The sequence below is a fragment of the Urocitellus parryii genome, chromosome 13 (assembly GCF_045843805.1).
Source record: "Urocitellus parryii isolate mUroPar1 chromosome 13, mUroPar1.hap1, whole genome shotgun sequence".
NCBI classification, from domain to species: domain Eukaryota; kingdom Metazoa; phylum Chordata; class Mammalia; order Rodentia; family Sciuridae; genus Urocitellus; species Urocitellus parryii.
In genome coordinates, this window is record NC_135543.1 from 60,589,628 (window position 1) to 60,660,421 (window position 70,794).

Genomic DNA, 70,794 nt, shown 5'->3' on the forward strand with positions numbered 1-70,794 from the left:
ATACCCCTCCGGTTTCATGGTTCCTCGTGGAGAGAAGACCATGTTCCAGTTGTACAGGGCTGAGACCTGGCTGGGGTCCTGCCCCTGCCCGCTGCCCTGCCTGGCCTGGATGATGGTTCAGGGCAGTGCCAGGGAGGTGCAGGGACTGGGGGTGGGGACACAGCACCAGTGGTGGCCACAGACAGGGGCAGCCTGGAGGGCAGGCAGGGTTCTCCAGAGCACTTGTACACCTCTGTCTGCCATGGGGTCCTACCTGGGGCTCTCAGCAGCAGCCAGAATCAGAGGACTGGACAACTACCTTCCCTGTTGATCCTCTGGAGCTGTTGGAGGAAGGAGATAAAAGGAAAAGCTAAAAACAAAACGTAGGGAGAGGGGAGACATCAGCTAGGACTCACAAGTGCCCAGCAGGGCTGGTCCAGGCTCCTGACCGCTGTGCCAGTGCTTCCTATTGGCTCTGTCCCTGAGGACACCTGGCCCTGGGGCTTCCTAGAGGGCCATGGTGACACACCCCAGACTCCCACTCAGGAACCAGGCTTCCCTGGCGCCCTCTGCTCCTCCGCATTCTCTTGTCTCCCTGCCGGTCTCTCTGTGCCAGCGGCCCCCCAGGTCCTCAACTTCTCCTTTGGACACCAGACACAGTGTTCCCACAGCCACAGCCCTGCCCAGTGTGTGCAGGCCGCAGCTCACTTCCCTTCTCCCCATGGGCCTCCTCTCCAGAGGGTCTTGTTGCCCTTGGTCGGTTCCTGCCACCCGCTCTGCTTAGTTCTCAGGACAGAATGGCAAGGCAGCACCTGGCGGGTGCCAGGTGTGTCACGGGGCCACATAGGCCCAGTATGAGGACGTGGTGCTTGAGGAAGGTTCTAGAAGAGGCTGTGCCTTGACAATGGCTCACCCTCACTTCCCACCTGTGGGGATTAGCATGAATCCTGGAGACGAGCAGCCCCGGGGCTGTGTGAAGGATGTGGGAGTGGCCCACCTGTCTCCTCCAGCCTGAGCAGGTGCCAAGCTGTGGCACTTGTGACTTCAATTTTACGATTTTGGCTTTGGAGTCCAAAGCTGGAGCTGTAATTTAGACGAGCATCAACCAATCCGACTTCCAGTGTGGACGAGAGTATGTCTCTGATATTCCCTGTAGGCTTTTAAGACAACCGTCTTCTGCGGCTTGGCCAAGTCGCTTTGCTGTTTGATGCTAATGGCGCAGGGACCCACAGCTTCCTGGCTCGAGGCACGTGCTGCTGGGACCCTCATATAGAGTTTCCCAGTGGGCTTCCCTCCTCTCCGGAGGCAAGGATTCCCTTTCCAATTCTTAGGAAATATTGGATTGATTTTTGTTTCCTTCTTTTGGCACAGAGGAGAATTTACAAAGAACTTTGCTTCTGACAATAGTAGTTTTAGATCAAAAATTAAACCAACATTCATATTCGGATAGCAGTTTATACATTTTCACAAAACGGAATGTTCTGAGCTGACGCACAGTGTGGTGTTTGAAGCTGAAGTCCGGCTGATTTTACTGATGCACTCTGTTTGTGCACTGGTCAGATTTTGTCATATTCTGGAATCCTGGATTCTGTCCACAGAATCTTGATGAAACTGGGTTCTCAGGCTGGGGGCGCAGAGCGCCAGCTGTGTTCCCTGCTCGTCCAGATCTCTCAGCCAAAAGCCTTCATGTGCCAGGGGCGGGATCCACAGGGGTCTCTGGAGGGAGTTGCTTTTTAACAGGAGAGACGCACAGTGAATAACACTTTCTAAAATGACCAGCATGAGAGCTGCTACCCACGGGGCCGACCCACCTGAGGCTGTGTTGTGGGTGCCCGAGGGAGGGAGGGAGGGGAAGGAGCAGGGTCCCCAGTGCTGGGGCCAGGCGGGCCAGGCAGGGTCTGAGGGAGGCTTCTCGGTTGATAATGAGCCCTGGAGAGGACCTGGCTCAGACACCACCTGCCCTGGAGCAGACGTGAGTCTCTGAGCAACCAGCACAGAGCCTTCCAAGCTGGACGCTCAGGCTGTCCACTGGACAAGGGCGTCTTTGCCAAGGTCACTGTGGCATCTCCAATGTTGAAAAAGTGGCAACGGCTAAAGATTAATAACACAGAAACAAACAGAAAAGATGGATTTAGCCAAGGGGTACTTTCACATTGGATTCCGTTCTTTCCAGGGATCCATTTTCGAAAGTATTTGTGTGGCTATTGTGATTATCTGGGGACAACAGAGAAGACATTCTTATTTGAGGAGGGAGATTGGTAAGGATTAAAGAGTGTATTTGGGTTGATGCTTGTATTGTAAGCAACTCCAGGGAAGGGGGAGAGGAGGGTGCGGAGGGGACCAGGGCCGGCCTTGGTGGGGTGTGACCGCTCCTGCAGATGGCCCCAGACAAGCCCATGCACTCACATGCACACAGACACAAACAGGCCATGCACACACACACACACACCCCTCTTGGGGATAGCAGGGGATCATTCCAGAGGTGACACTGGCCTGGGTGAAGGACTCAGAACAGTCCCTCAGTGAGAAGTCCATGGGGGGCCCGAGGGAGGGAGGTGCAGCATAGGGGTCCCAGCTGGAAAGCTGTCACCCTGGGCAGCACAGGGGAAGGTCTGTCCCCAGTGTTCCAAGGTCACCCACAGGCGGAGGTCTTCCTGGCCTAAGCCCCCCTGTCTGGTTGGGCAGAGTGGCCAGGCAGGAAGAACCTGGAAGAGGGGGCTCTCCACTCTGCGAGAGGGCAACTTAGCCCCAGGGCAGGGGGAGACCCCAGAGGCGCTGCAGCAGACCCCTCGGGGAGAGGACAGCAAGGTCAAGGCCTGTGGCTCCCCTCCCACTCTCCCCATAGAAGTCCAGCTGAGAACATCCTTGCCTACGTTTTAAAAACCAGTTCCCTTTCATGTGGAGATGACACAATAATTGACATTGCTATAAAGAAATACAGCAATTTAGAGCATGAAACCTGAGTAGGCCTAACAGAGACCATCCAGACTCTGTTCAGGGGGACATGCTGCTTGCAGACGGCACCCTGGGGGCATTTACTGACACCTAATAACAGCCTCCTGGGATCACGTGAATTCTGGAGAGGGTCATTAAAAGCCTTTGATGGGCATGAGGCCTCCGGTGAATGACTGTTACCCAGGAGACTCACTGGCTTCAGTCTGCCTTTCATTAGCACATAATAATATCTCACTTTTATGGGAAGTTGCTTCAGTTGGTTTTCTTAATTAGGTTTAACTGAAGGATGAAAGTCCAAAGCCCTGAGAGGCACCCTGGGCTGAACAGTCATCCCACATAAAAAACCACATGCGTCACATGTGCAAGTCACAGAGAGTCTTATCTTCTAGAGATCCTGGGACCGGCAAAGACTCATCTCAGATGTGCCTGGGGTTGTGCATTTAACTGCAAGCCACCAAGCTTGGGCTGAATGTGGGGCAGAGCCACAGTATGTGACCCAGGTATCCTGCTCCATCTTCCAAAGAAACCTGCAGGGGTCAGTAAGTAGCTGGTGAAGGTCATCTGTACTCCCGGTCAGAAACGAGGCCTGGGGATAGACAAGTGGATTCTCCCTGGAGCAATCTCTCTGCTATCAGGAATATTTGCTCTTTTTTCCTGAGCAATTAATTTGTTCAAATCACATGAAATTTTCAGTCATGTTACCATTTAGCTTCTAGAAAGCCTAGCATTAAATACGACTCACCTTTTGCTGGGTTTCCTATTTGACAGCATATCCTGGGCCTCCCAAGGCCACATGGAGATTGTGCCTAGTTTCAGAGCCCCACATGCTGGTCGTCCAGATGTACTCAGCTATTTTTATATTCTGTTTGGTCTTGTTGAGCGGTAGGTGTTTCCATCAGCTGTCTTGAATCATTTCTGGAACAAAGTGTCGTATGAATAAGTAAATAAAGAAAAGCTGATTGCAATTTTAAAAAAAACTCAAGCAATTTAACCACACTCTCCAAACTAATGCAGTAAGATCAAAGCCAAGAAGGGAGAGCACCCGTCCAAAAGCACGTGCAATAAGCACTAAGATAAGCAAAATTAAATCTCAACAGCTGCTCCTCCCTCTACGTAGAAGCACCATCAGCCCAGGTGATGTCCCCCTTTATGGATGTCTGGCTGCCAGAGCTCTTTTGTCCTTGGCAGGAGTGAAACCCGGTGGCCCTGGCTCCAGGGACTCCCTGGACCTGCCCTGCATCTTGCCCTATGGCTGAGCTGGTTCTGTCCTGGCACTTATGTCTCTTCTGTGAGCTTTGATAAGCACTGAACCTGCCAAAGGTGAAGTATTTGAACAGGCACCTCATGCAGTTTTGTGGATCCAGGGAGAGGCATTCCATCCATGCCAGGCACCCAGGGGTGGAGCGGGCATGGCCTTTGAGTAGCTTGCAGATAGACACAAATGTAAATTATTTCTCTATGGAAAACTTTGAATCTTCTCAAGTTCTTCCACTGAGGGTTGGTTGAAGCCTTACCTTTTTAACGTTATGTAACACACAGGGGACAACTTTAGCTTCTCGGTCTTTAAGGATTCCAATACCAAAAGAGATTGTTGAGACTTAAAAGGATCACTTATTGACTCCCCCAGCACTGATCCAGGATAGGGGAAGGGGTTAGCCAGCTTTCCATTGCTGCAACAGATACCTGAGTTTATCCACTTATACAGGGAAAAGGTGGATTTGGGCTCACGGTTTTAGAAGTTTTAGCTCATTGTCAGCTGGAGCTGCGGCTTGGGGCCTGTGGCGGCAGGTCACGACAAAAGAGTGTGGCAGAACCAGAGAACCAGCCTGCTCCCCTGGTGGCTGGGAAGCAGAGAGAGGGAGGCCAGGGTCCCACTTCTCCTTGGAGAGCCCACCCCCAATGACTGGAGCACCTACCTGCAGGTCCCACCATGGAAGCTTCCCCCTCCCCCACCACAGCTCCACACTGGGGACCAAGGCTTTGCCCCATGAACCTTGGGGACACTGAAAGTCCACTAACCAGCAGGCAAGGACTAGTACCGAGATGGTTTTCGCTGGTCCATGTATGCATATTTTACTCAGCATTTCAGAGAAGCATCAGTTTATCAAGCTGGGGCTTGGCCGAGAGAGCCAGCACGGAACAGCAAGCGGTTCACCCCACCCAGGTAGGACGAGGCAGGTGCCGACAGCTTGTCCCTAAAAGAACAGCATTAGCAGCAGCACTTCTTCAGAAGCTTGCCATGCAAAGGGAGCATCTAAATGACTGGGACAGAACGAGAGCTGGGGAAACAGACTGACTCTGCCCAGCACGAGACACTCTCTGAAGAATGGCAGTGTCCCCACGTGGAGCAAGGTACTGGCAGAGTCCCTAGAAGTGTTCCAGTGACACTGGACATCCTCTGCCAGCTACGGAGGCCGTGATGGGAGAGCGGCTGGATGGAGAGCAGGGCTGGGCGGAGAGCCAGGGTCCTGTGCACATGAGGTCCTGATGCGGCTTATTTGCTTCTTGGGCAGTGGCAGGGTGCAATCTCACTGAGTGACCTACGTAATGTCAGTCCTGTAACAACTGGCGAGTACCAGACAGATATGAGAACTTTAGAATGAAGACTTAGGTCACACTAGCTAGGCCAGACTCATGGGTACATGCCGCGTCTTAGCATGACTGTTAGCGTGAAGAAGGATGTTGGGGCTTTGCCGAGTCCATGAGAGCAGCCAAAACACCGTTCTCATTCCTTGGTGGAGGGGTGTTTTGCAGGCAGTGCAATCTTGCACGCGAGTGGACCTACTTTATCATAGGGTCTGGCTGTGAAGACACAGGTCACCCAAAGGCACCAGGAACGATCTGCTAACTATTAAGAGCCACGTTTCCTTGCCATCAGCTGTTCCTGGGCCGTCTGGGACAAACTTACGACTGTGAGGATAGTTATAATATTCAAAATGCTCCTTTAGCATAAAAGTTATGAGGTATGCAAAGAAATAAGTAGGTCTGTTGGGGGTGGAGGACATTGTAAAGGAATTGTCCCTAAGGAAGTCCAGGCATTGGACTTACCAGACAAAGACCTGAATCAACTGTCTTAAATATGCTCAAAGAGCTGAAACAAACAAACAACAACAACAACAAAGACCTAAATGAAACCAGGAGAATGACTTCTCGCAGCACAGACTAGCTACAAAGAGAAAGGAAATGACCAAAAGGAACCAACAGAAATTCTGAAGCTGAAGGTACAGTAAATACTATTTAAAATTCACTAGATTACTTCAACAGCAGATTTGAACAGGCAGAAGAATCAGTGGTCTGGGAGTTATTTCATTTAAAATGATCCCATCTGAGAAGTAGAAAGAAGAGGGAGTAAATAAATCAACCTACGGGAACCTGTGTGGGACGCAGAGCAGACCTCTGTGCCATGGCAGGAGTCCCTGAAGGGGGAGAGAAGGAACGGACAGGTGGAGCACCAAAGACCACCCGCGTTCCCACTCGTGATGAGCACCTCGGATCTGCACCGTCCGCAGTCGCCCTGGCGTCCTCCAGGAGAAAACTCAGAGACAGCCACAGAGATGCACAGGAGAGAAGTGACACACAACAAGAGAGCATTGACCTGGCACATAGCAGAAGACCCTCAGGAGGCCGTCAGCAACCTTCTCCATGGAAACCATAAGACAGAAGCAGCCGAGGGACACCCTGAAAAGCTGAAAGGAAGAACTGTCAACCAAAAATCATAGACCAGGAAAATCCTTCCCTGTGAAGGAGAAATCAAGAATAGAGCAGGCTGAGGAGTCACCACCAGGAGACCCATCTGCCCTTGAAATGCTAGTGTGGCCCTCGAGCTGTAGCAGAGACCCTTCCACAGCAGCTGGAGGCCACAGGAGGAAAAGAGGAACACCACAAAGGTCACCGTCCGGGTGCCTAGGACACCCAGCATCACTGTTTCCACTCCTGAGGTCTCGCCTTCCTGTGTGATTTAAAATGTAAATACATAAGACATTGTTATAAAGCTGTCACTAGACACCCAGTGGTGAAAGATGCGATTTTTATGATGACAGCATAGAGGGGAAGCAAATGTAGAATTGAAGCAGAGTTTCAGAAGCTGTGTGGCTATTAATTAAAACTAAACTGTTAACAGATCTAACATGCTCATTGTAGACCCCCAGGACAACGACTAAGGAAACAACTGAAAAATAGATAAAAAGGTACACTAGAAAAAAATTATAAACACAAAAAATGTAGCAATGAAGAAACTGAGGAATAAAAACATATCAGAAATGAATGTTAAATATCAGAAGAAAGGCCTTAATTGTTGGTAATCGCTTTAAATGTAAATGAATCAAACTTTCCAATTAAAAATCAGAGTTTGGCATAATGGATGAAGAAATGTGCTAATTATTTTACTGTCTACAGAAGACTTGCTTTTAAAGACACAAACAGGTTCAAAAAAGAAGGATGGAAAAAGATATTCCAAGGCATTTTTAACAAAAAGAGAGTTAGGTGTTCATACTATTGCAAATCAGGAGACAGAGGAGCATTATATACTGATGCAGCTCAATCCACACAGAAGATGTTATTGTTGTTAAAACATGCCTATGGAACATCAGAACTTCAAAATATCGCATAAATATTGAGAGAATTGAAGGGAGGAACAGACAGTTCTACAACAATAAGTGGATATTTCAATGCCCCACTTTCAGTATCAGCAGAACAACCATGCAAAAGTTCAGTAAGGAGAGAACTTGAGAAGCACTATAATCCAGCGGGACCCAAGAGGCACCTATGGAGACCCCTCAAGAGCAGCAGGATGTACATTCTTCTCAAGGGTACTGCCACAGTCTTTAGGACTGTCACATGTCAGGACACAACAAAGAGTGAAGTCAGACAACACAAAGTATCTTCTCTGACAATAATGAATCAAGTTAGAAATCACTAACAGGATGAAAACTGGGAAACTCACAAATATGTGGAAATTAGACAACACATTCTTAAACATCAGTGTAGCAAAGAAGAAATTTCAAAGGGAAAAAGGAAAATTTGTTGAGACAAATGAAAACAATAAAACATGATATGCAGCCAAAGCAGTGCTCAGAGGGAAATTCATAGCTAAAGGCTGCATTTAAAGAGAAGGACAGGCCAGGTGCTATGGTGCACGCCTGTAATCCTAGTGGCTCAGGAGGCTGAGCTAGAAGGATTGCTGGGTCAAAACCAGCCTCAGTAACTTAGAGATGCCCTAAGCAACTCAGTGAGAACCTGTCTCCAATAAAATATTTAAAAAAGGACTGAAGATGTGGCTCAGTGGTTGAGCACCCCTGGGTTCATCCCTGGTACCAAAAAAAAAAAAATATCAAAACAACAACAATAAAAAAGGATGATCCCAAATCAATAGCCTAACCGGACACATCTAGGAACTGGAAAATGAAGGGCAAGCTACATCCAAAGTTGGCAGAAGAAACAGAAATAAAGAAACACAAGAGATGAGTTTATGGATAGATGAAATAGAGGACAGGAGGATAGATACAGTGACCTTAGCACAGGTGGCTGCTTAAAAATAAATCAACAGAGAGAAGATCCAAATTGCCAACATCAGAAATGAAAGCTTAAACCTCATGGAGATAACATATGGTACGTTACTATCCCAACAGATAGATTAGGTAAAATGAACACATTCCTAAAAATAAAAAAAAAATCCCACCACAACTGACTCAAGAAGAAACAGAATCTCAACTGATTAAACAGAAAGTGAAGAGGTCCAGTCATAACCCCAAACCAGCCGAGTCAGCCAGGACCCAATCACAGCATCAGTGAACTCTACCAAACACTGAGAGAGTCCAGACCAGACCTCCCTTAAAACCCAGAAGAGGAGGGAACTCTTTACTCCTTCTACCCTGACGCCAAAGTCAGTCAGTGACGTTACAAGAAAAGAAAACTGCTACCCAGTGTTCCTTCAAATACAGGTGCAAAAATCCTCAAGAAAAAAAAGTACTAGCAGACTGAATCTTACAGCATATGAAAGAGATTATACACCATGCCCAAGTGGAATTACAAGGGTGGGCCAATGTATCCACATTCAACAAGGAAAAGAAACAACCAAATGACCAACTAATAAAAAAAGCATTGAACAAAACCAAATACCATTTCCTGACTAAAGGAAAAAAGAAAACCTCACTAAACCAGAAATGGAGGGAGTTCCTCCAATGACAAACAGCAATTCTGAAAATCCCCATTCTAACCTCACACCCAAGAGCAAAGTGCGGCAAGCTTTCTCCCTAACATCTAGATGAAGGTTTCTTGTTCCTGGATTTCAAGGAGTCTGACACCTTACTGGGTGTTCTGTCCAGGGCAATTAAGGGAGAAAAAGAAAGATGAGGCACTCAAATTATGCAGGAAGAAATGAAACCTGTGTGTGTTCACAGGTGGCAAGATCTCAAACATAGAAGATACTAACGAATCCTATAAAAACTGTTAGTTAATGTATGAACCCAGCAAGATGCAGGACCATAGACACACAGATCAGCAAGCGCAGCAGTGGATAAGCTGTAAGGGAATTAAGAAAGAAGTGGCACTTACAGTAGCCTTTAAAAGAACCAAGTGCCTTAGAAATAAACTTCATCAAGAAGGTGCAAGACTGGTACCCAAAAGTGGTGTAAACATATTGTTGAAGGAATTAAAGAAGGTGAAAATAAACGAAAGGCATCTTGTACTCACAGACTAAAAGATTTAATATTGTTAAGAGGCAATAATCCCAAAGTCAATTTACAGATTCAATGTATTATCTATCAAACATCCCAATGGCCTTTTTTCTTTTTGCAGAAATGGAAAAGCCAATCATGGATCTCATATGGAATTGCAGGGAGCCCAGATAGCCACAATAGTACTGTAAGAAGACAAAGTTGGACAACACTCTATTACAGGTTCCAAAACTTAACTAGAAGCCTAGAGTAATCACAACTATGTGGTACTAAGGATATGCCATAGAAAAAGGTGCAGGTGAGATTATATTTGTGTAGATCATAGAATATAATCAAGACTGCAGAAACAGATCATGTGTTATCATCAAGCTAAGACCATTCAGTGGGAAGAGAGCAGTGTCTTCAACAAATAGCACTGAGATAACCATTGCCTGGGTGTCAAAGAAGGATGTTGGGCTTCAACCTCACACCATATTAAATATCAACTTAAAATACATCAAAGACATAAACACAAGAGTAAAACCTAGAAAAATGTTAGACAGGATTATGGGGTGAAACTTCATGAACTTGGGTCTGCAATTGGTTCCTCATACACATTAACAAAACTACCAGCAACCAAAGAAAAACCAGAAAATCTAACTTCCTCCAAGTTAGAAACTTCTCTGCCTTCAAGGACACATTCAAGCTAGGTGTGAGGTGCACATCTGTAATCGCGGTAGGCTGAGGCAGGAGGATCACATGTTCAAGACCAGCCTGGGCAACTCAGCACGAATGTCTTAACACAAAAAGGGCTGGGGTATTGAAATATTCGCTTACTGTTGTAGAACTGCCTATTTCTCCCTTTAGCTTTAGTTCTCTCAAAATTTGCATTGTTTATATATATTATGCAAATATATATATTTCGTACCAGGGATTGAACTCAGGGGCACTCAACCACTGAGCCACATCCCCAGCCCTTTCTGTGTTTTATTTAGAGACAGGGTCTCACTGAGCTGCTTAGGGCCTCACCAAGTTGCTGAGGCTGGCTTTGAACTCGGGATCCTCCTGCCTCACCTCCCAGGCAGCTGGGATTACAAGCTGCACCACTGTGCCCTGCTGTGCATCTTGAAGCTCTGTTTTCCCATGAGCACGTGTTAAAGGTGGTAACATCTTCTGTGTAGATGGAGCTTTATGAGTATGTACTATTCCTCTTTGTCTTGTTTTCTGTTAAGTCTCTTTTTGCTAACACCCTCCCAGGTGCCACAACACTGCAGGGCCAGCGTCTGCATTGAGGGGAACCCCCTCATCAGAGCTTCCCGGAGCTTTCGCCAGTGCACTTCCTCAGGGAAATAGGGCAGCCCATTAATCTAGGGAGCCGGTGGAACCAGCCTATTGGGAAGGCTCCTGTCCCCCTTGGTTCTGATTCTCATTCTCTGAGCGAGGTCGCTGAGCTGAGGGCTTGCACAAAGCGGCCAGGCAGGCAGTGGGCAGGCAGGAGTCCTCACCACTCTGTCTGGCTCCAAGCTCATGCTCTTTCTCCAGGTGCAAGAGCAGCCAGACGGGGCATCTGGGGCAAGGTGGGGGAGATGGCAACTCTGCCCAACCTGCTGTGAGGAAGGAGCAGGAGGAGAAGGCAGCACCAGGGCAGGGTCTGTGCCTCTTGGGCTCTCAGACACCATGAGGAGGTCAGCTGATGACAGGCGTCATGCTCTGCTCTTAAATTGACGCATTGTCTAGGGCTTCCAGACTTCCGATTTAGTTTCTCATTACTTTTATCACTACCATTTTCTCTAAGATCCTGGCCTTTTTCAAGTGCACTGAAGCTGAAAAGCAAACTTATCAGCTCTCTATGGTCTGGAAAAAGGACCAGAGACAAAGTGCAAGTGAGAAACTGGGCACAGCTCAGTGCCTTGGGGTCCCAGTGTCCCAGAGGAGGGCCGCTCCGGAAAGGCAGACTCTCGCTGTGCTTTTAAGCTAGGGCTGTGCCCTGGACTTCATAGTCACTGCTGTATTATGCTGAAAAAAATGTACATGGCTTCTTTGGATCTCGGGCTCAGTCATCGCTTTGATGTTTTATTTATTGATGCAAAAAGTTCTTGCCTTTCAAGTTTGTTATCTCTCATTTCAATGGAATTTTTCAAAGTATTAAGGAACCGGCTCTGCAGTCCCGTCCACCAGCCTCAAGTTGGCAGGAGATTCTGAAGTGTTATTGGTGCCCCTGGGTGTTTCCTGCCTTTTGGTTTCGTGCTCACAAGGAAGCAGAGCGGCGAGCTGCTCTGAATTTGGCGGTGGGCTGGAGGGCCTCGAGGGAGGTTCTGTGCGGACACTTGACCCACCAGGGACCTGCTCTCTCGGCCATGGGGGGATAGTATTTGGAAATCAGAGCCATTTCTTATCTGTGACCAAATCTTTCACGAAGTCTACATTTGAAATGGTTACAAATCCCACGGGTGACGTCATGAGCCGTTGCCATGGTAAAGCTGACAGCCAGCTGTCAGGTGGAGGTGGTGGGCATCACGCAGGGAGCGCCTGTCAAGCCTTCCATTTTGTAAAACAGAGTTATTTGGTTTGTGGCTCTTGAAAGGCTTCCTTACGTAACCCTACTGCCGTCCCCTGCCCGTCCGTGCTCCTTGAACTGCGCGTCCTGTGCCCTGCGGCTGCTCAATCTGCTGCTGTCCTGTCTGTTTCCGTGGTTGTCACCTGTGCTTCTGCTGTCCCATCCATGACGTCATCCTCCTGACTGGCCAGGGAGCGTCCGGTTGCTCCTGTGAATCTTGGCTGCAGGTGGTACATTTGAGTCCTCAGCCTGTCTGCTTGCCCTTGGATGGGAGTCTGAGGCGGGTCTCGCTTTATCCCGTGGCCTGTGCATGTCCAGTTTCCCCAGCGCTCTCTGTGGATGGGACTCTCCTTGCCCAGGGTGGTTCTGGGTGCTTGCAGCAGGTCGATTCACCACTCATGCCCAGGTCTACTTCTGGGCTCTCTGTCCCATGGGTCTCTGTGTCTGTCTGGACGCCAGGACCACCTTGTTCTGACCATTGTAGCTTTGGAATATTTTTCAAGATCAAGCAGAGCGATGCCACAAGCCTTGATCTTCTTTGCAGGGATTGTTTGAGTATTCGGGGTCCTTCATTTAATTTAATATTAATTTTAGGTTTATTTTTCCTATTTCTGTCCTATTTGGACTTTGATATGGATTGTATTAGATCTGTGGACTGCCTTGGGCAGAGTTTTTAGTGTATAAGTTATTCACATGCTTAGTTAATCTTACAGCGAAAAGGAAACCCACCTAAGGGGAAAAAAATGGTTACCAACCACGTATCTGATAAAAGATTAATATTAAAAATACATAGGGAACTCAAAATCAGGAAAGCAAATCACTCAATTAACAAAATGGGTAGTGTTTGAATAGACAGTTTTCCCAAGAAGACGTGCGAATGGCCAGCAAGAATACAAAAAGAGGCTCTGCGTCTAACACCAGGGGATGCAGGGCAGAGCCACAACGAGCCGTTACCCCACACCTCTGGGGACGGCCGTTATCAAAGGACAGAGCAAAACAGAGCTCGGCCTCACCCCTGAGTGCCTCATCCTCAAGTTGTGGAGAAGCCTGTGTACCTGACGGCATCAGACTGTGGCCCGGCTCCCAGGTCACCTCACAGTGGAGTGACGGTTGAACATCCGACATGGGTCCAGCCACTGGGGGAGGTGATGGAGAGTCCTAGTGAGGGAGTGACGGAGGGGGACTGGGCAAGCCAGGTTTGATCCCACGGGACCATAAGCCCTGAGCTACAAGCAGAGGCTCGACAAACCTCTAAAGGACACTGGTGGCCAGTCAACACTCTCCGGTAGAGGACCCCTCCGTGCCTCAGGCTTCCAAGGAGGGTCCTTGACCACATGAAGGCTCCCCTGTTTGACCTTAGGTCTCCAAACATTTGCTCTTAAAATGGAAGCCTTTGTGCAGGACGCCATCCCCAAGGTGCCTGCACTCACTGCCCGGGAGACCTGGGGCTGAGAAAGACCATTCTTGGGAAGGCCGTGACACGGAGGGTCACTCAAGCCCCCTGGGAATCTGGGGGTTGAAATTGTCCACTGTTGCAAAGAGGGCTTCCATGCTTCTGCTGGGGGGCTTCTGGAGGAGAGCAGGTGCCCTTGGCTTACCTCAGTCTGGATCGAGGGAGCGAGGTCTGGTGAGTCCCATCCTGAGAGTTAAAGGCCAGTTTCTCCCTTCTCCCTCCCCCAGTCAGGGACCAGACCCAAGTTTGTACGCTTCCCTGGGTCTCCATGGTCAGCAGGGCACAGTAACGAAGCCTTTAAGATAAAATGAAGAGGTTCGACAGAGCAAGCACGGTGCAGACTGTAGCTAGGGTTTCAGTAGGAATTCACAATCTCAAAACTCCGCGCTAGGCAGCTGTGAAGACTAATGAAGCAACCTGCACCAGGAACGGCATTCAATGTCACACAAGTGATGTGCTTTCAGGAAGCGGTTGTTCCTGCTGTTGCAGAGAAAGCCGGGTTCAAATTCTGGGGCAAAGAAAGGAAGAGGCACTAATCAAAGTCTCTTTGGTCCAGGGAGCTCTCTTTGCAGTCGGCCCTTCCAGCCAGCTCCAGCCAGCTCCAAGGCTGGCTGAAATGGCCGTGGTGTCCAGAGCCTTCCTCCCTGGACTTACGTGGAGGGAGCCACCTGGCTGTGGTTTGCTGCCCTGCCTTACCCCACCCACAGCAATGCTTTTCCCACTCCATGAGCTCCCTGCTGCAGTAGGAGCCCTGGGGACAGCAGGCTCCCTTCAGGGACTCTCAGAAGTGCTCTTCTCAGGAGCTGTCAATCAAGCCCCTGGGAGTATTTAACTGTTTTCTTTCATATCTGTGATGCTGGGCCTGAGACTTCACACGGCTCTGTTTCATTTCTCAGTGGCCACCCGTGGATGCCAGGGTACCAGCGTGACCCGCCTGCTCCTCTGGGGGAACCTGAGCATGGTGCTCAGGAGACAGGAGGACAGTGCGACGGGAGATGTCTTTGGAGACACTTGGTTGAGATCATCTTGGTCCTCTGAAGGGTCCAGACTTGGTGTCCTGGCATCTGTCTGAGCTATAGAAGCAAGACTTGGGCTCAGAGGCCCAGAATCCTCAGAGAGCATGCTTTCCACCCCGAGGGACTCCCCTGCTATTAATGTCACTTGAGAGGAAGTGACTCACTGGGACATAACAAGGATCACATAATTCCTTATTCATTAGCAATGGACAGAGCACTCACTGCCCTCTAGCACGGGGAGATGAAGGCTGAGCTCCTGGGGGGTCTGCACAGCCTGGAGGCCTGGAGGCCCCTGCGGCTCTCTGTGCTCAGGGACACCCACACAGTGGCTCAGGGTACAGGGGTGTTGCAGGCGCTCCGGCCACAGAGTGGGCTGTTCACGATGTGGTGGGATTCAGCAGAGCCACCGCCCTGCCGATGACCTTAGACATAACCATGCCCCAAGTGAAGGTTAGGCCACCCTGTGGGTGGCCTGCCACTTGGTCTCAGTGAGGTCTCCTGGGCAGGGTGGGACAGCACAAGTGTGTCACTGTGTTCACATCTCAGCCAATGTGGAAGCCAGAGGCCATACTGTCCTCATAACTTTCCTGTTTTTGTCTTCTAAATCGAGATAGTGTTGCATCTGCCAATTGAGACACCAGGGGAAGGATAAAGGGGACTGTGACCAAACAGGGGCCCAAGTTTGGTGACTGTCTGCCCTGTAAACCAGGAACACCAGGTCATCCCAGGGACTTGAGGAGTTTGCTCTGTGACACACGTGATTCTCTTGCGGAAGAAAAGCAGGCTTGCACCCCCGTCTGGGAACCAGGGGAAACACCCTCCAAACGCCCTCATTTGCTCTTCTACAGGTGCCTCCGTGTGAAGAGGTTTGGGTGCAGGGCAGCTCAGCTGTTTCAAGGGGCCGGTGACACCTGTGTGGGTGGCAGGCCTCTGGGCTCCCTCTCTGCCCCCTCTGTCCCCACCGCCCCTATTCATCACCCACCCAGGCTCTGGTGCGTGTTCCTTTGGGGACGGGGTCCTGCTTACCAACTAGGGGCACTGTGGGGTTCTGTACCCCATTGTTACGCCCCTGGCCTCTTATGGGGTTGGGTGGCCGTCTCAGAACCAGACACTGCAGGGTGTGAAGCTCCGCTGGTTTTCGGGGTGTACTGCAGAGGCGTGGAGCAGAGCATGGCCCTCTGATTACCAGCTGGGCTTCTCCTCACTGGAAACCACGGTCTTCCTCTCAAGTCCCTCCATCAGGGCTGTGAGGCCCTATCCTGGACATGCTGGACTGTCCCTGGTCTAGTGGGGTCCTTAGTGTAGGGTGATGCCATGTCACCCCCATGGCCACAGGACAAGAGCGCCGAGGGGACTGCTGCGATAGCCATGTGAGGTCACAGAGGCTGGGCAGGATGTGAGTGGCTGCTCTGGGACACCAGTGTAGGGGGCCTGAGAAGAGCAACCCTCGGGCCTGTGCTGGGTCCCAGGACTTGGAGCACGTCCTGGGAGCCCAGGGTCACTGAGGATTGGAGAGGGTGAAGTCTTGACTCCCTCCAAACTTTACTGTTGCGGAAGAACAGCTGTGTGACCCCAGTCTTCATCCACTGGGTTGGGAGGGGCCTGGGCCGTGGGGAGCCCTCAGGAACACATTGATGCTGTCCTCTTGGGAGGAGGGCCTGGGCTAGACAGCATGGGAGTGGCTGTCACAGGGCCAGCTCCGCCTCCTGTCTTGCCTCTCCCACACACAGCAGGTGGCCCTTCCACTTTCCACCAGGCGTAGGGGTCCTTACCAGAGAAGCCACCTGACCTTGGACTTCCTGGTCTCCAGAACTGTGAGTCAAAGCAAATCTCTCTTCTTTATAAGATACCCGGACTCAGGTGTTCTACTGCAGCAATGAACTGAGACACCCAGTTGCAGCAGGCTGGTCAGGTCTGCTAGAGCCTCCCTTTCTTATCCTCTCTCCAAACCTCGTGGAGAACTCCTGGCCACCGAGTAGGGGAGACTCGCCCGCTCCTGAGCGCTCAGAGTAGATAGAATGTTCCAGGAGCCAGCATCCCTTTCCCCAGGTCCTGTCTTGGTTTCCAGGCAGTGTTGCTGGCCCACGTCTAGAGGACCCGTGTCTTCAAGGTTCTGGGAAGCTCACTGTGGGGTGTGCGGAGGAGCTTGGTGTGAGAGATGCCCACGGGTGCTGGCGTGACATGACCCAGGCGAGACCCAACTTATGAGGGGGTGTGGTGGCAGGTGTCAGCCTGGGGGTCAGCATTTGTGGTAAGTCATGTTGGTCCTTCTCCACTGACCTACACTGCCTCAGCATGTGATGTGACCCTGGGACTCCACGTCACCCGGGACTTTCACACACTCATGCACCTGGGGGTATGTAGGTATGGGGGCAGGCTTTTAAGGACAGACAGCTAAGGTAGGTGACGGCGGTGGGCCGAGTGGCTACGAGTCTGTCACTGGTAAGTGCTGGGTGCACAGTCTCCCATGAAGTTTTATTATTCCTGAATGACAGCATCGGTATTAATTAAAAAGGTCCACAGATAAAATGCATTTGGGGAGTAGTTTTGGCTTCATTATTTATTAAACTTGGCAGACATTAAGTTAGTATTTTCATTTTGATATATCCCCTCGGGTATGCACCACGAACTAAAATATAATCTAAATATAAAGCACTCTGGTGCTGTATGCCATCTCTGTACCTCACAACACACCAGACACCGCGGCGTCTTACGAAGTCCACTCTAAATATGAGGGCGACTCCCAAAGCCGGGACCGGGGTCTCGGCATCTGCTCCTAGTTCCACGGAGCTTCCTGTCACTCACACCTTCCCGTGCTGGTCTCTAAGTGCAAGAGCACTTGGTGTTTAGGTAGCACCATTTGCAATAACTCGAAGGGCTGGGCAGCCTTGAACACCCACTCTCCTGACGACTGTGAGGGAAGCTGACTCAGAATGAGTGGCCCTGAAACTCACAGTCAGGACGGAGCCCAGGCAAGGGCAGGAAGGAACCCGAGCCACGCTGGCTGGCCGGTGATCGGAGGATGCACTCGCCCCTGGCTGCACACCCAGGGGCACCCAGCACCTGGCACGGGCAACTCCTGCTGTACCCTCTGAAGAGCCAGCCGCTGCAGTGCCAAGCTTGGCCTCTCTGGGTTTGTCTTTAAAGATGGCAGAGATGCCAGAGTGAGGCTCCCTCTGCTCCACCCAGCAGTGGGCACGGGACTGGGGTCCCCCACGAGGAGGAAACTATACAACAAATAGGTACTGTCTCTGTGGCTCGTGTGGCAATTAACACGCCACCCGCACCCTGCACCCGCTGCTCCTGTCTGTCCTGTGACAGGTCTGCTTCTGTCACATCCCGACCGCCCCGTCCATGGTGAGGGTGACGAAGAAGCGGCTTGCCACCGGCACCAGCATGGGACAAGTCTCCTCTCTCAGAGTGAAAATGCTGATGTACAAATGGTTTAAATTACTTAGAAATTTTAATCACAGACATTTTCCCACTCAACATTCCCACACACGTGGACTCTCCTTTTTTGCACAAACGATGTATAAGCCGTCTCGCTGAACCTCGCAGCTCTCCTGTGTACACATCCACACCCTCTTCATTAACACCCGGGGTCTCCAGGGAGGTCCCAGACCAGCTCTCCAGCCCAGAAAATGCAAAGAGGAAAACTGTCAGAAGGAGGCTGGGGGCAGCCGTGGTAAAGGGCAGGAGTGGGAACTGGACAGCTGCTTCTTCTAAGCTCAACTCAGAACCACAACCACACTGAGGAGGACAAGGGCCAGAGGACCTCGCTCTCTGCCCACATTCTCCCAATGTGCCAGCCTGAAGCCAGGCCGTCTGCAGACCCCGAGGGCAATCGGGATCTGGCTGGCTGGAGTTCAAAGCAGAGACTTCAAACCAGCTGGTCACCACTCAGGGCTGGAGGGAGGGAGGGCAGAGGGGACGGCCTCAGGCTTTCAAGTGCATCAGAAGAATCAATGTCTTTCCTTTTTTGTAAAGAAAATCTGTAAATGATAAGAAATCCTGGCTTAGAAAAATATAACTTTCTAAAAACTTCTATCTGAGGACGTTCCACTGCAGAAGAGTCAAAAGGGTGGCGAGAGTGGCAAGCAGCAGCGGCCAGGCTGCAGCTCCCGGTGCCCGGCCGTAAGGGTGGCCACGACTGTCCTCGGGCGAGTCCTCTGCTCGGGGCGAGGAGGAGGCACACTGCACCAGGGGCATCTGGTAGGAGGTGGCCCTCTTCTCCGGCCTGTCAGGACTGGACCCGTCGCTGGGCCTCTGGCCGTTGAAGAGCAGGTAGCGCCCCCGGGCATCCTGCTCCATCTTGAAGATCTCGTACTCCGTGTGAGGTAGCTTGATGCCCAGGGCCACGCACCCGTTGGTGTGTGTCACGTCCTGCTGGATGCCCACCTGCCAGGACCCCTCGGCCCCACACTCGTTCCCGTTGAAGACGTTGAGGAGCGAGGCTGTGGCCGCATCCATGGGGGTGACCTTCATGTGATTCACTGTGGAGGAGAGAGGAGAGTTTGTAACTCCAAGGGACAATACATGGCGGGGGGAGTAGGCGTTCACCCAGCAAATGCTGGGGACGCTCCATCCCAACCAAGCCTCAGCTCCCTCCCCGGCCAGCTGGCCGGGCAGTCCTGAAGCACTCTCAGGGGGGAAGAGTCCCCATGTCATCTGAGTGGGAGTCACAGGGAAGACAACCACCCAGGCCACCCAGGCTTCCAACGACCCAAGACGGGGCAGGGGAGCCGGGTCTGACTGAAAGCAGACTCTTCCCTATTCCCCAAAGGACCAGCACTGACACCGTCTTAGGCAAGACCAGCCTCCTAGGGAGGCTCCTGATTAAGGATGCGGGGACTGCAGGTCACACAACTGCTACACAGCTGTACCTGGGAGGGAGGCTTAAGCAACTTCGGATCTGGGAATCTTGGGGGTCCTGGAGCCAACTCCCCGTGGATCCTGAAGGGTGACTGCACCCGGCAGGGGTGGCCAGAAAACAGACCACCCTCAGGCACAAATGCAAAGCCCAGTCTGCGGCGGAGCAGGCTTCTGGGTTTAGCATCAGCCTGTGTGGGAGACTTCTGAGCTGTCTGTTTGGGAGGCAAGAATATTCAATAAAAGCTGGAATTTTGTTTTGATGAAAAAGTGTTGTGATGTCTAAAAGCGTCAGATGTCTGTATTAGCCTCAGCATCTCATGAACTAACAGCAGGCCCCTAAGTCGGGCATCTAAAGTGAGTGAGCAGGAAAGGCAGGCAAAGAAACCCTGGCCAGCAGCGAGGCTCTGCCGGCTGCCCCAGGGGAGCAGCTCCTGTCGGGGACCCAGGGGCTGAGGGGACTGTGGGGAGGGGTGCTTTCTCTCAGCCGGCCCACCACCTCCTGTGCTGGGGGAGCGAACCTTTCTCTCTAGCAGGGCCCGGGTGGGCAGAACATGTTAGCCAACAGCTCTAGAACCCACAGGGAGGCCCTCCCAGGTGGCCGTGCCTCTTAACTACAAGACAGAGCTGACACTGGATATGCAAAGAGGTTCAAACTTAAATCCTGAGACCTCCTTGTTGGGTGACAGTACCCGGCCTGAACTCCCCAGTGCTGATCCCCCCGCCTTCCCCAGGATGACCTTTCACATGCAGGGCCAGCTTAGCTGGGAGGTGACAACTTTGAGCAGCCGAGGGTCACTAACAGTCACTCCTTGTTGCCCACTCAGCATATAAGCAAGCACAAGGCTCTCAGGGGGACAGCTCAGGATGGCCACAAGGTGTGTGGCAAAAAAAAAAATGCAGATTGAGTCTTACTGGCAGTGACAGCCTCTTGGGCCACACCCACAACTGCCAACCTGGTGGCACCTCTGCCACCCTGGAGCCCGCAGGACCAGACCCAGCACCCGGCCCTGCTGCGAGCAGGAGGGGCTCGGGGTATTTGAAGGTGGCCTTCTGATTTGTCCCCAGCATCCCCAGCATGAGAGGCCCCACTGAAGCCCGGTGACAGCACAGGCAGCCACCTACCTTTGAACACAAACTCGGTGCCGCCCAGGACCCTGGAGGAGAGCACGCCGCGGCTGTAGCGGCCCCGGGCGTAGATGGTGAAGGTGGGGTGCTTGCACACGGGGTCCGAGTAGTGGTAGTAGTGTCCCTCCCAGGTGTGGTTGTTGTCGTGGAAGATGAAGTGGCGGGTGAGGAAGAGGACCTCGGGGCGCACCTCGCAGCGCTGGCTCACCCACTCCCCGTGCAGTCCGATGGTCAGCTCGGCCTTGGGGGGCAGGATGGGAGGGTGGTGCTCGTCCGACCGGTAGATGATCCGACAGGCGATGCAGGCGTGGTCATGGTTCTGCGGGCAGGAAACCAACGGGTCTCAGAGACCACTGAGCCCCCACGCTGGGTCCACGTCACTTATCATGCAAACTCCCCAGGGGCACCTGGAGCCGGGCTGCGGTGCCCGGGGAGAGGTGCGGGTGTGCTGGACGAGGGTGTGTACCCAACGCCCGGCGGGCAGACCTGCCTAATGGCCCAGCTGTGACAGGGGCTCTCTTTAGGCTCCTAGCAGTTTCCAGACCACAAAGGATGGCCACAATCACAAACCCACAACCCACAAGTGCTGGCAGGTGCTCGGCAACCAGAACCCTTGCATCCTGCCGGTGGAAACAGCGCAGAGTCCTTCAGAACAGTGAGGCGGCCACTCAGATTGGCCAACAGCTACCAAGCGAGAGCAGCGCCCTGGACGCGGACTGGTACACCCAAGGGACCCTGGATGCAGACTCGGATGCTGAAGGGCCCTGGACGTGGACTGGTACCCTCGAGGCTCCCGGGACGCAGACTCAAACGCCCGAGGAGCCCTGGACACAGAATCGGAGGCCAAGAGGCCCTAGATGAGGATTCGGATGCCTGTGGGGCCTTGAACACAGACTCGGATGCTGAGGGGCCCTGGACAAGGACTCGGATGCTCGAGGCACCCTGGACGCAAACACAGCATCATTCACAGGAACAAAAGGTGTGCACCAATGCCCCATCCACAAATGGACATTAACCAAGTCGGGCCTCTATTCACACTGAATATCGCTGACACCTGCTAGCACATGGATGGACTTGAGGACACGAGCCAAGGGAAAGGACATGCCTGGAGCCGTGAAACTCAGAGGCAGGAGTGGATGGTGGCCATCAGGCCTGGGGAGGACGGGTAGGTGTGGGGTCTGCTGGGCGGTTTCCAGTCAGCAAGATGGAGGGAGCCCAGGCTGGGAGTGGACAGGGCTGCACATCATGGGTGTAAGGAATCCCCCTACCTGCACCCTTCAAACCGTCAAGAGGGTGTGGACATCAGGAGAGCGGGTATGGCCCAAGTCCCAAGGCACCTCCGAGCCAGGGCCTGCCTTGCCCTGGACATGGAGCGGCACCCACAGGGTAGTCCCAGGCCCATGGGGCTCACAGAACACTGACCTCTGGAGTCACGCTGCCCTCTGATCAGGGCTGCCGTGGGCAGGGGACCAGGCCGCTCCCTTTCCCGGGCACCTTGGCTCCACAGCCCCATCTTCCAGCCCAAGCAGGTGTCCGCTTGAGCCCAGCATTTGACTCCCTGAGTCAGAGACCCAGTCAGCAAGGTGGCTCAAGATTGGGGACGCTGCTGTTCTGGAGAGGGTGGGCAAGGGTAGGGGTTCCCAGCTGTCCTCTCTACGTTCCCACCCAGCAGCTCTCTGGGCTCAGGAGTGGGGACTACGCATTCCTCAGGTGAGCTGAGCTGCAGGTTGGGAGTGTTCCTGGCTAATGCACTGTGGCCCATGATGACCATATTCACAGGCAAAGTCCTTGCTGCACCCTGGGCCTGGGTGCTTTGTTGCCGTGGCCTCCTCGAGGGTTCTGAGGACACAAGGGAGAACTCACACTTCTGTGCAGCCTGAGCTCAGCAGGGAGCTGCCCTCAGCAGGCCACGGTGAGACACAGTGAGACCCCAGGTATGGCCCACCAGGGCAGTTCAGGCCTGGGGCCAGCCACGGCTTCATGGCTATGGCCTCAGGAGAGCCTCTCACTTGTTAAACCTCCTCCTTCGTGCATTATGGTCACTTGCATAACTGCCAGAAAGAAGGACTTTCAGGCCAAGGTGGTTCTCATGCAGGACACCTGCTTGGGGGTGAAGCCCAGGTAAGCGGCCTGCTCCCCATTCTGGGCCACTTTCAGATGCCCGTAAGGTGGATAAAGACACTGAGTGAAGAGAGCAGCGCCAGGGAGGAGCTCTGCCCTTACGCATTCCCCTGGTCAATTACTATTGGCTGCAAGTTCTGAAATGTTCACCTTCAAAGACAGGTTCTGACATTTAAAGTCCAGAACGGAAGGTTAAGGAAATGCCTGTCATGCCCAGCGGGGGTCCTGCACTTCCATCAGGGCTGGGACATCTTGGTGCCCTGCAAAGTCCTCACCAACTGCCTGTTGTCCTGGCTCCCAGGCCCTCACTGGCCAGAGAAACCCAGACCATAACTTGCACTCAGCTCACTAAGATCTCACAGGACAGGGGGGATCCTCTCCTGGTTCTGTTCACAGAGACCTTTAGGGTGTACAGGGACCAGCATCTGGCCAGGTATCACCCGTGGGGGCTGCCACATTCTGGAAAGAGGAGCCACGTTCAGTGGGAGCCAGAAGGGTGGGGCCCCTGAGTTTAAGTCCTCCACAAGGGCCACAGGCCCTCCCTTCCGGAGCTCATAGCCAGCAGGTATGTGTGCTGGCCTCTGTCCCTGTAGTCCTCAGGGGCTGCCTGGGCTTTGTCCTTCACCCGACCACCCCAGCCACTCCCCACAACTTGGTCTTCCGTCTGTGATTCAGAAGTTTAAAACACCAACTGTGCCTACTTCGTTTCTGGCCATTCTGGAAGATGAACATCTCAATCCACGGAAAGATTTGGTTTTCCCGTCAAATACCAGTGTCAACTGAGGGAAGGCTCAGAAGGCCGCCTGGAGAGGGAAGAAGGGATCTTAGCTCTGCAAGCAATGCTGCTAGTGGTGAGGCTAAGGCCTCTGGTTCTGTCAGGAGAAGGTCCAGGAGAGGGGTGGTGGACACAGCTGTGACCCAGGCTGTCTAGAACAGCACCACGCCTGAGTGCTGTACTTGGTGTTTTAGAAGATCTCTGCTTTAAGAGCAACAGGCAGGGGTTCTGAGCTCCAGATGAGAACCTGGCTGGCCAGCGGTCATCTCAAGAGGATGCTGGTCATGGATGGTGCTTCTGTTGGTGGCAGAGAAAAGCCACCAGCCCTGGCTTCCACCAGTTGGGTCCGGGAGTTCAGGGTAGTGAACAGGGACTAGGACCTGGCTGGTATGTGCTGGTCTGCCTAAATTCCTTTTGCTCATTTTGTTTCACTGTAGTAAAAAAATGCCTAATCAGTGGCACTGAGTGCGCTCACACTGAAGGGCAGCCCTGGCCACCTCCCTCTCTAGAGCTCTGCACCTTCCCCAGTTGAAGCTCTGGGCCACTGAACACTGCCTGTGCCCAGCCCACAGCCCTACCCACTCATCTCTCTGAATCTGACTACTCTGGGTATCTCTTATGAATGTGATCACACAGACACACAGATTTTTTTGGGGGGTGGTGGGGGGTGGGGACTGGCTTGTTTCATTAGCACAATATCCTCCAAGTTCATCCAGGTTATTGCCTATGTCACAATTTCCTTCCTTTTTAAGGCTGAATAATGTTCCACTGAGGTATAGAGTAGGGGTGAGGGAGGGAGAAGGGGAGAAGGGGGAGGGAGAGGTGGGAAGAGAGGGGGGAGAGGGAGAGAAAGGGGAGAGAGAGAGGGGAGGGGGAGGGAGAGAAGGGGGAAAGGGAGGGAGGAGAGAGGGAGGGTTAGGGAGAGAGGAGAGGGAGAGGGGAGAGAGAGAGGGAGAGGTGGGGAGAGGGAGGGAGAGAGAAGGAGAGAGGGAGAGGGGGGAGAGGGAGACAAGGAGAGAAAGGGGGAGAGGAGAGGGGGAGGAAGGCTGGGAGGGAGAGAAAGAGGAGAGGAAGGGGAGAGAGAGAAGGAGGGGAGAGAGGTGGGGAGAGGGAGAAGGGAGGGAGGGGGAGAAAGAGAAGGAAGGGGGAGAGGTGGGGAGAGGGAGAGGGGAGGGAGGGGAGAGAGAGAAGGAGGGGGGAGAGGTGGGGAGAGGGAGAGAGGGGAGGGAGGGGGGACAAGTCTTGTTGTCCCTTTGTCTGCTGACCAACAGCCACTCAGCTCCATCCATTGGTTGCAGATGTGGCCAGAAGGCCGGGCCACTGAGCACTGAGTGGGGGCCTTCTGGCCTTCGACCTTCTTGCGTTTGCCCCCAGAAGCAGCACAGTTGGGCCTCCGGTCACAGGGCTGTGTTTTTGAGGAAACTCTCGTTGTGTGCTAAGAGCCACCCTGAGGGGCGACTTGTGCCCCGGGCTGCTTCTAATTCTGCTTCCCTGGTGCCCCGAGAAGCGGAGCAGCTTCTCGTGGGCCTCTTGGCCACTTGTACATCCTCTTTGAAGAAGGTCAAGTCCACCACTTATTTTTAAGCTTCTTGGTTTTGGGGAGGGTTTGGCTGACAGCTAGTTTTTGAATGACCCTTTGGGTACCATGGGGGGCCAAAAATGTCAGAGACGATGGGCTCCTTGGGCCTGTTGGTGGGTGCTGTCAGGCAGGGCCCAGGTATGGCTGATCGCTGGCTTAAATAAAAATTAAAGAGACCTGCAGGACAATCCCCGGGAAGCAGACGTGAGGCGGACACCTGTGTCTTCGTACTGTGCCTTCCTTAAACAGCAGCCTCTCGTGATTGGCAGGTGGAAACAGAATGGCCTGTGGAGTGTCGATCGAAAGGCTCTGCCTGTGAAATGTCATCTGCTTCATGAAATGACTCTCTGGTTTTGATCCATGCTGTGACACGATTCTCAGTGACAGTGTCCTTTCCCAGGTTCACTGAGCTGGCATCTACAGGATCCCATTCCCCTGGATGCTAGACAGGGCCATTTAAAGGCAGAGTTTCTATACGCGGAGTATTTGAAGATTAAAAGCAGAGGGTCAGAACGTGCTTCCTAGTTGCTATTCTTTCGCCTGCTATAAAAAGCTTTGATGCAGGGGCTGTGGGTGAAGCTCAGTGGTAGGGCACTGGCCTAGCATGCTCAGGTCCTGGGTTTGATGCCCAGCATTGCAGAGAAGGCAGGGGAGTTTCATTTGAAGCGGGGAGGGAGAAGGAAAAAGATCCCTATGTAAGAAATCTCTAAAAGGAGAAATCAAGCTTATTCTAAAAACAAAACCCATACCTTCCACCCTCTAGGTGAGTGCTGTTATCAGGCAGGGTGGAGTCTGCCTCTTCTGCTGGCCTGATCCTGCCTACTCCCTGGTCACATGAATGCACTTTGCAGTGAGGACCCTGGATCCAGGGGGCTCCAATGCATGCTGTCTTTAAGAGTCCCAGGCTCCCACAGAGACCAGGGGACATCTTCCAGCCAAGGCAACAAGGCACAGGGAAAAGAAGGGACCAGATAAGCCAAAAGCCTTGGGATGCCCACTGGGTCTTGGAAGTGGCTGAGTCCCGCCTCCTGCCCTGTGCTGCCTCTCAGGCTGGGGTCCTTCAAAGAATAGAAGTCCCTCCCAAGGCTCCAGCCCTGGAAAGGCCTCCAGGGCGAGGACGGGTGGGGACTCTCCTGGCTCTCTCTGGTTTCCTGCCAACACCTATTCTCCATCAACAACCTCTGCTTCTGGGTCCACTCATCTCCGTCATCAACCCAGAATGGAGGAACTGGCTCGAGAGGATCCTGCTGTGAGCAGATGGACCACAGAAGCAAGCTGGACACAACCTGTCTCCAGAAGCAGCATCTCTGGACTAAAAGCTGTGTTCCAGGGGAAGTGGGGACAGGTGATGGGAACTTCCTCTCCCAGGGTTTTGTTCCATAGACAAAAATACCTTCCTGTTTCTCAGAAAGAAGCCTCGGAGGCCAAGGGCCTGTGTCTACGGCTCTGTCTTCAGCTGCAGTTTGTCACGTTGGGTGGCCTTTCTGCTGTTGATGACCCTTTGTGTGCCTCCTTCTAGGGTCTTCTCCATTGTACTGGAGTTCTCTCTCATATCTCCTGGGATGTGGGCAGAACGATGGCCACACAGACCTGGACACAGGGAGGGCTCCCTGCCTGCCTGGTGGAGAGAGAGCTGTGGGGTGGCACTCATTCCCGTAGGAGCTGACCCCCACGGAGGGCATTTTCCAGATCTGGGGCTCTAGGAGCCCTGGACCTGGGCTACTTCAAGCACCGGAAGGGATCAGGACGGTTCTGCTTTCAGAAGGAGAGGGAGGTAAGAGCTGGGCCAAGAGGGTCGTGTCCCTGAGACTGTGACTTTCAGTGCAGGCTGCTGGGCTGGCTGTCCACGTGCCATAAACATGAGTGCCTTTGAAATCAAAACCCTGGTCCCCAGGGGGAGGAAAGGCCTCCAGAGCGAGGATGGGTGGAATGGGGCCGCCTCGGGAGGTGACTAGGGCACAAGGTGAAGTCAGATTGTTGCTTTTGGGCCCGAGTCTGGATGCGTCCCCTCAAAGTCCACACACTTGAAACGTGACCCCAACTTCATGTTCATGCTGTGTCAAGGTGGGTCTTTGGGCGGTCAGTAGGGTCAGGTGAGTCATGGGGAAGGGCCTTAGGATGAAGAGAGCCTCAGCGGGCACACGTGCTCTGTTTGTCCGGGTGATGCCCCTGCCACATTAGGACTGAGCAACAGAGCCACACCAGGTGCCAGCACCTCGCTTCTGAACTTCCCGATCTCCAGAACCAGGAGCTAGCTAAACCACTGTGCTTAAAAATCACCTGTCTCAGGTATTTTGTTATAGCAGCAGAGAAGCACTTTCGACACCATGTATCGATTCGCCTGCTGAATTCGGAGAGGAACCAAAGTCACCTGAACACTCTCTGCAAACTGGAATTCAGAAGGGACACTTCAGGGGTCCCCAGGAGCAACACGATACTTCTAGAAATGGGTCTTCTGAGAAGCTTGCCATCTAGAAAGTGAGCTCACAAGGCCCTTCCTGTTTTAGGAAACGTGGACAATCCCACAAAAGCCCATCTGGCCTCCCCTTGCTGCTCAGACCCGCGGGACTCGACAGCGAGGAGACAAGGACAGGAAGAAGCTGGTCACCGGGAGCCTGACTTTCAGATGGGTCACTCAAGAAAATGTATTCATTTTCACTTGATTCTTTCCTCTACTCTTAGGTATTTTCATTCACTTAAATAATAAAAGTCAATTAATTTTAAGAGTTAAGGGGGCTGCGAATCCCAAGGACCCCTGGCTTGGCCCCTTCCTCCCCCTCGGTCCCCACTGGCTCAGCTCACACCCGAGGAGTCAGGAGTTAACACACTTTATAAACGGCCGATTTCCTGCTGCTTGGGGTTTCGCCCTGTCCTCTCAACGTTCTTGCCTTTTAAGGGATGAAATGTTTACCCCTGGCATTGTCCCTGACAACAAATCTTTCCTGGTCGTCCAGCTCCTCACATAGAGCCACCCTGCCTGCCTGTCTGCCTGCCAAAAACTCCAGAGGAGTCAAGGGATACGATGATCTGTATCTGCAGCTGGAAGTCCCCGCAGCCGCCATGGGCACTGCAACCCCGAGCAACCCTGTGGTCAGGGCTGCTGACCCGGCTGCCCTCTCCCCCCACACAGCAGGCTGCTAGCTGAGCACTGCTTCCAGGAGCATATCCTCCATGACTCACCTGCACGAGGACTGGCCCCCAAGGTTACTTCAGGTGCGACCCCATGGCCCCTCTTCTGTCTCCCGTCCCCTTGGCAACCCCTTTCCTTCCCCACAGGCAGGAAGAGAAGGCACCAGGGAGCTTCTACAAGACCCTGGACCCTCCCCTTCCCCAAGGACACCCCCCACCAGGAGCACAGAAGGCACACACCCAAAGAGAGCCCCTGCCCAAAGTCCCTCTGATGTCCCCAACATCAGGAAGTTGCAGGGTTCACTGGTATTTATCATATACAATCATCCCTCTGGATCTGTGGGTTTGACATCTGAGGATTCAATTAACTGTGGATCAAAATATTGCCAAAAATCTACCTCTTCTGAACATGGAGACCTTTTTCTTGTCATGATTTCCTAAACTGTACAGTACAAGGACTTTTACCTAGCAGTCACACCACAGGACCTGTCATCTGGAGATGATCAAGGGCATGCGGAGGACTGTGTAGGGTCCATGCAAAGGCTACTCCACTTTACCTAAGGGATTTGAGCACCCGCGGGTTTGGTGTGTGCTGGGTGGTGTCCTGGAACTGATGCCCACAGGGGTGTCTGATGGTCACAGGGCCAACTGTGCTCTGCCACAGGAGAGGGGCCTTGCAAACCCATGCTGATGGACAGCCAGGAGGACGGTTCAGGGAGCACAGTGCTGCAGCTTCTCGGGCGGGGCCCGGCCTCTGAGAGCTCTCCTCCCACTGCCCAGCCCCGCGGCTGCAAGTCTGCAGGGGGAGAATATTTAAGATACACGGATAGGGGAAGCTGTCTGGTTTTCAGACAGCCCCCTTGATTTACAACCCCGAAGTTGGGCCAGTGCAGGGGTTTGGAGAAAGACCAATTTCATTTGCTTACAAGTCTGATCCTGAGGCTCTGGCGTTTCTGCAGATCCTGGCAATCATTTGCTGTTAATTACCGTTGGATTCTATCGCTGCAGGAATGGACCTGCACCCGCCCACCCACTGCAGGTCTTGAAGGCTCTGCAGGGGCAGGGGCTGCCGGGCACTGACTCCATTCAAGCACAGCGTCTTCCGTGGCGTTATTTTAGGCCCCCGAGGTTTTTCTTAATGAAGGGTGGCCAGTTGCCTCCCGAGAGCGCCCTCTGCACCTGAATCTCTGCAAACATAATTTATTTGCCAAAAGACTCAGAGTCTCACAGCAAACGAAGCTGCATCAGGCTTAGAAAAACAAGAAGCCAGCTCGACATTTCTATTTTTACCTGGTGTTTCCACAGGGGCTGAGGCTAGTGGTTTCGAACTCAATTTAGTATTTAAACTAATTTTCAGCCAGGTCTCTGTGGACCAGCCAGTAGGGGAGGCACAGAGTTCCAAGGAGGAAGCTCCGGCCCCTCCTGGCAGGCTGTGGGTCTTTGGAGACGCTCCCTGGCTCCTCCTATCCTGGGCCAGGCGCCACGGAACCCCACAACCTGCTGCAGCAGTGCCCACAGGGCCTTCGCCAGGCCCAGCACTCAAACAGACCCCGACGGCCAGGTCCATCTGCTCTTCCTCGTGGCTTTCCTGGGAAGGATCTGAGAACTTCCTGAGGACTCCGCAGCACGCCGCGGGCCAAGAGGTACACGGCGAGGGTCCACAGGAGAAGAAAGGCCCTTTCAGGTCCCAGAGCCATGCCGACCAGCCTTGGCCATGCTGGCCGGGCAGCCGTGCTAGTCCAGGGCCAGGCCCTCTTCCCCGCCAGGCCGCCAGCGCTTGCGTGACCTCTGCGTTCGTTCCTCGGAGTCCCAGCTGTGCTCTTTGTTTTCTGTAATTTTAATTTTGTGCGGTGATGGTGTTTGCGTGACAGGAGATCACGGCACAAACCTCAAAGGTGAGAAAATAACGCAGGCCCAGCCGTCCCCATCTCCTGGCCCCTTCTCGGTGGTCACAGTTCCTGTGCCCGACTCCTGTCCTCTCCTCTCACTGGCCTGATCAAGTGGCATCCACGGGGCTAGTCTGCAGCTTTCTTTATCTACTGGGTCACTTAGTACGTCCTAGATAACATCTAGTTCCCCAAGTTCTTTCCACCCTTCATATTTCTGGAGTCAGGGAATCAGGCCTGAGGCTTCGGAGTCCATTTCTTAAGAATCCGGGTAAATGTCCCCACAACAGCCCCCGCAGAGGGGAAGGGAGAAGACAGAAGGAAGTGCTTTCCTGTCGGGCCAGGCAGACACTTTGATGTCCCTGTCAACCACCATCCACGCCCCGGCACCAGCCACAGATGGACACCTGGGGACAGAGGCCAGACAGTACCCCACAGAGTAACCCCATTGGATCTGATACTCCTACCATCTTGTAGCAAAGACAAAGCAGGGTTGCAAGAGGTCAGACAGTACCAGTGCCGGTCCACTGAGGCTGAGGACTGGGGCAGGGACGGCTCTCATTGCCAAAGTCCACTTTCTTGCCCGTTTATCCAGACGATGGCTTAAAAACCCAAAACTACCAGCTCTAGGGCTGTGGGGCGTAGCTCAAGGCCCCAGCATCACAAACAAAATAAAACAGAACACTCCTCAACATTTTTGTTGATAAAGATTCTATAAAGATCAGCATCACAACTGCCATGCCAGTTCCGAGGCCCTCCAGTGTGAGGTGGCACACTAGCTCCCCTTCGTGAGGGACACTAGACACAGAGAAGGGTCCTCCCAAGCTGGACCCGGGGAGTGGCCAGGAGGATTCCCCTGGAGCTTCTGGGATCAGGGATGTGGACTTGACCTGCAGGACCTCCCTAAGGAGTCACCAGTACTTCCAGAAAGTGAAGGGCCAAGGCCTGGCAAGAGGGGCGGGTGGGTCACTCCTGCACACTTTCAGTTCTACAAAGAGCTAAGGGATCAAAGCACCCACAGGAGCACTTGCTGGAGAGGAGAGCCACCTGAACCTGGGCGGGGGCAAGCAGCACCTGAGGTCAGGCATGGGGCACCACTCGCTTCCCCCAGGGCAAGTCAGCCTCTTACTCAGCCCCAGCCTCACCTCTCCCGAGTCCTGGCTGTCTGGCTGCTCTAGGGACTCCGCTGGAGAGGAAGCAGGCGCAAAGAGGGCTCTGCCCATTGGCAGGTCTTCAACAGGGCTTGGGGGAGCCAGTGGGAGGGGCGTGCTGCTGGCCAAGGTGGGGCTCCTGGGTGACCTGGGGGCCACTTTCATCCCTGACAGTGTCCCTATTACCGCCCGAGCTCTCAGAGGGCTGGCTGCACTGTACTCAGAGAAGCCCAGCTGAGGGCATGAGAGTCCTCTTGCCCTGCTACAGCCACTTGCTGAGATGCCAGGAGAGGCGCTGTGTGGCTGGGGGCTCCACGGTGACTCCAGATCACACCTTCAACCGCAAAGTCCCAGAATGTGCCTGAAGCCCACGAACTGCATGGTTTCCCAGGTGGCCCAGCAACACCTGGCCCAGGGCCACCGTGCCCAGGCACCACCCTGGTCCTGCTCGCCAGGCCCTTGCTGGAGATGGCAGGCCACAGGGGCAGAGCTCTGGGCTCCTCCCTGTGAGACCTCCCTGAGCACTCCCGGGAACTCCCACACCTGCCGTGAGGGAGCAGGGCACGAGGGGCCCTCTCACGGCACCTCTGCAGTGCCCCGGAATCCTAAGGTCAGAGCGAGCAGAACTGGCTCCTGTGTCAGGACAAGCCCGGTGGCACCGTGAGTCCTGCACGTGCACCACAAGGCCTGGGAGGGCAGGGACTTGCACACAGGCCACACTCTGAGAAGCACCCAGTGGAAGCACCTCCGCCATGGGGCGACGATCGTAAGCAAGGCCGCTTTCATTACACGAACTCACGATAACAGGTTAAAGAGACAAGGGCACCAGAGGGCATCGTGTGGTAGAGGAGGTCCTCTGTGATGCCCCGGCCAGCCGCACGCAAGCTCACAAGACCTCTAAGGAAGACGACTGTCACAGGTGAATAAGCCATCCCAGACGTCAGTCAGCCTGTGATGGCAGCTACTGCTCTAGAGTGCTCCACCAAAGCCCTGGGGGACCGCCGGGGGACACATCAGGAACTGCAGCAAGCCCGCTCAACCTGCTCCTGCTGCCACATACATGCACTCCTGGGGCCTTGGACACGGGCAGCTGCACGCTGACCACCGTTCTGAGCCTGTGAATCCCACAGAATTACTGCGGTGTCACTGGGGAAGAGAGAGCAGAGCCACCAGTGGTCCTTGTATCCTGCCCTCCCGGCTCGGTCCTCCCTTCGGATCACAGTGACTTCCCACTTCACATGGTGAGGTGGAAAGAAGTGGGTGTCTGCAGGAAAGAGGTCCAGGCTCAAGTCTTAGCACCGAAACTCACAAGCGGGAGATCATGGGGACCTGATCCCCGTCTTCGGCTGCCTGCTGTGCCCAGGAGGGTCCTAACAGCATCCACCCCCGAGGGCACTGTGCACACCCAAAGCAGTAACAGGAAGGTCTCTGTGACGCCTAAAATGCCATTTTCACTGTCTCCTCCTGTGGCCCCTCCCCCTCCACCAGAGCTGGGCTGGCGGCTGTCATCTGGTCTCTGTGCCAAGCGTGGCTGTGACGTCCTTTCCTTTGTGCTTTGCTCTGGGAGTCACAGAAGAGCGCTGTTGGACATTAGTGCCAGAAAATTTCTAGGACCGTCACCCACGCCGCCAACCACTTCAAACAGGCATACCTAGGCCCCAGGTCACAGAAAGCCAGTGGGTGGCAGCCCCAGGTCTCCTGTCTGGCTGTCCTCTCCCACCCACCAGCCCTCCTCTCTTCTCCTGCAGTCCCATCTTGGTCTGTCCCTCCCCTGAGATGAACGCTCCCTGTCACGGGTCCCTTTGCACCTGTGACATGCCCTTACCAAGGGCCACCTGCTTGGCTTAGTAGGAGGAGGTGCAGGGCTGCGGCCAGCCGGGTTACCTTGGCATTCTGCAGGGGCGGCTGATAACTGGAGGGCCGGTAGAACACCCGCTGGGTGGCGTCTGTGTGGATGTCCCCGAGGAAGAGCTCCTGCACCAGGTGGTCCAGGTTCTGGTGCAGGTACTGCTTCTCCACGCGGATGAGCTGCAGCTCGTGCATGGCAAAGTTCACGGCCCTGGTGCACTCGCAGCCGTTCTCCTCCCGCCACAGGTCGTAGGCCACGTCCTGCACCCAGGGGCCCCCGGTGGCCAGGAAGCCTGGACATGTGCGGTTCACCAGCTGGCTGAGCTGCTCGGCCACCGCGTCCGTGTGGCAGATGACCTGGACGTTGTGCAGCTGGTAGTCGGCCTCCGTGCCTCCACGGATGATCCAGGAGGCCTGGCGCAGGCGGATCTTGCCACGGATGATGAGGGTATAGGTGGGATTTGTGCACCGGTTGCTGCCATAGTAAAATTGGTAGGCCTGAAAGGTGTTGTTGTGGTAGAACCTGTAGGACCTCGTGAGGAACTCTGGCCCCGACCGCACCTCGCAGCTGGAGGAGAGAAGAGGAGAGGTGGTGAGCCCAGGGCAGGGGGAGAGACAGGGGAGGAGAGGTGGGGAGCCCAGGGCAGCAGGAAGGACAAGGGAGGAGAGGTGGGGAGCCCAGGGCAGGGGGAGAGACAGGGGAGGAGAGGTGGGGAGCCCAGGAAAGGGGGAGAGATGCATGCCAGCAGCAGCACACACAACATGTTATCTACATTGCTGGCCTGCAGGTCCAATTCTTTGAATCCTTACACCAGCCAGGGGTTACATATGATTATCACCTCATTTTACAGCTGGGGAAATGGAGGTACAGGCCAGGACACGTGGCCAGCTACTGCATGAATCCAGGCAGCAGGGCCCCAGGGACTGCTCTGAGCACTGCACCAGTCTGTGTTCACTGGGGAACAAGCCGGGGGAGCCCAGGCTCCTCAGTCCTGGCTGTGGGCCTAATTCACAGGGACATTTCCTTCTGGATAAGGAAGAAGAGTGCGGAGCAGGCCTAGCAAAGGAATTCCCTTCTCTGGATCAAAAGCGGGTGACTTCACGAAATGTCATTTAAGGGACTGTGTCTAGTGCAGGCAGAGGCAAGATGTACACTGTCTTGAAAGGGAACCTAGTCCCTGGTTGTAGAAAAATTCACCCTCCCTCCCACCCATTCAAAAGGGATTTTCCCTCTGGGGGCGGTGGGGGTGGGAGAAGAGGCCACTAAGTGAAAGGGAAGCTAATACAGCACCAGGAACAAGGGTCCCTTTGGCTTGTGTGGGCTGACAGGGAGGAAGTGCCCTTTGCTGGGGCGTTAGATAAAGGCTGGGGTCCTGACCAGGACACTCAGACTGGCAACCACAGCAAAGGTGTCTGGGGTTTCAGCTCTGGGCCTCTGCACTGTTCCAGCTGCCACCAAGTGTCATGGCTGCACAGCCCAGGGCAGCAGAGGTGTAGAGCCAGGGTATGCGATGCCTCCCCCAGAGACTGGTGTGTTGAAGCTGCTTGGGCCCTAATGCAGCGGTGCACAGCGGCTTCTGGTGATTGGATCACGAGGGCTCTGACCCACAGGATGGGTTAATAACTTGAGTGGATTCTCTCAAGAGGTGGTGGAAACAGGAGGAGGTAGGGCCTGCTTGAAGGGAGTAGATACTGGGTAGGCCCTGAGAGGGGATTTCTTGCCCCTGAGCCCTTTCTGTCTTCTCTTCCCAGCTGCCATGAGCAGAGCAGTGCCCTTTGGCCGTGCCCTTCCGCCCCGATGCTCTGCCTACCTCAGGCCCAGAGCAAGGGAGCCAGCAGACTAAGGACTGAAACCCTGAAACCATGAGCCAAAATAAATTTTTCCTCCTTAGAGCTGTCTTCTCAGGCATTTGTCACAGTGATGAAAAGCCAAATAACAGGAGGAACTCCTTAAATCACTGGCCAAAGAGCCTGTCCATGAGCTTCTGTGAGATCCCAGCTTCTGGTCCTGATTCTCAGCTCCCAGAGCTGGCCTTCAGTCCCTGCTCCTGTCTACAACTTGAACAGAGATTCTGGGCTGAGCTGACACAACACGGGTACATCAAGCCACTCAGGCCTTCTCAGAACCGCTAACATGCTAGTTCTTCAGCTGAGACCTGAGAGAGAGAAAGCTACATCAGGGGGTACCCGTGGCAATAGAAAGTTGTCAACTAGTGTCAAATGACATCCTATGGATGTAAGACACAGGGGTCCTGCAGGCACCAGTCACTGGAGCCACAGGGGTGAGGAGACACTCCAGCTCTCTCCTCCAAGGAGAGAGGAGAGAGTGAGCAGCACCCAGGTCACGGAGGCTGAGGAGAGCCTCTTGATGATTTGTCTTGTCAGCACTGCTTTCGTCCACTGCATCCTGGGCCCTCCTCCCTAATGCATCCCAGGCCTTCCTCTCCACTGCATCCCGGTCCCTCCAGCCCTCTGCAACCCAGGGCTTCCTCCCCACTGCATCCCAGGCCCTCCTGCTCACTGCATCCCAGTACCTCCTCCCCACTGCATCCCAGGCCCTCCTGCCCACTGCATCCCAGGCCCTCCTTCCCACTGCATCCCAGACCGTCCTGCCCACTACATCCCAGGCCCTCCTGCCCACTACATCCCAGGCCCTCCTGCCCTCTGCAACCCAGCCCTTCCTCCCCACGGCATCCCAGGCCCTACTGTCCACTGCATCCCAGGCCCTCCTCCTCACTGAATCCCAGGGCTTCCTCCCCACGGCATCCCAGGCCCTACTGTCCACTGTATCCCAGGCCCTCCTGCCTACTGCATCCCTCCCCACTGCATCCCAGGCCCTCCTCCTCACTGCATCCCAGGCCCTCCTGCCTACTGCATCCCAGGCCCTCCTGCCCACTGCATCCCAGGCTCTCCTCCCCACTGCATCCCAGGCCCTCCTCCCTACTGCATCCCGGGCCCTCCTGCCCACTGCATCCCAGGCTCTCCTCCCCACTGCATCCCAGGCCCTCCTGCCCACTGCATCCCAGGCCCTCCTGCCCTCTGCATCCCAGGCCCTCCTCCCCATTGCATCTCAGGCCCTACTGTCCACTGCATCCCAGGCCCTCCTGCCCACTGCATCCCAGGCCCTCCTGCCCAATGCATCCCAGGCCCTCCTCCCTACTGCATCTCAGGCCCTCCTCCCTACTGCATCTCAGGCCCTCCTCCCTACTGCATCCCAGGCCCTCCTGCCCAATGCATCCCAGGCCCTCCTGCCCACTGCATCCCAGGCCCTCCTGCCCAATGCATCCCAGGCCCTCCTCCCTACTGCATCTCAGGCCCTCCTGCCCAATGCATCCCAGGCCCTCCTCCCTACTGCATCCCAGGCCCTCCTGCCCAATGCATCCCAGGCCCTCCTCCTCACTGCATGCCAGGCCCTCCTCCTCACTGCATCCCAGGCCCTCCTCCTCACTGCATCCCAGGCTCTCCTCCCCACTGCATCCCAGGCCCTCCTGCCCACTGCATCCCAGGCCCTCCTCCTCACTGCATGCCAGGCCCTCCTCCTCACTGCATCCCAGGCCCGCCCATTCTCCACTGCCTGTCACTCTGCTCACCAAAGCCTCTGCCCTCTCCACTCAGAAGTGAGTGACAGTCTTTTAGTATCACCCCCGATCCCTGTTGCTCCTGTGTGGTTGCCACTCAGCAGCTGCAGTGCTCTTTAGGAAAGGCGAAGCTGAAAACTTCCCAGTTCTCTCCAGTGAGAAACCTGCATGGGGGCACGTGGGGCGCTCCTGTCATTCCAAGCAGAGGGATGGCTTGAGCCCAGTAGCAGCAGTCAGCCTGGGCAACAGAGAAAGACCCCTTCTCAAACAGACCAATGCCCCAAAAGGGACCTGCTGTGCAAGGTGCCTTTGGAGCTGGCTCCACCCTCCTCCAGGTGCTCTCCTGCTCACTCCACCCAGCTGGCTGCAGGGTCCTCTTGCCCACTCTGCCTCCAGCCTAGACTTTGCTAGTTCCTCCAGACTGAAGCCCCTCCCACAGCCTCTGCAGGCAGCTCACCTCTGCTGGACTTTCTGGCCCCCACCCTGATCCTGAAGTGGGGGCCCTGGTGTTTTCCTGCCACCTGTCATACTCCGTGCCCCTCGGCCATGGGACTTCTTCGAATAGATTTACATATATTTGTAAAATCCCTGAAGATAGGGACCAAGTCTGTTTGGTGCACTGCTTTATACAGGAAGTATAACATAGTGCTTGGCACATGGTAGGCACCTAATAAATGGCCATTTTAAAGTTATGATCTTGCATTAAGAATCTTATGCAAATAATTTATAATGCCTTTACTTTAAGAGACTCCCATTTTTAGAAAAAAAAAATCTGAATCTTCAACATCGTATAACATTTCTTTTCCCTCTTCTCTGACATGCACTTGATCCCTCCCCACGGGACCTGGAGGCTACTTATCCGACCCCAGGAACAGTGCACGGGGAGAAGGGATCCTATCCCAGGGTTTGTCTAGTTAATGCTCAACAATTTAGTGGGCAGAAAAAAAATCCCAGATCTGCCTCTAGACTGTTTTTAAAAGCTCTAATCGAAGATAAGCTGGAGCTCAAACTGGGGTAAATCTCAGCCTCACGGCATGGAAACGAATCTCAGAATCACGCGCTGGTTGGCCGAGGTAGCTCTCACCTCGCTCTCTAGCGAGCCCTGAAGCCACAGATTGAGTTACCAGGATATGGCTAGAACCTAGAGGCCACAGGAGCTTGCCAGGCATGTTCAGGGTTGGTGACACACAGACGCTTAATTTCACTTGCTAATGGATTCTTTTTATGTACAGTGGTCCCGCGGAGTTCAGTACACAAGGATCTATTCACTCATGGCTGTGGTTCAAGTAGCACAATACAATCTCTGCTCCAGCGTAGGATTTCTACAGCACTTAGCTCTGTTTCTTAACCAACCATCATTTCTAACCTGGTCCTTCATTAGGACTCACACAACACTGTAGGCTATACAGAGTTCAAGAACCAGAGAAACCGCCCGGAGGGTCTTCTGGTCCCTCCCCAGCTCCCCCTGCAACCCTTGAGCTCTCACCCTGTGGAGACCCAGTGGCCCTCGATGGTCGGTGGCATCTGCACAGTGATCCGTGCGCCATTGTGGAGGTGTCTGAGCATGTGGTGACACTGGGACTCCTTGAAAGCCCTCCAGGCACTTTTCTCTAAGGACCGAGGATGGGATCTGCCATCAGGATGAAGGAGGGCAGAACCCTCTCCCAGCCCTGGAAAAGAAAGGTGGGCAGTTAGGGAAGGGCCCGGAGCATTCGAAGACTGTGTGGGACAACCTCCTGCAGCAGGCAGTGGCTGAGAGTGGCAGCCATAGGCTTCCTCTGTCGTGTGCCACTCTGCTGGCTCCCACAGGACCCAGCCTCCAAGGGGAAGTGTCCCTGGGAGCCACTTCCCAGGTGGCAAAACTGAGGTCCATGGGGACAAGGGCTTGCTTTTGCTTGAGGTCACCTGGCTAGGTACCAGCAAAACAGGAGTTTGAATCCGTGCATCTATGAACGGTGACTAAGGCAGGCACCTGTGGGAGCACCTGTGTGGTGCAGGCAAGGGAGTGACCACAGCTGTGGAGGACAGCCATGGACATGTCCCAGAGCCACCAGGGGAGGAGACGGGGTTGAAGGAAAACGTGAGAAAGGGGTCACTGGGAAGGGTGGACACGTGTGCCAGGCCACCTGTGGATGAGGAAGGAGAGAGCTAGGACACCAGTCTCGGTAGAAACGTAGCCTGGGAGATGGAAGGACCAGGGGCCGGGGAACAGCTCTGGAACTTCCAGCAGAGAATCTCTTCCCTTGGTGGCCCCATCTGCTCACACCAGCACGTGCATTTTCTAGCTCTCTCCGCCTCTGGGTGGAGGTCCTTGCTCTGATCTGAGTGCAGTGTGTCCCCAAGGGCTTGCGAGTCAAAAGCTTGGCTTCCAGTGGGGTGTTGCTGAGAGGTGGAGGGAGCTTCAGGAGACGGGGCCCAGGACAGACATTTAGGCCACAGGGTGCTGCCCTCAGGAGATGAGTGCAGTCAGTGGGACCCTGGATGGCGGTCGCAAGGGGGCTGTCATAAAAGAATGTGCCTGGCCACTCCCCAGCCTCTCATACTTCCTGACTTGCCATGGGACCTCCGCCTCTCACCAGTGCTCCTGCCAGCGTGCCGACTGCCCTGTGACACAGCCACGGGGCCCAGAGGAGAACCAGTCCTGTGCCAACTGGGCTATCAGCCTCCAAGACGGAGCTCCACAAGAACCCAGTCTCGGAAAAACTGAACAGTCCACACAGTCTTTGTAATCAAGATAATCACGAGAAGATAACAATTTTGTTTCTGGAGAGTAAAGCACGACTAGGAATAAGTTTATCTTCACAACGGTATTTTAGGTTGGCCACCATCTACCCATGCAAAGTCACCACCAGCTGACATCCAGAGGAAAGCAATGGGGACAAATGGGGCATCGCTGAGAGCCCAGTCCCCCTTGAGATTCTCTCCTGAAGGGACCAACAAATTGATGGGTCTTAGGGAGGACCTGCCATGTATTTGACACCATGTCAACAGAAAGAGACACAGGCTAGACAAATGTGTGAAAATACAACAGAATCTACATAAAGTCAAACAACCCATCAGATCACTGCTCCTGAGGAGGCGATCCTTCGATTTCATCCAACCCCTGAATGACCTCATGGAGACCATGGCTCACGAGGGCCATCTGAAATCACAAGTGAGACCCAGAGTACAGTGACTTACAGCCACATGAAGAAAATCTACCAGGACATACTCAGGCCTGCAGGCAGGTGACATCCAGATATCTGAAATTTCTAGATTTCTGTCATATCCAGGTATCTGCTCTCATGTGGTCGAAAAACTCAAAGATGAAGCTACTGTTTGATGGATAGTCCTGGCTGCGAGACGGCAGCGTCCCCATGTGTGACCTGGGTTTTCCTGCAGGTGAGTGCTGGTTTGGGAAGGAGCAGGATTCCAGCTGCTTTGGCACCTCACCTGAGCCCATGGCAAGGAGGCATGGCACCTCCTGGCATCTCCACCAGGTAAACCGTGACCAGCAATCCCAGACACAGATGACTGGGTTGGAGTTGGGGTTAGGGGGTTAGGGTTAGGGCTAGGGGGTTAGGGTTAGGGAGGTAGGGTTAGGATTAGAGTTAGGGTGTTAGGGTTAGGGTTAGGGTATTTGTATTAGGCTTGGGGTGTTTGGGTTAGGGTTAGGGGGATAGGGTTAGGTTGTTAGTGTTGTTAGAGTTAGGGTTAGTGTTAGGGTTTCAGGGTCAGGGTATTAGGATTATGCAGTTAGGGTTAGGGTATTTGTTTTAGGATTAGGGTATTTGTTTTAGGGTTGGGGTGTTAGGGTTAGGGGGTCAGTGTTAGGGTGAGGGTTAGAGTTTCAGGGTCAGGGTATTAGGATTATGCAGTTAGGATTAGGGTATTTGTTTTAGGGTTAGGGTGTTAGGGTTAGGTTGATGCTGCTAGGGTTAGGGTTAAGTAGCTCAGGTTAATGCAGTCTCCCCGCTGGCTCTGTCTGGCCCAGTCCACTGCCTCTGGCTTGAGCTGGAATGAGGGAAACTGCAGAAACAGGAGATCTCTGTCTGGTGACCTCGTTACTATGTTGGAGGGTCCTCCTACTGGAGGGGCACTCCTGGTGTGTCCCCGCGGCCCTCACCATCCCTCCCCAGGCCATGGGAGGAGGCAGGTTGCCTTTCCCAGCCATTTTTCTCCTTCTGTTTACAGCCAGGCTGTTTACAAAGTATGTGCATTTTGACCTGCTCCCCCAGGTCTGATGACGGTGCCCTTCAGTGGTCAGCTCTGGCTCTGGGGCAGTCAGCAAGGGATGAATCTGGTGAACGACTGGCCCTCCTATCATGGACACCAGTGTCAGCGTCCTCTGACTGAGTGCTCTTCACTGTCTGGTCTTCAACCCCCATCTGTCCACACCACACTGTCCTCTTATTTGGTTTCAATCTGTTGCGGAGATACGCTGTTCATAGGACCTCCCCAAGTCCCATGGTTGCGATTCTCTTGATGACAGTAAAGCTTTTCTGAATGTCCCTGTTCAAGGAACAAAAGGCAACACGGCCTGCTGTTGGAGGGTCCACGTGGGATCGATTACGCTGTGAGGAGTTTCAGATAGGTTTTAGCTAAACGCACAAGGCACTGGGAGTCGGAGAAGGATCTACTTGAAACAGGACCCAAGCATTCAGTAAAGGTGCCATCAGTGACCACAGCCAGGCTGTGTTCTAAATGTGGTGGTAAACTCCGCCACCTGCAAGTGTTTTCCATGGAGATAACAAGACGGGTGCAGTGGAGGGGCCGCTCGGAGGCGGGGAAACTGGACCTGCCACAGGGAGGGTTTCACTGAACCCTCGATTTCAATGATGGTTAAGATGCATCAGTATTTTGTTACCAGAGAAAAAAACAATTGCATTTAAACGATGACACGAGGCTTTAACAGTAGTTCTGGGAAGCAGTGAGTCACTGCAGCAGCCGGGGGTGGCTCTGACATTCCTTTGATCTATTCAGGGAGACGTGGGGATTTCTCACGCAGCTCCATGGCCACTGCTTGCCCTTGGCGTCTGGGCAGTGGAGTGTAAGCACAGCCTGGCTTTCCTGGGCACCCTCAATTCTAAGTCACTGAAGGAGCTGTAGGAGAGTATATGCCTCCCGGCCGCTCTGGCCGAGATGGAATGTGGCTTCACTGATGTCTGACAGGCACCATGCTCTACTACGGGCCTGGTGGTCGGGGCGGGAGCAGGAGCCATGGGTGAGGGGGGGCACTACACACGCAGACTCAGTGGTGTGCTCCTGATTCTCAGAACCAGCCTATCTGCCATCAGACTAGAGGTATGGAGCCCAAAGGCACATGGGAAGGAAGTGCCAGTGCCCAAAGGTATGTCTGAGTCCAGTTTCCACAGGCAAAGGCGGGCCACCCTCCTGGCCACTGCAATCCCACCATAAAGAACTCGAAGCAGGAAACAAGGGCGTCCTGCCCCCGGCCACCCCCTGTCAGCACAGCAGCCGCCAACACCTGAACCCTCCAGGCGCTGGTATCCGAGTCTCTCATGAGCAGGGGTGTCACCCACCTGCCAGAGCCGGCTTCTCCTGAGCACAGCGGTGTCATTTCCATCAATGTTAGTGACAAGGCTCTTAGGCCAACCTCAAAAGGTCCCTCCTAACTAGAAGGCAGTTAAAATAATGGTGAAAGTTGCCCAGGGTCAGCCTTACTCTGAGCTGGGAAGACAGACAAGCAGCTAGCTCTCAGGTGCGTTCACCAAGCACCCGTGGCCCTGGAGCAGAAGGGGCGGGACCCCGAGTGCCAGACCTGGGGCCGGTCCGTTCTGCTGGCTGAACGAATGCCCATCAACTCTTACTGTGTCTATTTTAGGGACCACAGGCACAGAGAGGAATAAAGGCAAGCTCTTGGAACTTGAGGTTCTCAAAGTCTCTCTGACATAGATGTTGAAAAGGGTAGAGATGACGAAGGAGGGGTCCTGAGAGGAAAACGGGGACCCTAGAGGCAGAAAAGAGGCAGTGAGCATATATACAGGTTGTTCCTGAGGCTGGAGTCACACAGGGAAGGCAGCCTCCTTTCAACCAGTGGTTGAGGAAACAAAGCCCAATCTGCTAATCATTGGAGAGCAGGGAAGAAGCGTTCAACTGGTTCGGGTTTCTGCCAACTAATACCCAAGCAACTGAGAGTGGGCCAGGCTGAGGGGCCCCTGAGGCAGTCAGTACAGTGGGAGCCTCAGTGAGCAGCCAGGTAGGGAGACACCCACAGCTGTCACAGCTCACCAAGGACGCTGTGACAGGCTCACGCTCTAGGGCAGTATTCAGTGTGGGGCAGGTGTTCACACTGGTCTGTTTTCTACTGCTCTGACAAAACATCTGAGGCTTGATAACTTGTTTTTCAAAAGGAGGTTGATTGATCCCAGCTTTGGAGGAACAGCGGGTGGCCACAGCCTCTGCTCAGCTCTGGCAAGGCCCCTAGGCTGCACTGCATCCTGCGTCACAGCGTCACAGCGTCATGGTGAAAGAGTGCCAGAGGAGATCCCCTGGAGACAGGCAGAGTGTGCGAGAAGAGAGCACAAGGCAGGAAGGCTAGTGAGGCGAGGTCATGAGAAGTGTAGGAGACCATGGGGCAGGACGAGTGCAGGAGCAGAGGAGCAAGCGTCACAGCAGCGTCCTGACACCCGAGGCTTCCTCTGAGAGCAGCCCTGGTGCCCCCTCCAGGGACACCACCTGAGACTTCTGGTCCACCAGGGGCCTGTGTTCCCGCATCCCCTGGAGGTGTAAGCCCAGCCGTTCACTCCCACAGTCAGGAGGCCCGCAGGTCAGGGTACTGCTCCCCACACAGCAGGCAGCTGCAGACATTATAGCCCGGAGGTTGGGCTGGGTGAGGGTCCAGGCCCCAGAGGGGCTTGTGAAGGAAGCAGGCCCTGCATCTCCCTGCGGGTTATGGAGGACATCTCTGCCCGGATGAAGGAAGGGCTGTCCGGGCAGAGGACACCACCTCCAACAGGGAGAACCAGGCTCAGGGACGGAGATGCCCGTGGGCCGAGGGCAGGCAGCCATGGTCAAGCAGGATGTACGTGCGGAGGGAGGCTCTTCTGGGAAGCTGAAGAGGCACCCCACAGCTTTCATCACTGTAAGGGCAGGAGGAGAATGCCACTGACGTTTTGGAAAGACTACTTTTTTTTTTTTTTTTTGGTGGGATTAGGGACAAGCAGATCAGAAGCAGGAAGACCACGAGGAGCCTACTGCACCAGCTCAGTCTGGTATCCTTTCTGCACAAGTAAATGAGAAATATGACGACTTTCAGCAAATGGCATCCCACCCTTTATGTGGTCTTGAAGAGGCGCTGACCATTTTCTGCAAACTGGGGGTGAAAGAAGAGGGAGGGCCCGAGGAGGGGAGGAAGCAGGCGGGCAGGTTCAGCACTACTCTTGAAAAGGAACTTTTGAAAGTCCTTCTGCTTCCTACGTTAACAAATCTTAAGTGGCACACATCCATCATCCTGGTGATTTGCAAGGCAGAACAAAACAACCGCAGCTGACAATGATGACCATTCCTGCCTGGGACACCTGTCATTCCTAGTAGTAAATGTGCTTATCACCTACAGTAATTAAAAAACCCTCTCCTTAATTGGATTACTTGTGTACTGTTGTCAATAATCACATATCTGGTTGTTGAAATGTGGACCGCTGTACGTCGCATGCAGCTGCCGTTGGCTCTTCTGATGATCTGCTTCTGCAGTGCCAGAGGACACTGAGGTGGGACAGTTCATTACAAGAAGCATGTTGCAGCCCTGTTTGGGCCACAGAGGCCCCCCAGCCTCATTCACGACACAGGAAGACCATCCACCTCCTGGTTAAAAGAGAATTCTAGATATTCTGGCCACTTGAGCAGATAAGCACCGTGTGCCCATCAACTCAGATTCTCCTGGGGGTGAATTTAGGAAAATAGCACCTCAAAGGATCAACTGTCAGTCAGAAAGCAGCAGTCAGAGGTCAGTCTTCAAGGTGGCCTGGGTGGGCCAACTGCTATGTGCCTTTCTATTTTCTATATAAACTAAAAATTGCAATAACAAGGATAATAACTCATGTTCAAGCAACACGTGACAGCTCTCTTCAGGCAGCACCATCTCGTGTGGTCGAAGGCTGTTACCACCCAGGCACATGGGACCCCAACAGTCCAGGGCACCAGCGCTCAGGCAGCCCCAGGCTCCGTGCCCAGCGGGGCCATTCTGTCGCTGCAAGGCCTGGACGGAACCCAGATGGAATTATGGCCAGGAGAATATGGGAGAAGTAAGTAGATTCTGGAAGGAAACTTCACCTGTTGAAAACGAATTAAGTCCTTCCGGCTCCAGGGCACAGTTTTATAGATTACCACTTCCAAAACATTCCACGAAATCCAGGAGCTCTGCAGGCTATCCATGTGTGTGCACTGGGGATTTACTCCCCTGGAAGGTGCCACCCCACGATGGTATTCCCCAAGGACAATGCAAAGACCTTGTTGACCCTCACAGTCTCGGTTGTCTCCTGTTCAGAGAACGAAAATTCCCACAACATCAAATAGGAAACAGATTTTCCTAAATGAAAGGCAGCAGAAGGTTGGCCGTCCACGCAGGGCTGCCTGCCTAAGTGGAAGTCCACGTGGGGCTGGGTGTAGCTCAGAGTAGAGTGCAGGCCTAGGTGAGGCCTGGGGTCCAATCCCCAGCACTGCCCCAAAGTAAAAGTGACCAAGCAGTTTAGGCCCCTTGAATTCACCAAATCCCGCACACAGAGTGTTCCAGGGAGGAAGGTAGTTCTGCTGCAGTCACCACATGGTGCTAGGTGCACTCAGAGAGCAGACCAGGCACGGAGAGATCAGGCAGGACCTTCCAAGAAAGTGGGGGCGGGAGGGGCAGTGCCTGCCGCCTTCAGAAGCTCAACCTGCCTTCCTTCAACACTGCAGGTGCCTACTGTGTGCTGGGGTCTCTGTTAGGCAAGGACCACCCTTAACAGGAAATGAAAATTCCACAGATTCTCCCCTGGGGGGAGCTAATCCATGGAACATTCTAGTCAAAAAGGGCAGAATGGTAGGATTACAACAAACAGGTGGGTGTCACTCACCCCATCGGGTGACGCCCATTCCCAGAGCTGCACCTTTCCTATCCGAGCAGAGGTGAAGTCCACTAGCTTTGCAGGTGCAGGATAGTCCAGGACCTCTGTACTCAGGATTAGAGGGGGGTGCACAGCTCCTCTTCAGGTGGCCCTGACACTCCCCTGCTGTCAGGACTGGCGGGGAGACTTCACATGTACAGAACCTAAACCTTGTTGGGAGGGAGCAACAATTCTTAAGCACACGTGGGCTGAACTGGATCTAGGTCAGGATGGGCTCTCTGTATGTACTCTAATACTTTAGAAAAACCCATGTTAACAGAACAGAAGATCACATTAGTCCAAATACTGATGGCTGTCTGTGGGTTAAAGTGTATGCTGGGGGACACTGGAGATGGCCCCCAGGGGTGTTCTACCACTGGGCTACACCCCAGCCCGTTGTAGTTTTTACTTTGAGACAGGGTCTGGCTATGTTGTGGAGGCTGGCCTCGAGCCTGCTGCTTCCTGCCTGGGACGGCAGGTAGCTGGGATGACAGATGGGTGCTGGGTGTCTGCATGGGCAGAGGTTGAACGGCTCTCTTCCCATTCGCTCTGCAGGTTCCCTCCTTCACTGGTCTGCCTGCAAACCTGGGCCATGCAGTGACGGGCGCACCTCAAGTCAGAACTGGCCGACATGTAGAGGGCAGCTGATGAGATGAAGTGCAGGTAGTTATGTGGCCTTGAACTTGCCGGCCATTTAACAGGCACCCTCCCCGTGAAGCTGTGCTTTGAAGTGGGTCCTGGCGGGCAAGCTCCAGGGCTGTCCCCTGCTACACAATGGACGTGGGTGCAGACACGCTGGTTCTACTGCAATTGAGTGTGGTGGGTGCTTACCAAGGTCTTATATTCATTTCCATTTTTTTTCTGCAATAAAAAGCTAAGAGAACTGCTTTTACCAACTGTACACCTTCATACTAAATATGGTCTCCTTTTAGGAGAAATAATAAAGTCAAAGCTTCAAGCCTGGCTCCATTTAACTTCAGTGGATGAGTTACTTTCCAGTGACATCATTTTCAATGCCAAGGTCCCTGGGCTAGGCACTGGGGTCGAACCAGAGACTGTAAAGCTGAGTGTGTGTACAGGGAGTGCGTGTGGGGGCGTGTATGGGGTGTGTGTATGGGGTCTGTGTGTGTGTGTGGTGTATGTGTGGTGTATGTGGGGGGGTGGTGCATGGCATGTGTGAATGGTGTATGTGTAAGTGTGGTATATGTGTGTGGGTGGTGTATGGGGTGTGGGGTGTGTGTGTGTTATAAGTGTATGGGTAGTGTATGAGGGTGTGTAATGTATGGGTGTGTGTGTGTGGCATAAGGTGTGTGTGTGTGTGTGGCTTTGGGTGTGTGTGTGGTATATGGATGTGTGTGTGTGTGGCATAGGGTGTGTTTGTGTGTGTGTGTGTGTGGCTTTGGGTGTGTGTGGTGTAGGGTGTGTGTGTGTGTGGTGTATGGGTGTGTGTGTGTGTGTGTGGCATAGGGTGTGTTTGTGTGGCATAGGTTGTGTGTGTGTATGTGGCGTAGGGTGTACGTGTGTTGTATGAGGTGTGCGTGTGTGTGTGTGTGTGGCATAGGGTGTGTGTATGTGTGGTGTATGGGTGTGTGTATAGGGTATGTGTGTGTATGTGGCTTAGGATATGTATGGATGTGTGTACGAGATGTGTGTGTGTGTGGCATAGGGTGTGTGTGTGTGTGTGTGTGGCGTAGGGTGTGTATATGTGTGGTGTATGGGTGTCTGTGTGTGTGTGTGGCGTAGGGTGTGTATGTGGCTTAGGACATGTGTGTGTGTGGTGTATGGGTGTGTGTACGAGATGTGTGTGTGTGTGTGTGTCTGGGGGGGGTGAGGCGTGTGTGGGATCCTTAGCCTGTAGAGTGGCCCGGGGGGCTGTCCTCTGGCGCTGGGGCTCTGCAGTGGGCATTTCTTCCTAACCCTGGGTGTGTGCAGGAGCCCTTGGGGAGGGGACACCCCTCCCAGTTTCCACCCTGGCAGCGGTGACACTGGCATGGTCACCTAGCAGGTCTTCACAAGTGAGTGTGGAACGAGGGGCCAGCGGAATGATCAAAACGCCCTTCCTGACACTGGTGGGACACCACATGCCCCTTGACCTAGAACCTGTCTCTCACTCCCTTTCCAGAAGGATCTACTCGAAGTGAACGAAGGGCCCAATGAGCAGTCCACAGACGTCTTGACTGAGAGGGACGCACAGGAGCCCTGGCCACACGGCCTCCCCAGGGTCCCTGGTAAGGCCCTCGGCTGCAGGCATGGAGCCTGCTGCAGACCCGCCCTGCGGCTGGCACCGGGCACCCTGCGCCCAGGCTATCGCCAGCAGACTGTTCTACTCTTCACTTTGACCCACTGCATCAAGTTGTCATGAGACACCCCTCAACAGCAGGTAACTACGGCCACTGCTCCCACCTCTCTAGACCTCTTCTCTTCTGAGGGGGACAAGAGGGCAGGTGACTGTAAGCTCCCGAGCCACCTGAGCCGTGTCTGAAGCAAGTCCATTCTTTTAACAAGAGAATATCCAGCAAGGGCCCGAGGCCTTGGGCCCTTTGTGCACAAATGAGTCAGGTTCCTTTCCGAGATTTCCTTTTCTTTTAATGAAAAAGATGGCAAAGGGTATGGGGAAGTCTTTCTTGGTACAAAAACTATCTTCAAGAAAATGGAGTTTCAAAGATTTCTACTTTTGTGCCATTTAAAAGTTTCCTCTCATTCTGATGGTCACCCACTCAGTCTTTAAGTCTAGACAGCATAAGCCCGAGTGAAGAGGAATTGTTAGAGAAGTCTCCACCTCCCCAAGGTCAGTGTCCCCTTTCAAAGTCATACACTGCAGGACATGCTCCACATCTGGCCCAGCGTCAGGTCCCCCCAAACCAAGAGGAGGCGCCTCACTGGGCATTCAAACACCACTTACTCACTCACTCTGGATGCCTCCTGCTAATCTGCCTTTCTGGGGCTGATTGACTTTTAGAACTGGACATCTGAACATCCGCAGCTTTCCTCTAAGCAAAGAAAACAGTGATAATGGATATTTCCCAGCTGCATGCTTTCATGACACTCAACGGGTTTTATTTGGATTAAGAAATGCAATTGTTTTCAGAATCCAAAGAAGAGGAGAGCAAAGGTGACATGTGTACTTTGATGCCAACACATTTTGAACCTGGGTCTTGCCCGACATTTACAGTTTTAAAAAAGAACAAAAATAAACACTAGGCTCAAGTCCTGCCAGAGACTAATTTACTCACCAACAGAACTTAGGGGTGATTTATGACTCGCAATGAATTGAAATGATGTGGCCAAGAACCTGAACAAAGGCTGGATGCCACACACATGACGGTATCACCTGTGTCCTCACCTGGCTCTGTGTGCTTTTCCATCTCATTGACATGACTTGTCAGTGCAACCCTCTGTGTGTGTGTGTGAAGATAAATGTATTAAAGTTTGTCACAAGTGCATTTAGAAACATTGAACATTTGCTTCCATCAACAAAGTTATTATCATAAAAAGAAAAATGGTATCACATGGTTCCAGAAATCAAATGCCTACTTATCAGGAAAAAGTCATTAAGTCACTCTAAGAAGATTTCAGGACTTCCCTCACACAGACACATGTCTACTGACACAAATGATTGAGCTTGCTTCTACAGAAGTCTCAAATTCCTGTGAAACCCTCTGTTGAGCAGGAGGACATGCTCCACGAAAACATTCCTGGGGTCAGGTGGATCAATACCCTTTTTCTGTTAAAACTACTTCCATCAAGCAAAAATTGGGAGGAGGCTATATCCATTTTTTTTTTTTCCTGGTGCTTGTCATCATCCTAACCAATTAAGATAAACCTTTCTGAGGATTTATAAATTGAACGACTATCCCCTCTGTTTACTTCTTGCATTGATCTCCAAAGCTCCTGGAGAATTTTGTCACTGCAAATTTATTTTGAAATTGTAGACGCTTTTGGTAGGTTAACCCATATCATCCAATTAAACTTGCAAACCTCCTTTTTTTATCTTAAATTCTTCCCCTCCGCATACACACAGACTCCACAGACTGAGTCTTCCAGTTGCCCCGCTCCACTATGACCCCTCCCAGCACCACCAAGGCAGGCTGACCCAGACTCCAAGGAACCACCACAACTCAAAGTCAAGAGAATTGGGGCTATCCTAGACCAGAGGACATATGGACATGCTTGGGCTCTTGATGTCTGCCAGCTACTGCATCCCAGGTTGGCCTAGGGGGAGGAGTGTATAGACAACCCCCACCTTTCCAAGGAGGGAAGAACTCTTTAGAGGAAACCGAGCTGCACCTCTCAGATCTCTTTTGCAGTTCAAAAGGCAATGCTTGTCTGCAAAGAATTCTGTACATGCCAAATTTTGAAGTAATTTCTCTTATTTGAATTGAATTTTCATTTGCATGACCTTCTTCTCCACAGATACTACAAGTCTTTCAAAGGGGCCAATTTTGCCTGTTTCGTCTCTCTTTTTTCTTGTGTGTGTGGCAGCTGCTGTTTGATCTGCTCATTGGCTCTGATTTGTTTCATGTTTCAGCCAAAGATTAAAACTGCTCTGTAATTCTAAGCAGATGGGCCTAGGAGCCCAACCCTGTAATTACACCTTCTCTCTTCTGCTCTGAACTGCCAGCTTCCACCCTGACTCTGAGAGCGTGGGGATGGCTGGGGCTCAGAGCACACCTTGGCAATCAGCAGGTCTGGCCCAACCAGACATGTTCGCTGGGCCTGGGAGCTACAGGAGCCTCCCACTGGTGGCAAGACTACAAAGAAAGAAAGACACAGCAGCTTGTGGGTTAAACTCTCTTCCCTTTCCTTGATCCTCCGGGGTCGACAGCCCAGTTTTTCAGTGCTGACTCCAAGGCATTGTAAAGCCAGAGGCAGCTGCGAGTTCTGGGGTGACTGTGGTGGGTTCAGGGTAAGGACAGTCCTGAAGTCACTCTTGAGATGTCAGGTGTCTGGCTGTTAGGGACAGTTGCTTAGGACACTTTCTGGCACACTGTGTTCTGCAATGGCCACTACAAATATCAACAATGACCTGCACAAAACCTACCTTCTTCACACCAATGCATTTGTTATATTGCTCAGTGCGATTTCTGGAACTCTATTCAAAGGCTGACACTCCAGAGAAAATGTGGCACGGGAAGCACAAACAGAACACATCCAGTGAGAGAAGCAGGGCATCAGGTCCCAGGAACCTTAGTAAACTGTGTTTCAGGTTAAATCCTAGCTACCAGAAGCCCTTGAACTGCACCCAGAGGGCCAGCTGAGGCCACCGCACCCCACCTTCCCAGAGAGAGCCCAGAGTGCACGCAGACCACAAACACAGGTCCTGGACCGCACACGGACACCGCGAGGTGTACTGCCCTTAAGCGATCATGGTTTCTCTTTTCAGTAAGGGCTTGGACCGCACTAAGAGCCCCTACGCGCTGACACTTTGGAAACAGGATCGCGAAGCCTGCGATTTCGTGACAGTCTCCAGTCCGAAAAGCCAACAGAGTGGATAAAAGTATTCCTTCGGACGCGAAGCAATAGATTCTGGAGATAAAAGCGTCGGTGTGGGCGATGTTTGCGCCTTTCCAGAAAGAACACTTAGGCAGCAACACAGCTCTGGAGCCCCGGCACGGGGCAGGGACCCTGGGGCCGCAGCGGAGCAGAGCTGTCCCCGGCCCGCGAGGGGCAGTGCAGACCGCGCGGCGCAGCTGGCTCCCCGCGGTACTCACCGTGCAGCAGGAGGGCCGGGAACAGGTAGCTGAGCAGCAGGCGGCGCGGACAGGACATCTCCAGCGCTCCGTGGCCTCAGCCCGCGGCGCGTCCGCGCCCGGGCGCTCTGCGCTCCCCTCCGCGGGGCCGGCTGGCGCGGGGCGTGCAGGGCTAGCTCGGCGGCCAGGCCGGCCTCGGCCTCAGGCGAGGGCTCGGCGCCCCATGCCCCGCGAGCCCCGGTGGGCGCCCGGCCTGCGTCCGCGCCGCGGCCTCCCCGCGTCCCGCCCCGGCCTCCGCGCGCCCGGCCCCGCGTCCCGCCCCGGCCGCCGCGCGCGCCGCCCCGAGCCGCAGTGGCCGCCGCCGCCGCCGCGCCTCTTCATATTTCCCCAGCGCCACCGGCAGGGCGGCTACGGCGGGGCGGGGCCGGGGCGGGGCCTCGGGGGCGGGGCCGGGGCGGGGCGAGGGCGGGCTCTGGCCACGCCTCCGCCGGGCCGGCTCCTCCCGCCGCCCTTCTTCTTTCCACTCTCTCCCCACTTCTTCCCCTCCTCCTCCCCTCCTCCTCCCCTCCTCCCAGGGCCCCTTGGGACTTTCTGGCTGAACGCGCCCCTAGCTTTCCTTCTCCTTTTCCTCCTCCTCCCTTTCTTCCTTCTGCCCCATCCTTTCCCTCCTGAGCCCCTTCCTCCCCCCCCCCGCCCCGTCTTTACCTGCCCCTCTCCCTCCACCTCCCCTCCTTCCCTCCTCCTTTCCCTCCTGCCCAGCTGTCCGCTCCATTTGCGCTTCCTCCCTACCACTCCCACGAGGGGCTTACAGCCTTGGGACTACATCCCTTCTGCGAGTGAGGAAGTAGGCCCTTTACCCTCGGGCCCAACGCATGGGTATGATTCACACTTGGAAAGCATCTCCATACTTTTGTCCAGGGCCCACCAGGCTGCAGGTTTGCAGTGGGAGCTGGGCAAAGTGGGCCTGCTAAGATTGGGCCTTGAGTGTGCCCTTGCACACACACGTGCCAGAGAGAGAGAGGAGAGATTAGAGAGGAGTTGGGATCTGCAGAACTGCTCTGCAGCCTGTGCAGCCTTCACTGCAAGCCCCCATCGCTAGTGAGCACTTGGGCTACTCTGGGGAGCACAGAAGCCCTGTAGCAGGCCCTGACCTGTGAGGAACAAGATGTCCGCAGCAGGAGCCCTTTATCTTTTCCACCCCCTCACAGGAGGCAGAAGACTTGTTGAAACACAGGAGAAATCTGAGAGAAACTCTCCCTTATTCTCCTTCCTGGATCCTCCCCCACCACAAATCTAATAACCACAAACAGGATGATCTTATTTGTGTCCTGTGGTCTGAGGAGGGGGTGTTTTTCCTTTAGGGTGATTTTCCTTTGGCCTTTGAGATTTCAAGGCAGAAACAGCTTCCTCCCTAGTCCTGAATTCCCTGGAGAGCTGGTACAAAGCCCCTACTTCACCTGGGAGATCCCTCTGCAGAGGAGACCTTCACTTCTCCCAGCTAGCTTAATGGGCTCCTAAGCTAATGTCAGTCCACCTCTTCTCCTGGGACAAAGAGCAGGCATGAGATGGGTGTAGAGAGCATTGTTTGACTCAGCCCTGCTAGGGTTTTCCCTAAAGTTACATGAATGCCTGACTTTCTAAGACAGTTTTCTGCCCCTTTGAACAAAGCAATAATTCAACTCCTTAGGCATTAGACTTTCAAAACTAGTTGGATCTTGACTTCATTATGATAGTAAAATACAAGAGGATGCACTTGACAGTTTCCACTTTCCCAGCGCCCCCACCCCACCTCGTCACGGGTGTTTTGGTGTGATGGTAAGTATTACCATCATTCCTCTTTCCATCATTAACATGGGGAATTATAACACATACCACACATACCGGCTGCTTGCTTACAGAGTGTCCTGAGAGTCAGTGTCACCACTGTTTGCTGACCGTGAACATCAGCATCCCTGTGTGGGCTCAAGAAGACCCTGGGAATGATGCCCTGGAGCCACGGGTGTGTTTCCAGTGAATCTTGCCTGGCTCCCTCTTTCTGAACCTGTTGTTCTTTCTGGTTAGGGTTAGGGTTAGGGTTAGGGTATGCTCATCCTGGTTGCCTGGCGTGGGCGGCCACAGTGATATGTAGGATTTGAATGTCTCTCAAGAGATGGTCAGATTTTCATTTTAACTGAAGAACTTGACTTCTTCACAGATGTTGGGCAGTTGGAAATGATATAGCACTCATTGCCTGCTTAGGCAAAACATGGGCCTTGGCACCAAGAACACACACCAGCCCGTACCAAAAAAGGAACACACACTAGGACCCTGGGTCACGTTGAGGTTTTGCAGTTTTCTCTCTCTCACTTAATGCCTTTCAGTCCCAGGGAATATTTGGATCGAGCAAACAACGGAAGAGGCTAAGAGGAGCAGGTGTTTTCCTATAAGCAGCTTTGTTGATAGTGACTGAAAAATGTCAAGGTCATTCATTACACATTAGTAGAACAAGTAGTTAATACATTCACTTCAGTAGCTATTTGATTTTGTTATATAAATAAGAAAGGATAAAACCAAGGGCCAGCTGTAATTTGGCCCCTTCTTGACATTCAAGTTGTTTCAATGTTCTGTTTTCCCAACTGGTTCCACCAGTGTGGTGTAAACAGCCGGAATGAGACCAGCAGTTTGGAATCCATTTGCGGTGAACTCTCCTCTCCTGATGTCTTAGGTATAAATACTGGACTCTGCACATGGCCCATCCAGGGGTGTCCTGTGGACGACTGCTGCCTGCTGAGGAGGTCTTCCCCATAGGCTCACCTTCTGTGTGGCTTCTGTTTGTTTCCTTTTCAGATGGGACCTATGTTGCCCATGCTGACCTTGAACTCCTGGGCTCAAGTGACCCTCCTGCCTCAGCCTCCCAGGAGCTGAACTGCACCACTGGGCCAGGCTGCACCACTGGGCCAGGCTCCTGCATTACTTTTTGCTTTTGCTAGAATGTACCCACTTCTGAAGAAGAAGATTGAAAACATATATATATATATATATATATATATATATATATATATATATATATATAGTACAGATTTGTTTGAGAGTGGTTATTTGTGAATCTATGCTCAGAGTCATAGGATCAGGAAGAGGACCTTGCTGGGAAGTGATAAAGCTGTTGTTAAATCAGCTCAAAATGTAGAGCCCCGAGCATAGAAAGTCCCCAGACCAGCAGAGAGGGCACCAGCCTAGAGCAGGAGCCTGGGTGCCCTGTCCTGGTGATAATGGAGAATCCCTGATGGGCTGCTGGGAAGGACCCTTTGGCAGCATCCCCAAGCAAGTGAGATACCCAGAGAACTGTATGCAATGGTCGTGTTGTGGAGAAGAAAAAGCGTAAAGGAGGGAACTCTCATGATTTGCTCTGTCAGCAGCATAATCACCTCATGGTCTTTTCCTCGGGCCACTGCTGATTGGCCCCTGAGCCATGACCAGAACTGACCGCTTTTCCCGTAGGAACTGTGACCAGGAGCCAATGGTTTTGGATGTGCTTTTCAGGGGAATGGTTGGATCCATCAGTTGGGCTTGGTTTCCACAGCAGGATGTCACAATCTTTAGGGAGCATGGATCAGTGGAGCCATAGCAAGCTCATTGTCATTGTTACCTTGGGAGGTTTGAAGACCAAGGTTCCCTGTGCCACCACTTGCTTTTCTAACACAGGCTTTGCAAAAGTTAACATCATGCAAACCGTTTGGAATTTCAGAGGTGCGAGGCTTTTCTTTTCTTGAAGAAAATGGTATGTTTAAGAAGGGCCAGAGTAATAAATGTGAATACCAAAATGTGCGCAGGATGAACCTGTGAGAGTGGCTCTGCAGCCTCAGGCTGGGAGTGTCAGCAGGCACCGGACTGTGCTCAGGACATGCTGGACGTCGGTGCCGGCCTGTGACATAGGTTAAATCCCCACAGGCTGGGACACCTGGAGGTGGGATCTGTTGCCTCTTTGCCCCACTCCTTGCTCCACCCCACCGCATACCGGAGCCAGATGGGCCTTTAGCTTTGCCTGCAGCAGGACTGTGGTCCACGGTGAAGACATACACATTTAAAAAATCCTAACATCTTCCTCAGAGGCAGAGATAAGGACATCCCTCTGCGGAAGCCTTAGAATGGGTCACACTAAGAGTCGTACTTTTTAAACACACTAAGTGCAACAGACTTTAAATTAAACAGATGCATCTGAACAGCACAATCTTCAGGGCCTAAGAAACGAAACGCCGCACATCACACTCCTCTTCAGTTCCCTTCAGTCTCCCTGCGGGAGAGCAGCAACGAGGTGCTCATGGGCCTGCCGTTCTTCCTCCACCACTGACCGTCCGTCCGCAGGGATAGAGAGGCTGCTCAACACCAGACACACCCTGTGACCATGCAGGGCACAGAGGGTGTGCAGGAGGGTGACAGCTGCCATCAGACACCTCTGCCATGACTGTTTGGGAAGCAGACTCAGGCTGAGGACCCAGCACAGGAGAGGAGATGTGGCCCCAGCATTTGATCTGAGACCCCCTGGGGTGCTTTCTGGGAGGCTGGGTGGCCCTGACTAGTGGCTTGAAGGTTCAACTGGAGTTTGTGACTCTTTGAGAACAGAAAGGAAGCTGGAAGTTCTGTCCCCTCCCCGGACCCTTCTCAAGTCTGTCCAAAAGGGTGCTTCTAAGACCAGACCCTCAGGAAGGAGTCCTTCCAAGCCAGCCCCACCCTAAGCCACTGTGCACAGGCTCCCGCAGGAAGACAGAACTCTGGCGTTGGAGAGCAGAGGTGCTGCAATGCTCAGACCTGGCTGGGGCTGGGATGTGCTTCATGGTGGAGAGCTTGCCCAGCGAGGCCCTGGATGCGTCCCCAGCCATAGCACCACGAGAAACAACAATGTGTCTGACAGAGAGTCAGCCCAGCCTGGCTGCCGAGGAGCCAGAGTGCTAGGCAGGAGCAACTTGGCTGTGTGACCTTGGGCAGGGCACTCACCCTGGCTGGGCCCAGTCAGATGCATACGTACAGTTCAGCACTACACAAGTTCACCCTAAAAAAGTAACTCGCTGACAAGAACGAGTTAGATCAGACCATGCATCCTCAACAATGGAGAAGCTGCTCCCCACGGGGCAGGAACTTTTTCTATGGCTGGGTATGTGTGAAAAAGCTTAGATGTGACCATGATTTGTGGCCCTCCAAAGGAACACAGTGCTGATGAAAAATGAATCCGCGGTACCTACAGTCTAGTGGGAGGAAGATAGTGAGAAAAAAGTGTTTTAAAAGTCTCTTTGGGGGCAATAATGAAAAAGTTTTGAGGAGCCCTGTGTAATGAGTGAGTGATAGGTTAATCCTGTTATAACTGGTCACATGTCAGACATGCACATTGACTTCATCCCTTTAACTCTCCGAATGGTGGGGCAAATTGGAACTAAAGGTCTCACTTCAGCTTACCATCTAAGTGACAACCTGCCTTCTGAATATGACATCGTAAGGTCACCCTCAATATTGATCTTGTTATTTGCTTGCTTTTCATCGTCTTTGAAGATTATTTTATTGGCTATCATGGGTTCACTAAACAATTCAGTATGAATTATGACATAACCTAATATCCATGAGTTGCCTTCACCTTATTTAGATTTTATCAACAGGTGCTTACCCTGAGGAGGATGCACTGTACTCCCGTGGTGATGAAGGTAAGGTATTCTCTTGTGTTTTTTTTTAAATTTTTTATTTATTGATTCTTTTTATTTAAAAAGAATCAATAAATAAAAAATTTATTTATTGATTTTTATTTATTTTTTTAGTTATAGGTGGACACAATATCTTATTTTTTTAATTTTTTGTGGTACTGAGGGTCAAACCCAGTGCTTCACGCATGCCAGGCATACACTCTACCTCTGAGCCACAACCCCAGCCCCTCTTTTTAGTTTTGTAGAGCATTAGCACTCACTTTGACATAGTCATAGAACATGGAATATGATTTCTTCTAATTCAGTCCCCCGTATTTCCCTCCCCCACCTTCTCCCCAGTTTCCCTCCCTCTATTGATATTTCTGATATTTCTGCTATTTGCTTATATAATTTTAAAAATTTGTGTCTGGTGGGCGGGTGTGATGCTGGGACTCACTGTGGTCCATTCGCACGTGTGCACAGGGGAGTTGGATCAGGGTCAGTCCACTGTCTTCCCTGTCCCGTCCTCCTCCCTCCACCCTAGCCCCTTCCCCTACTCCACCAATGACTCTTCCATTTTGATGGAATTTCCCACCCCTTTTTCTTTTCTTTCTTTTATTCCCCCCGCCCCCCCCCCCATATTTTGGACTGGCTTCCCCCTGTCAGACAAAGCATATGACCTTGACTTTCTGGGTCTGACACATGTTGGTATGGATCTGAGCAAGCTAGTGCTCTCCAGGCTGTTCACATCATGTACAGTTAAGAGCACTGTATGCTTCCTCAACATGGCACCACAGACTTGCCACATGCAACTGGAGTTTCATATCACTTTCAACATACCAAACACATGAGGAAATATTGATTTCAAAATAAATTCAGAGGCTTGCGTGTATCTGGATGGTGATTTTCATATGGTCTGAATAAGGGCAATGCCGTGACCTATTCCTGGCATGGACTGATTCTCCAGGTGACCACACAATACCAGATCTCCCAGAGGAGATAATAAGCAGACTTCCATTGTTTTAACCATTCAAAGGCCAAAGTCCAGGCCAGAGGGCTCTGATCAAAGTTGCAAGGCCAGGATCCTGAGGGGAGGCATCCACAGTGTCTGAGGCAATCCTCTCCATATTTCCCATCCATTGCATGCCCCGTCCTGTCTGTGTTGTTTCTCTTGGATTTAGGTAGTTCACTTTTGCTGGTCTCTCTTGCTGGTCTCTCTTTGTGAGTGGGAAACTAAGACCACAGAGATGGAGTGGATTGCCCCAAATTCACAGCTGCATTGAAGTGGGACTTCTATTTCATAGCAGTGGTTTTCAGACATTCAGCGATGTCCTGCTTCACTTCTGCAACAGTCTTGGACTTCTCCATCTTATTTTGAGACATCTGAGCCAATGGGAGAATTTATGTAGGCTGTTTGGACACTGACTGCAGCTGGGATCTTGAGGCTTGGACCTAAGGTTTTATGTGTAAAATATGCAAACATTGTCGTTTTAGAGCAGATAATTGCAATCTGTAAAGGCAGGTGAACCAGCCACAAAAATGCTGCCGCAGCTCGGCATCTGAATGTTTCCCTGTTAGGGCTCCACTGGGCTACATGCCCCGTGACTGTGTTTCCAGGGGTGTGCATGGAGAGGGATGACCACTCAGGAATGGCTGTGTGTAGTCACATTTCACCTCTCTGAAGCCAAGGTCCCTGAAGCACCCATGGGCACCCAATTCCACGCCACAGTGACAGTTCATCTCCACATTAATGTAACACTTATAATTCCCTAGAGACTTCCAAATACTTGACGTCTTGGTCTTCCTGCAGTTTGGAGAAGGCCAGAAGACAGCAGGGCTGTTCCAAGGTAGAGCAGAAAACCCAAAGAGAGGCGAGGAAGGCCTCCAAGGCGCGAGAAGGTGCGCTGCCCTCTGAGGTGCGGATCAGGCTCCGAGTCAGACTCTGCTGTTCCTCCACAGGACCTGGTGACTTTGCCCTGAGCTTGCAGAGACAGCAAGAGGGGGAACTCTGTAAACAGATACATAGTGAAAGGCACCAGGGTTCTGGCCACTGAGGATGGATGTGAGCTGGCCCTACAGGCCCAGGCAAGCCTACCTGTGCCAGCAGGTGATTTCTTCACGATTTACCCCAGTGTTTTTCTCAGGTGGAGTAGCAGGTGCCTACATCCATAGCTGGTGAGAGACTCTCAGTGGAGGAGAGGGGACCAAATGTTTTACCGCGACAGACCCATTGACTCAAATGAGCAAACCTTTGGAGAGTAGGGAGAGGGGAACAGAGTCAGGAGGTCCAGCCACGCACAGATGGCGTGCTCTGGGCACACTGGGCTAGCGTGGGCAGCTGGCTGATCTCCCTTTAGTGGCAACGGCCCTCAGCTGTGAGGACAGTGTCCCTCCAGTGGGGATGGCTGCCTGAGGATGGGACAGGTGCCTGAGACACAGCAGGGCTCAGACTACAGAGCCGCACTGCCCAGTGCTTCCCTCTTGGAATTGCAGAAGGGCCGAGCCACTTGAGACAGTTTTCAGAGGTGGTCTCAGGGGATGTGAAAGAGACACTCTGAACTCAGGAAGGTGGTGTCTCCTTGTGGTGGATGGCAAGAGCCCGGTTCCAGCCAGAGGGTCTAGAGGCCCCTCCATCGGAGCTCTGTCACCACACAGAGGGGTGGCCGGGACTCCAGGTCTCCAGTCTCATCCCAGGGCACCTTCCCCTCCACCTGAGCTTCCATGCTCTCTCTTTTGTCTGATTAAAAACTAGGAGGTCAGGGCCCCTACAAAGCCCTGTTGATTAAATTAATCACTTTCTAGGTTTCCTCTTAAATATGCCTGATTAGCCTTCTGTGGCCACGGGCTCCATGTCTTCAGCTTCAACCAACCACCAGTTGAACATACTGGGGAAACTGCATTTGTGCTGACCACGGGCAGACGTTTTTCTTGTCATCATCCCATGATGTTATGCTATAGCACCTGTCTGCACAGTGTTCTCAATGCGTTTGGTATTATGAGCTGGCTAGAGGTGATCTAGGGCCGCAGGAGGATTGCAAGGTTCTGTGCAGGTACTATGTCGTTTTATGTGTGGGATAGCAGCATGTGAGGACTGTGGTGTCCGTGGGGTCCCTGGTTACTGAGGGGCAGTGGTACCTCGTGTCCCTGCTTCTTTCCTTGATTGCATCCATTCTGCCTTTGGTGCTTCTGGGCCTGTGTGAGGCTCTTGTTCTGCTTCCCCATGAGCTCCTGGTTTGTGATCTTGGTGTAAAGTTTTAGGAGTGTAACTAGGGATCCAACCTTATCTATGGCACTAGTGATTTGGGGGTCCCACTGTAGTTGTTTCCTGGATGTGGGAGGTCATTGTGCTTCTGTGAGGACAAGCCCTGGAGAGAGCAGTTCTGCAAGAATCCGTTCAGGCTGCGTGCGGAGCAGTACTGGATGACTGGGGAAAGACAGCCCTTCCACGCACATCCTCCCATGCCCCAGGGGCCTCAGACCTTTTCGCAGAAGGCAGTACAGAGGGATTCCCTTGCCACTGCAGACTCAGATGTGCTGAGTGTCCAAGATTTGGTGGCTCTCCAAGGACATGGATGGGCAATGGGCAGGACAGGTAGGTGGGAGGGGTCAGCCGTTGCTTTGTGTATGGTAGAAGTGAGGCTGAGCATTTCCAGCCCAGGCTGAACGTCAGGTTACACACTGTCACCAATTGCACAGGAGCCGCTGTGGCAAATAGACCGCATGTCCTCTGACATGTTTGGAGAGGGCTTGCCCAGTGTGTTATGCCAAACCCAGTAGCTCACAGTGAAGTTCTTGGCCCAACCACCTGCTATAACTTTGCATAGAAGGCCCTTCCCCTCCCATTCTGGACACTCATGCACCACTCTGCCATGGAGAAGAGCCCCAGAGTGGACACCAGCATTGGTGCAGGTGGGTCGGAGGCATAGAAGATACTAGAGCGGAAGAGCCGGACAGCACTATCCAGGTGGAGCTAGTTACATCGCAAGTAGGGTGCACATCCACACATCCACACATGTATTTGTCCCGTTCCCAACACTTTCAAAGTCCTCCCCTTGGATGTGAAGTGATGGCAGGCACAGGCTCCACTCTGTTCCCCACTGGCTGGCGTAACTCGGGGAGATGGGTTAGTGCTGCAGCAGGTCGGCCACCCAAGAATCTGCAGGAGCAGTAATTAAAATCACAGCACAGCCAAACAATCAAACACAGACATTAGCTCTGTCGAACAAGCCAAAGAAGAGGGCAATCAAAGGACAGAAAAGGACGTGGAGAAGAACCGTCGGGAAGTGCTCTCAGACCAGAGAGCCCAGCAGCAAAGAAGGGGACGTGGTTCCGACCTCCTGCTTCATTCACCATCATTTATGGAAAACCAAGTCTTACTTCTGCTCTCATACATTTTTTAAAATTAGACTCTAAGGTGGTAACAAGGCTGGTCAAGTATGTGTGGGAGTCACTGCGGACAGATGCCATCCTCATTTGAAGACTGTTGGCTTTCTAGAATTTTCCAGGAGAATCTAGTCACTTATATCTACAACCTTTCTAAATAATGGTGATAGAGTAGAAAGAGTCCTAATGGTGCACATGAGAACGTGCTTTCACTTTCCAGCAGGGACGTCGCCTGCCTGGGATTGGGAGTGTAATCTGGGGGTCTGGATGGGACTAATATTCCAGACCCTTCCATGTACCCTGGGAGAGCCCGTGTGCAACCCAAGGTCCCCGTGAGAGGAGAGCCACTCCTTAGCATTGGCGGTGGATTAGGGACTTGGATTTTGTCTAGCACTGACACAGTGAGGGGCCCAAGATGGGTGAGGCACTAGGAACCAGCCTGCAGGTGGCCTGGACCCGAGTCCTCCTTTCTGTTTCTGATTCCCCAGGTTCTATCCCTATGTCATGACCATTGCTTAGAACATACCGAGAACCTTCTGTGGGTCATCAGTAAACACTGAGTGTCCACCGTGTTTCAGGAGTGGTCTATGCAGGCGCACCATTATTCTCACCAGGAAAACCCAGAGGGCATCGGGGCTCCGGGCAGAGCCTCTGCGACACTGGCCTGCCTTCTCTCTGGACCCTGCTGACCTGGGTTGGTTCCTCTCCCATGCTGAAAACTTGTCTCTCTGACGCTTCCTTTCTTTGCCTGATCCTCTCAAAAGATACCAGAGTTCTCATGGTCTTGGCCTTTCTTCTTTAACAAACAGGATTTGAGTTCAGAAACTCATTCATGCTAAAATGTAAATAATCTGGACGTCCTGAAAGGTTGGTCTGTATCTGAGTTCTTCCTCTGAAGTTGAGGGGGTCGTGAGCTGGAGTGAGCTGGACAGTGGAATCCCATAGCGCCCACTGCCTGCACCCCAGGCATCTGCTCTGGGGGATGCTGCCCGAACCTCAGAGCCGAGCCCTGCCCCGTGGGTGGCGAGTGGGGAGAGGGTGGTGGAGACCTGGCTCTGCTGGTGTATTCTGAGCTCGGGGAAGCCAGATTTTCCTTTCCTTTACATTAGAGCTCTGGTCCTTTGTTTATTGTTTTAGCGGGGGCTGGAGAATGTGGCAATGGCACCAGGTGTTGTCTTGGTTCTGTTCGGACTTGTGAACGTTATCTGGTTCTATTCTGTTTCCACCTTGTGCAATATGGGTCCCGTATCTCAGGGATCTGAGCCTTTAACCAGGTTGCAAAACCCTTCCCTTTCCCATGTGAAAGCAAGGAGGGGGGGAGTTGGTCTGAGGATACTCAGCCTATGTCTTTAGGTGGGCTTCAGGGCTGTTGGCTTCTCGCCTGTGGACTCCCGCTCACCCTCCTAGGCTGGTAATTCCGTCTTCTGTGGGACCTTGCTGGAGAAGGTATCGGGGACTACCTTCTTTCATTCTGCACATTTCCCTGGCTACGATGCAATCGCTCCTCTGGTGGTGGTTTCTGGTGTCAAGCTGAGGATCTGAGATTCCTAGTCCTTCCGGCCAGTGGCCTCAGCCCCGAGGTCTTCTCTAAAAGGGCAGTGATACATCCAAGAACTGGCAGTGCTCCATCACGGAACACGCTAGCGGTCCTGCATGTTCCACAAGATCACCACCCTGGAAGAAGTGGCCCTGGGGTCACAATGGACACTGCGGGCTCTGGATGAATCTCAAGGTGGCTCAGACTTCCCACATGTAGCAAGGTAGTGTGGACTGGGTAGGGTGAGGTATGACCGACCCAAGAGAATGACCAGTGTCTCAGCATTAACCAGGAAACAGAGAAGCAGTCGTCCCATAAATGTCAGCCAAGCACACTTACTTAGAGCTGCCTATGGAAACGAGTGTGCCTGGCTTATTTAAATAATATCTAAATAAAGGGACAACTCCAATGCACCCCTGAGGGATGTCCCTTCTACTCCAGAGAGGTCCCACTGCAGATGAAAGCAGAGTTGAGTTCTTACTGGGCTTCCCAGCCCTTCTCCCTACTTTGTATTCCATTTGGATACAACTCTTTGAAGTTAAAATAAATAGAAACAAAAAGACAGACAACAAAGAGGCGACTCAGAGGGAGGAAATGCGAAGAAAGGTTTCTTGTGGTCCTACCGACTCCATGTTTATTTTAAAACGCTTTTTTGTTTATTTTCCTCTTCCCAACTAGAACAATTTCTTCTAGAAATCTGAAGATGGGACATCTTCCACTGATTAAGTTAATCTCATTTCAAGTAGAGGCAGAAGTGGGCTGGTCTGGCTTTGGCTTTGGCTCCTCACTGTTGGGAGTGCCCTCTAACTCAGCTCACAAACTATGCAGAATGGCTGACACAGCCTGAGCTCACACTCGTGAAGGTGAGTGCCCCAGAATGGCCGCTTGCCTCACAGTCCGGCTGTCTGTGCAGGTGTGATGTCTGCTTTGTACGTTTATCAAGTCCACGTGGCTATGGAACAAACTGGAACAGCACAGCAGAGCTGGTTGGAGCTGATTCCCCAGCACTTGACCACCCTCCTTGGGCACTTGAACAGCAGCATTCATATGAGACGAAATGTTAAAACCTTAGAGTCCCAAGCCAAGTCCCTTTATGTATGGAGACGGTGTCGCTAGATCAGACAATGTGGCTTTGCAAAACTAAAGCTAACCATCTGCTCTGAAGGCCAAGCGTGCGGCTGTTGTTGGGCTGCTGTCTTCACGGACTGGGCCCTCGGTGCCCTCATTTTCCTTTGTCCCAGCACCATGATGGCTTGGCCCAGCCCCCACACAGATGTCAGAGTTGGATCCTGTAGACTGACGTGGTAAAGCCCACCAGTGGCACCACAGAGGCCGTGAGCCAGATGCTTGGAGAAGGTTCTGGGCATTTTTGTGGTGAGTGTCATGTGACATGGCCACTGGCCTGCTTCAGGTGTGATGGGGCATTGGCTTTAGGCACTGTGCTGCCAGGGGTGCCCCAGGCCACCGCATGGCAGAATGGCTTTGCTGCTCTCTCCAGAAGGCCAGGGTCTCCACCTGTTTTAGGTCTTTTATAAAAAGTTTTTAAAAATCTTTTTCAGTTATACTAATGGTCACAGCCACATCGGACTGACTGTGATTTGTCATTTTGATAGTCGTTTCTCAGCCCTGGACTGTTGGCAGCAAGGAGTGAAGGTCTAGGCTGACAAATGTTCCCCACTTAAACACGGGCTATACTGGACCCAGCGGGGAGACGCAGTCAGAGGCAGAGATGAGCCGCTGATGAGCCTGGTATTAACTGCCTGCCAGGCCCCGTGCTGGGGAACAGATGGTGGGACCCTGTGTCAGTGGGTGAGAGCACACACGGACTTTGGTGACCAAGTGGCCTTGTTTCAAAACCGTGCTGGATCCTTGTGACTTCACTGTGTCACTCAATCTCTTGAAAATCTTGTTTGTTCGTTGGTGAAATGGGGGCAACGTGCTGCGGACCTGAGTGTCCTTGAGGTCAGACAAGGGCCACAGAAGCTGTGGCATGTGGTACTCTGGCCAAGGACTGCTGCCTGGTATTGGCTGAGCAGCCTCCACAAAGCCGGCCGGATGGGCTCCTGAGGACTCTGGCCACGCTGGGCTGCAGCCAGTCCAGAGAGCAGACCGAAGCTCTCCACGCTGACCTGGACTCCCCCCAGGACCACACGGCTGGGAGGGTTCTTGGTGGCGAAGCTGCCGAGACCCACACATGTAAACACAAAGCGCAGAGCTGCTCTTGGGAAACGCGCAGCTGAGGTGGCCCCGGACCAGACCTTCTCGGGTTGAGTGAACACGTCGACCCCAGACCCTGGGATGAGCCACTGCAACGGCTGCCCAGAGACGGGGACTGGCTGCCCTGCTGTCCCCACATCTGTCACCTCACACCCAGCCAACACTCAGCTGGGTGAGTGGTCTGGTCATCCACATCCAGGTCACAGCCTGACCCTTTACCTGCCAGAGGGCAGGGTTTTCAGCCCCCACGTCGGGGGGCCAGTTCTGCCCCTGGACATAGGGGTGGGGCTCAGAGGCTTGGAACAAGACAACAATGTCCACAAAGACCCAGTCCACATCCTTGGGATCCTGCACTCAAGTCACACAGCTTGTCAACCCTAATCCCAGACTCTGAATCTGAAGGTTTTTTGAGTGCTGGCATGACACCACGAGTAGAAGATGCCACCCTGTGAAACTTTGTTTCATGCTCAGAATTATTTTAAAAATTTAGGGAAGAACTTCAGGCTGTATATATGGTGTATGTGCAATATAAATCAGTTTTGATTTTAGATATTCCCAAGATATATCATTATATATGTGCAAAGATATATTTTTTTCTTCAGAATCCAAAGTCAAGGGATACTCCACTTTGACAAGGGGTACTTGATCTACAATAATGAGCTGATTTCCTACAGCCAGTGACAGATTGCAAATACACTTTGGGAGTATAAAAAAGACAGGGGATTTTCTCTCATACCCTGGATTATGTTAACTGGTTTCATGTCCAGTAGGAATTTTATTTTTTTCACGGCCTCAAAGCCGGGCGCTGGGTTCTCATCGTCATTGGTCTTCTACACTGACAGTTCAGACACCACCCTGGGCGGTGGAGAAAGGACGCCGGAGCCAGCGACCTGGTACAGCCTCAGGATTAGTGGCGGCATGTCCCCAATGTCCCTGATGCCAGTTTCTTGACTGCAAAATGAGTGCCCTATTCAGGGTAAGTACCTAGTGGAACTGCAAGGAGGAAAGCATGCTGTGTCCACCACAGTCCTCCTGCAGTGGGCACCCGGTGGCGCCTCTGGTGGTCTGTCCTGGGCCCTTCCATCTCTCCGAGAGGCCCTGGTGATAGCCAGGCCTGTGTGGCCGTGGCCCTCCAGGGCCTTTCCCCATGGCCTTGTCCTGTACTTGAGCACCCCTGGGGGATCAATCCTTTATGGGGGTCGGTGGCCTGAGTCTTGGTTCCTGTCTCAAACCAGAGTCCAGATATTCTTTGGTCATGAGAAGACCTGAGCCAGGGAGAGTGGGGGACAGAGGAAACATGTAAGTCCGTGGGCTCAGACACCACCTGCCGGTCCTCCCAACCACCTGATGGGACACCCAGGCCGAAGGTCCCTTCTCTGCCTGCTGGTACATCTGGGAAGCCCTTCGCATTGCCTGCTGCTGCCTGGGGACCTGCAGGGCTGCCTCGACCCCCCTCAGCCCTCAGGTCAGCTGGCCCGCAAGCTGTGCATCCAGAAGCCGTACAGCGGGAGGCCTGGCTGGCTCGGCTCCACACACCCTGGGTTTCCTTGGGTCCACCTGAAACTGCCCCATCTTCCCTGAAGTGCAGGAGGAGGCCCTGTGGGCGCCCGGAGGGGCCTGAGGGAGAGAGCCCAGGAAGAGCAAGTCTGTGGCTGTAACAGGCCCAGGGCTATGGTAGGTGTTGGGAGCTCGGAGAGGAGCCCTGGAGAGGGTGCTGGGGGCCAGGTCAGCGCCATGTGGCCTGGGCTCTGGCCTGTGGGTCAAGAAGTGTCGAAGGCCTCCGCCCCCCAGCTTCGGGCTTACGGTGCAGCGGGATCCATTGCTCTATCACAACTGAGAGCTTCCGAGGCAGGGACTTGGGTACCTATGGAAGATGGGCTGGACCACACCGGGCTCATGCTGTCCAGGGCAAAGTTCTTTGCAGTGACCTAACACACAAACACACACGCAAATAAAACCTTCTTCATGAGGCAAGGCACGTCATGAGCAGGAGTGGGACGGGGAAGGTTGGTGAGAGAGCACTAAATCACAGCTAGGAGCAAAGTCCTCAGCTCTTCTGAATTGGTGCATTATAATTAGACATGGCCGCAGGATTGCCCATGCCACAGGCCCAGGGCCCCGTAACAATTCCATCAATCTCCTCCCTGTGCCTGCCCTGTCCAGCCCAATCCAAGGAGAGCAAGGAGCTCTGAGATGCTACTGCACAGTAGGGCAGCTACAGAGACAGTCCTGAGGAGTGACTTGAAAGGAGTTTGAAGGGTCTCGCATAAAGGATAAACGTTTGAGCAGGTGGGTACATTTGCCATGATTTGAGCATTATTCAACGTATACATTTTAGAAAATGCGGTACTCCATAGATGTGTCTAATCTTAATGTTTTTATGTACCAGTTAAAATATATTTAATACAAAGCTGTTCTAACGAAAAAGGAGACGTTTCAGAAATTGAAGTCTTGTCTGTGACAATGATTTTGGGTCCATGGAAAGTTTCGTAGCAATATTTTCTTTGGGGTAGGAGTTTTGCAAAAATGAGTGACAGCAGTTATTTTATTATATTACTTCCAACACAAAGGTAATTTTAAAAGAAAAATAATATGCAGAGAGGAAACTCATGAAGGAACTCTTACTCTGGAAAAAAAAACTGAAAATAGACATTTGGGATTATTTCAATCGTTATGTGATTTTGTTACTAAAATAATATGAAAACCTTTATATCTCTATTCTTAAAATACTTGGGGAAAGATTTTCTAAAGTATTCAATTTAGCATCCAAACATTAAAGCGTGAAACCTTCTGATCAGCACAGAAACAGCACAGTGCAAACTGCTGATTGACGTAAGGAAATGAAAAAATGGAAAAACATCTAAGCAAATTTCTATGGAAAATTTGATAAAATTGGTGGATGGACTAAAAACAAGAGTCTCGATTTATCATGCCCAGCCAATAGAGCTCCTGACGGAATTTCATGTGGTGCCTTCTTCAGCTACCAAGGATCAAGATAAGTTGAATTCTGAACCAGATGGTTAAATCTCTCTGTCACAAAGTGCAAAGCTTTTTGAAAGACGTGTAGGAAATTATAAAGCAGAAAAGGTTTTTATAGCATTAAAAATGTTTATTATATTTAGTGTATATCAACTTAAAAAAACATGCCTTTATATGTTTTATTAAAGGCATAGAGTGATGCTCTTCATTTTGGTTTTTGCTTAACCCATATAGTTAAGTGAACAAAAACATTAAGAAACCTCTGCTCTAGAACTTTTGTAGAATGTGCTGGGTTCTGTGGATCATGACAGGCATACCTGTAGTCCTAGCAGCTCAGAAGGCTGAGGCAGGAGGATCAGACTTAGCACTGTGCAAGACCCTGTCTCTAAATTAAAAGGGGTGGGGATGTGGCTCAGTGGTTAAGCACCCCTGGGTTCAATCCCCAGTACCAAAAAAGAAAAAAGAAAGAAAGAAAGAAAGAAAGAGAACTTCTGTAGAATTTGGAGAAATTGAATCCCTTCCTGCAGGAGAGGCAAATGGAAGGTGATCTTTCTATTTGATTAGTGGTGCACTTGGGGAGCCATATTTGGATAAATTAAAAACCCCAAGGGGATTCCTGAGATTTTTCTCACTTTGTGATTCAAGGAAAAAGAAAATTAACTTGAGAAATAGTGTGTAATTTTACATGTTGAATCACTTATAAATATATTGACAATTAGATTTTTAGGCAATGTCTTGTTTGTTTTCTGTTTTTACAGGCCTTGTGCATGCTAGGCAAGGACTCCACCACTGGGCCACACCCAGCCTGGACAGAGTCTTAATAAGCAGAGGTCAGAAACAGCTGGTAGCAATAGATGAAAGAGTATTAAGCAGACATTACTGACCAATTGAATGTAGTAAAAAGAACTCTGGCCCATATGATTTAATCTGGTGGTCTTCAAAATACATACCTTCATTCTCTAATTTGGCACATTTTAAACAATTGGTTTATGAAATAATATCAGAATTTTTTTTTTTTAACTTTTTAAAAGCGTTCTTATAAATTATACACCCTTTGGTAGAAACTTGGGGAATGTCTTATGCCACATTAATTTTATCACAAAGATTTACATATTATAGATGTTCAGTGAAATCTAGTTATTTTAATTTAGCTTTTTATGATTATTTAAAAAAAATTTTTAAATTTTAGAATTCCATGCAGACAGTGATACAGATGCACTTGGACTTCTGATCCATGTACTGCCTTCTTTTTGATCCACGGAGACATTGTTGCTTCCACTGGTCTCTCATCAGCACCACCCTAATGTTAATAATGCTCCTTTTGCTTTATATTTCTGTGAAATAGCTAAACTAGATAACCCTGAAATATTTGATCTGTTCAACTCTCAGGTGCAAATTTGAGCAAAAAAGGCAACATAATACAAGATCTGCTAGGAATTCACCAGTCACTGAGCAGCAACTGAAACGTTCAATCGATTGAGCATCAATGATGGACCCACCATTGTTTTAGAAACTAATAAGTAAATAAATGAATAAGTGAAAAACACTCCGTAGATCCATCATAAATAGAGACCATTTTCTGGAATCACCCTATTGTGGTTAATTAGGTAATTGCATTCGAGTTTATTTTGTGCTTACTCAGCAAAATGGGACCACTGAGCAACTTCAACAAATGGGATTGATGAATAAATCCCAAACAAAAAGACAAACTTTGCCATTAATGACTCTCAGATAATTTTTTAAATGCATTTTCCAAGTTATTGCATTAAAAGCCACTTGCTTAATTTTGACCTTAAATTTTCTGAGTCCTTCAGAAATCCAAGGCCCTGGCACAGGATTTGCTTCCCATTGAATATGAGGGACATCTGCCCCTAATTGCTTCCAGGTGTCTTTTCCGGGCCTTTTCCAGCTCTTCCAGAACAGATGCCTTTGTTTGGGGGAGGGCATAATCCCACTGAATCACAGTCTGTTTTTTAAATACTCAGTGCATGAAATCGGACGGTTCAAAGTCGGACATTTGATGTGGTCGGCGTCACATCTCTTCCTCTTACACATTTGATGAATGCCAATTTGTTGTTTTCGGGTTTCTCCTAACGACTGACTTTAAAGACTCTTCCCTCCGCATGCTCCTCGCAGCAGTGCCATCTGAAGCATGCGCCTGGAGCCTCACGTGTGGTTTGCTGCAAACAATCACGCTCCTCCACCACAAGGGCTTTTTGTTTCTTTTTTTTTTTTAATTTCCCTTTAGTTTCACTGACTTTTAAAATGTCAAGTAAAAATGCTAGGAAAAAAAAAACAGTTAAATTATATTCACTTGAACAATAACAAGTTGCCTCAGAAAGCAGAACTATTTGTTTGACCACAACACATAAATATCAATAGAAATGCACACACATGTGTACATTTATACATGTGCGTGTGTCCAGATCTATATCTTCAGACACCAAATGGCAATTGTAAAGCTTTGAAGATTAAGACGATTTTTAAAAAACAAAAAGAAAAAAAAACTATAAAGGAGAAGAAAGCTTTGAAACACGTCTGTAAGCCATGTGAAATGCATTTAGGTTTTTCAAAGTGAATCGAGGG

The 70,794-nt window shown here is 52.3% G+C and overlaps 1 protein-coding gene across 1 annotated transcript; it reads right to left on the minus strand.

Annotated features, from left to right (window-relative positions):
* Positions 1 to 17,787: 17,787 nt before the first annotated feature.
* Apcdd1 (APC down-regulated 1) lies at positions 17,788 to 51,577 on the minus strand. Its single transcript, XM_026412444.2, has 5 exons — positions 51,469 to 51,577; positions 38,164 to 38,347; positions 33,136 to 33,667; positions 20,608 to 20,929; positions 17,788 to 19,106 (listed from the first exon to the last, which is right to left on the minus strand). Exons 1-5 carry the CDS (start codon positions 51,524 to 51,526, stop codon positions 18,658 to 18,660), a joined length of 1,545 nt encoding a protein of 514 aa, XP_026268229.1. The 5' UTR covers positions 51,527 to 51,577; the 3' UTR covers positions 17,788 to 18,657.
* Between the last annotated feature and the right edge of the window lie 19,217 nt (positions 51,578 to 70,794).

What these genes read in the sequence shown, in the direction of transcription:
- Apcdd1 (XM_026412444.2), bottom strand. Translation starts at nt 51,526, where the DNA reads ATGTCCTGTCCGCGCCGCCTGCTGCTCAGCTACCTGTTCCCGGCCCTC. An exon ending in GGCCACTGGGTCTCCACAGG is followed by an intron (nt 33,668 to 38,163) that starts GTGAGAGCTCAA and finishes TCTCTCCTCCAG; the next exon opens with CTGCGAGGTGCGGTCGGGGC. An exon ending in CGCCCCTGCAGAATGCCAAG is followed by an intron (nt 20,930 to 33,135) that starts GTAACCCGGCTG and finishes TCCTGCCCGCAG; the next exon opens with AACCATGACCACGCCTGCAT.